At 41.5% G+C, this 60,948-nt stretch overlaps 1 protein-coding gene across 2 annotated transcripts; it reads left to right on the forward strand.

The window, feature by feature from the left end:
• Positions 1 to 5,405: 5,405 nt before the first annotated feature.
• Positions 5,406 to 58,547, forward strand: rragd (ras-related GTP binding D). Of its 2 annotated transcripts, XM_063497905.1 has the most exons (7): positions 5,406 to 5,602; positions 8,121 to 8,416; positions 12,495 to 12,694; positions 24,909 to 25,023; positions 33,689 to 33,831; positions 44,266 to 44,414; positions 57,495 to 58,547. In XM_063497905.1, exons 1-7 carry the CDS (start codon positions 5,407 to 5,409, stop codon positions 57,644 to 57,646), a joined length of 1,251 nt encoding a protein of 416 aa, XP_063353975.1. In that variant the 5' UTR covers position 5,406; the 3' UTR covers positions 57,647 to 58,547. The 2 variants fall into 2 exon arrangements, with proteins under 2 accessions (XP_063353975.1, XP_063353976.1); XM_063497906.1 differs by lacking the exon at positions 44,266 to 44,414 and having other exon boundaries at positions 57,495 to 57,605.
• The last annotated feature ends 2,401 nt before the right edge of the window (positions 58,548 to 60,948 follow it).

The following is a 60,948-nucleotide window of genomic DNA, read 5'->3' on the forward strand; positions in this document are numbered from 1 at the left end:
TTCAAAGGGCCCCAACGTGCACTTTACTTTTCCCTGAGCTCAGGTGATTTTCTTTTGGCCAAAGGACCTTAAAGGATACATATTTGCATTTATTTTTATTTTTATTGGGACACTGAGTGGAAAGACACTACAGAAAAAGGGTTTATTATTTAAAATTGTGTTTAATAAATGTGTTTATGTTAAGTGAGTGTGGTGTCCATTGTGTGCTGGAAGCCTTACTGTTCCTGTGGTGGAGCAGCTACTACCAATCTCCTTTACGAAACTAGCCTCTGATGGGATACAGATATTTGGGACACATTTGAATTCTTGTAACCTATTTCTAGAGAAACTGTGATTCTGGGCCTAGACATCGGGGTGAAATTGATGATACCGACACCTAGTGAACTACCCAAGGTCAACAGTCCTGATTTCCAAGCATTCAAGCATTGGTGTAAGTACAGATTGCGTTACATATGCAATTCCAAGTAGCAAAACACTCACCCCCAAAAAATCCTCCCAGGCCTATATGACAGAGAACATGCATTTTCTTTTTGTTTTGCATATTTTAATTTATATTTTATTGTGTTGTGGTTTGCAGTGTTTTGTGTTGTTTCACTTTAAATTTGTTTAAAAGGAAAAATCTGAAAATTTTAATAGTTAAAAGTTGAATTGTAAATAGTTGTTTTTTGTATTTTATTTTTTATATTTTATGTGGAGTAAATAAATAAAAGCATATTTATATAATAAACATATATAAATGAAAACCCCCCTTTTTTACATTAGTAATTCGTTTTATGCATAATTTTATATTGTTGTTCATAATCAATTAATTAAAGCAACAAAACAACCTGAAGAGCCTCTTTTTAGTGAGCCGAGCCGGAAGAGCCGGTTCTCTAAAAAGAGCCGAAATTCCCATCACTAGAAACGAGGATCCAAAGCTGTTTCAATCTTGAGCTATTCATTGATTCAAGATTCAAGAATCTTTATTGGTCACGTCGTTATACAGGTATAACACGCAGTGAAATGTGACCTGATACGCTCCTCGACTGTGCAAAGAAATAAAAAAGAGAGAGACAGACAGAACTTTATATACAGTGAATGAGTATATACAAAGAGGACATTACGTGCAGCAAGTGGGTGAGTTATGTACATTATATAAATAGAAATAAAATAAAATAAAACAATCTGGAAATTTACAGCTTGTGTACATTGCGTGGGAAGGGTGCTAAAGTGTGTTGTGCTATAGCGAGGCCAGAAGGATCAGGATGATATGAGAATGTGGTAATGAGTCCTGTCTCAGTCACTTAAGGATGAGTGACTGAGCCTCTCTGTTTTTGTTCGGATGGTGCGGAACCTCCTGCCTGATTTCAGAAGCTTGAGAAGGGATCTGCTGTCATAAGGTATAAAACTAGAAGTTCCTGGAATGTATAACAAGGTAATAAACAAGTAAACAGCTAAAAAGGTGCATAGTCTGTGCGGAGCGTTGTTGATATAGTTTTCTTGAAGGCAGGTTAGGTTTAAAACAGCATTGCCAGAAGACCTAACTACATATGCAGAGCCATCATCTGAGGTTTCCATCACACGATGGAGGTGGAAGAGAGCAGGCAATACCGATGAGCAGGAAACGTAGGATTCCCCACCCAGAATCTCAGTTACATACTTTAGTGAAAACACCTAAACAGAGGGAGAGATGGAAGAAGAACAAAATGGTTTTAAAACAAGAAATTGATTTTCCTTAATCAATTCATTTTATTTCAGTCTAAATTGTATATAGACAGCTTACTTGCAGGGCTCCAGGAAAGACTCCAGTTTCTGCAGTTTGTCCCATTCTTCCTCTGCTGGTCCAGGGTCGCTTTAATTGCTGCTTGGTTGCTGATTAGACTCTTGATCATTTCTAGTGTTCAATTCCAGCGCGTTGGCACGTCCTGGATCAATGGCTTCTTCTGCTGCTCAGGGTTTTTGCTGTGTTTACAGCTCTGAGGTGTTGGCTGGACTATGTTTGAAGTGGCCAACAATTTTTCAACACTTGGACAATGCGCTCACAAGTCCACTGTCACCAAGACTCACAGTGATGCATCCCTGTAAGATGTAAGCCACACCAGGCATATGCTCAAATGGCAGAAGTTTAGCTGCAGGTGTAATGTTTTGTGCACATGACTGATGTGATTTTTCCTTCAATTTCCCACTCATTTGCCACTGTTGAGAAATGTTCAGCACATGCCTCTGAAGTGACACTCCTCTGTCTTCGTTATTCTCAATGCAACCGACTTTAATTCCCATGCAGCAGTAATTAGATTAATTATAAACACTGATACAGTGTTTATTAGGGGTGCAACAATACACAAAATGCACGGTTCGGTTCGATACTTTTGTGTCATTTTTTCGATCCAAAAAAATGTTCATGCCTTTTTAATTTGTCATTTATTAAAATTATAAATATATATTTTAACTCAAAAGTACAGTTTTTAAATGTAATGTTGCTGAAACAACAAAATAATTAAAAAAAATAAATCTATCTGATCGAGAAATCACTAATCTTTGGAAAAAGAGAGTTTATTACAGAGAAATGGCTCTTTCCAAAATAAAAGCTATACTATACGCTTCTTCTGGGCTATATTCTCAGCAGCATATTAAACATATCAGGTCCCCATAAGGAGAATCATGTGCTAACGGCTGTCTAAATGACTCGGGTAAAGTTTGTAGCATGCGTGCTTGTTGTTTTTGTCTGCTTCCACTTGTCTTTGCACTAGGATGATGTCGGCGTAAATGTGCAGTCATATTCGTTGTGTTCCCACTAGTGCTGTCAGCGTTAATCTCGTTAAAGTGACATTAACGCCATAACGCCGCAAATCTCCGTTAACGAGTTACCGCGGATCGCCCCGTGTATGGGGCTGGACGGCGTCAACACGTTAACGAGCTAACTGCGCTAACGCACTAGTTCCCATCAATTGAGCATTGCGTGGCACATCCGACATACTTTTTTACTTTTGTCCATGATGCGCTTACCATCAGGGTCATACTTCACATGAAAACCAAAATAGTTCCAAACGCCAGATCTGAACGAGGGTGGGGGAGGTTCAGTTTCGGGTAGCGTTGAGGCAGTTGCCATGTTGCAACGAGCTTAACTTCTGTCTCGCTAGCTTGCGCTGCGCTCAGTGGATCTGCGCTCGACAGTGCAGCCTAGGCGGAGTAGTCAAACGCAGATCCACTGAGCTCTCAACACAGACAGCATCGTCAGAAGAAAAGCTGATAAAATAAATTAAAACTTTTGTATTGTTCGATACATATGCGTACCGAACCGAAAGCACTGTATCGAATGGTTCAATACCGATACGAGTATTGTTGCACCCCTAGTGTTTATAATTGAAAATATACAATTAAAAATACAAAAAGAGTTTCTTAATTTGTACTTTAGTGTGTTTGTATGTGTTTAATTCAATTCAATTCAATTTCAATTCAATTTTATTTATATAGCGCCAAATCACAACAAAAGTCGCCTCAAGGCGCTTTATATTGTACAGTAGATAGCACAATATTAAATACAGAGAAAAACCCAACAATCATATCATATGACCCCCTATGAGCAAGCACTTTGGCGACAGTGGGAAGGAAAAACTCCCTTTTAACAGGAAGAAACCTCCAGCAGAACCAGGCTCAGGGAGGGGCGGCCATCTGCTGCGACCGGTTGGGGTGAAAGAAGGAAAACAGGATAAAGACATGCTGTGGAAGAAAGACAGAGATTAATAACAGATATGATTCGATGCAGAGAGGTCTATTAACACATAGTGAGTGAGAAGGTGACTGGAAAGGAAAAACTCGATGCATCATGGGAATCCCCGGCAGCCTACGTTTACACATGCACGTGCGAGAGTAGTCTGCTTCGCTTCATTATAGTTCAGAAGTTGTCATTTAAAACTCACATTCAAAGGCTTGTGTCTCAGTTGAAACTAAAACGAAGTTACTTTTTTAGCAATTGATCCTATTTCTCCCTCCAAGTGAGAATACACTTGATTCATGTAACTTTTTTTTTCTTTTTACCTTTCTTGGAATACAGTGACCTGCTTTTTATGAATGCACCTGCCCACTACCTAAAGAGGTTGGATAGTGTCTACCATTATGCTTTATATTTTATTACTGGCTATGGAAATCGTGTACATCATTCTTTATATGCTGCTGCTAAACTTCCAGCTTTGTATATTTGCAGACTTTCCCATTGGTTGGTCTTTATCTATAAATCTCTGCTTGGGCTGGTTCCCTCTTATTAATGTGTTTATATGTGTAAAAACACAACCAATACAGCCTTCGTTCTCACAATATCATACAATTGATTGTCCACAAAAATCAGAAGAGAATTAGGAAAAAAGGCTTTTAAATACGCTGCCCCTGTTTTCTGGAATAATCTGCGGAAGGAACTGAAATGATCAGAATTGCTTACCTTGGGGGATTCAACTTTCAACAGATTCAACTTTTGGAGATTTACTTTCCTGGATGATTGAGAATGCATCAAGACGTTACCTTGGGGGAGTTTAAGTCCCTCTTAAAGGAACGAGAGAATGACTCTTTTACTCAGTGTGATTGTTTTTAATGTTGCTCTTAATTAATCTGTTATTGTATATTGTTCACATGTTTGTATGGGATATTCTATTTGTTATGTATATGTATTTTTGACTTTTGCTGCCATGATGTCAGGTCTCTCTTGGAAATGAGATTTTTTTTATCTCAATAAGATTTTTTACCTGGATAAATAAAGGACTAATAATAAAAAGAATAAAAAAATATTATTGAGTTGCTGTTATGTAATTGGCTAATTAGACATCTGTGTTAATGAGAAGTTGAATAAGTGTCCCCAATAAAGTGGACAGTAAGTGTATTTCCTCCTCTTAACTCTTTGCGTAGCTCTACAGCCCCGTTCTGTCCTCCATGGCTGCTCACAGGTCTGGTTCCATTCAGTATCACTGATGTGTTCAGTTGGTCCCGTGTGAAAACAATTAGGTTCTCCACAGAGACAAACGAAAATAATAACAAAAAACAAACAAACAAGAAGACTCGGGAAAAGGTGTAAAAATGAAACATATATTTAGTAATGAAGGATAAATAGGTCGATGGGAAAACAACAAAACACACACTCGGCATGGTGCTATTATTATTATTATTATTATTATTTTAATAATAATGGATTGAATTTATATAGCGCTTTTCTAGGCACCCAAATAATACAAAATAAAATAAAAATAAATAAAAATAATAAAGCAAATCTTAAATAAATATTTATCAGAAATGTAGTTTTAATTTGCTTCTAAATACTTTACTACAGTATGAGACGGAGTGTTATAAAGCTACCAAAACTAAACCTACGCTTTGACACCTCCCTGCTTGGCTGCGTATGCAGCCACTGGAGGCGGGGACCGCGGGTGAAAGTTCACCGGCATGGCGCTCACGTATCAGGTGAACGCTGTGGGAAAGCTGGATACCACGAGCAGTTTGAATCCAAAACAAAAAGTCAGCATGACCAGTGAGAAAGTTTCAGTCCTGTGCGGAGAGGAGGACGAAGCTCTGGAATATGACGACGACGAGTACGACCTGGAGGCGTTTTCTGATGCCGACCTGAGCTGTGAGGACAGAGGTATGGGATTTTTGTAACTTCACTGCTTTGGAAGGTCACACACTCGGAAAACGGGCTGCTTTCTCTACAATCCACCACCTTCTGCGCTAGCGTGGAGCTTCGTGGGCGTAACTAGCGAAGTTGTGTACAGCATAATAATGTCAACTGTGCACACCTACAGAAGTGCCAGGGGTACTGGCAATTATCGACAGCGCTTCACTTGTTCCACACGTTGTCATGTTAGATTAAATACAATTAAATAGATGAAATGAATTTGTCATAACACCCCATGAAGACAAAGTATCAAAATTCTTGCAAATTAACAAATTATATGGAGCAATCTAAAAGATTATTGTAAATGATTAAAAAACAATATAAGAACAATATAACAATATAAGGTGTACAAAAATATTCACAACTTTTGCTCAATACTTTGTTGAAGCACCACCGCTAGCAATTATAGTATTTTTGCGTATAATGCCACAGGCTCGGTACACGTGATTTTGGGCAGTTTTTCTAAGTCTTGTTTGCAGAAGCTCTCAAGCTCCATCAGCTAGATGGGGAGTGTGATGTTTGACCAAGTGGTGAAGGCAGAAATAAATTGTTCAGAACAGTCGAGTCTTTTTATTCTTTCATTCACATTTGTGATCTAATGTGTCATATACACAGTGCAGCCAAGTAGAAGTAGAAAGACTTTACAAAGAAACAAAGGAAAAACAAGATACCTTCAATTTAAAGATAATTCTAAATTAAATAGAAACAGCTCTGCACTAGCCTAAACCACGTTAATGAGGGCTCCTAACAATAGGCTACTATGGTCCACTCTCCATCATGACCTGGCACATTAGTCTTTGACTAAATATCCAGTGGCTCCTCCCACTCCTTGAAATGGCTATTAAATACCAATTAACAATTAAAAAATAATAACAATGATCAATGTGTCATTCAAATATACAATACAATGCAATACAGTTTTATTTGTATAGCACATTTAAAAACCAAAGGTATACCAAAGTGCTTCACAATAATACAGAAGATCAAAATAAATCAATTAACAAAATACAGATCAGGTACTAGCACTAGCACAGAAGGGAGGCACTAATAGACAAGAAGAGTGAGGTAAAAATAGGTATCAGACCTCAGTTCAGAAGGAAGGTCAGTTCATAGATACAGAATATCAACTAAGCAGTTAAAAGAACCAGTAGTGAAATTAATTCGTTTAGATGCAATAAGGGCACTAACTGGTCAGGAAGGCCAGGTTAAATAAGTAAGCTTTCAGTTGTGATTTGAAGGATTGGATAGAGTCTGAGGCACGAATAGAAGCGGGGAGGCTATTCCAAAGATTAGGTGCAGCTGAAGCAAAGGCACAATGGCCTCTGGTCTTCAGCCTAAACTTAGATTGGGCCAGGAGTAATTGACCTGATGATCTTAGCGCTCGGCAACATACAGATAAGGAGATCAGTGAGATAACTGGGCGCAATGTTATTCAGGATTTTAAAAGTGAGTAACAAAATTTTAAACTCAATATGATATTTGATAAAAAGTTACATGAACCAGTGTAAAACAACAAGAGCTGGAGTAATAGAATCAAATTTTCCAGCACCAGTAAGAAGGCGAGCCGCAGCATTCTGAACAAGCTGTAGCCTATGAAGAGGAATGGATTAGAGACCAACGTAAAGAGAATTACAATAGTCTAACCTGGAGTTCACAAAAGCGTGGACAAGTTTTTCAAGGTCCCTGCGTGGTATAAAACGCTTAGCTTTAGAAATCTGGCGCAATTGAAAGAAGCCAGATTTAATATAAATATAATATAATAATAAGTTAACAGTGGGACTATTGACAATAATTCTCTAAATGTTTAAAATCAACAGATTCGTTAACCTCCATCCCTCCTTCATAATAGATTTGGCAAATTCCCTCCCAGTAACTTTACCATAAAAGGAGTCCAAAAAGACCCAGACTGGATTAGCAGTTCCTGTTTCATGACTCTGTACATTGTACATCGTTCCCTCGACTGTAAATAATCTCTCAGTTCCTGCTGCCGCAAAACATCTCCACAGCATAATGTTGTCACCACCATGCTTCACTGGAGGGATGGTATTGGCTGGTGATGAGCAGTGGCTGGTTTCCTCTAGACGTCTTGCGTCTTTGCGTTTTGGCAAACTCCAGGGTGTAAGATGGTAAAATGTGAAACCAGTGAAGTGCTGTGAATACTATATTGATATACTGGAAATATATTAAAGTGTCTAACGTCACCCATCTCTGGTGGAAAATGTACTGAGATGTGTTGTAATGTTAATTGAAGCAGTTCATTTTAAGTTGTAGATTCAAGCTGCTCTTCATATTTTTGGACACCAGATGGCACCGCAGAGGACTGTGTTGAGAAGCTTTGAGTAATGACACCTTTTTCAATACAAGTCTCAGTGTTTCAGAAAGCTTCATTTGGCCGTCACTAATTAAGAGTACCGTGCGAACCAATCTTTAGAACTTGTCTAATTTAGAATTGCTCACCTAAAGGTTTCCCTTTGCTGTTTTATAGCTCCAGGCTTCAGTGATTCCGTGAATGGTGTGGTCAAACCTCGTATTTTGTTGATGGGCTTGAGAAGGAGTGGGAAGTCCTCCATCCAGAAAGTGGTTTTCCATAAAATGTCTCCCAGTGAGACTCTGTTCCTGGAGAGTACTAATAAGATCTGCAGAGAGGATGTCTCCAGCAGCTCCTTTGTCAGTTTCCAGATCTGGGACTTTCCTGGTCAGATTGACTTCTTTGACCCCACTTTTGACTACGAAATGATCTTCAGAGGCACTGGAGCATTAATCTTTGTCATTGATTCACAGGTCAGTTCACAAGGAAATACAGTGAAACAGTATATACTATATACTGTTGTCATGTTACCATAATAGCAAAATGTGATTAAAAGTTTTGGAAATGGAGCAGTAAAAATCCAAAGCTTAACAGATTCACATTTGGCTGATCCCCCATCCAGGACCTCTGTGCACTGTTACTTTTTCAGAACAGCTGCTATTAGGGCTGTGAGATATGCACAACGTTAAACACAAGTCTATCGTTTCATATTTAACTCTATCGTTTATTTTGTGCTTAGCAAAATAGCAAACTGTTTACTGCAGTATTTTTTTCATTGCTTTAGATGACTGTTTGCAATAGTCACCTCGTCACCACAGAAAGACCAGCCAAAACTAATCAAGGAGTTTGTAAATGAGCAGCAACCAGAACAGAAAACTGTACTGTGCAAATTATGCAGCATACTGGTCCCCATACTGATGATCGGCTCTGCTCTGTGGTAAAATCAAATCTGATTGTACCACATCATTAAAGGCAAGAGAGAACTGAATGGCAGTGGAAGGATTAATAAGAGGGTAATGACATGCTATAGTATACTGCTTAACTTTAATGATGTTTTCAGAATTTGCATATCTGTCAAGTAGGGCTGTGTCATATTATTGTTTGTGGTGATACCATTATAAATGTTTATGTGAAAAAGGGTCATTTCGGTTAATCAGAGATATATTATGATATGCTATTCTTCATTGTTGTCTAGCACACACAGCAGTGACCTGAACATCTCAGTGTGAGAGCAGTGTGTCAGCCTCCAATGATTATTTAGTACCTGGAAAGTAAGGTTCAGTGGAGTTTTATTTATATAGTGCCAAATCACAGCAACATTTGCCTCAAGGTGTATCATAATCTAAGTTAACACCTACAATAATACAAAGAAAACAGAAAACCTTCAGGGAACTTTTAGAACAGCAAATGCATGAACCAGTTTTTCAACATAAATCTGAAACAGGATATTTCTCATTTTTGCTATATTACATAGATAAAGTAAAGGAGTCCTATATGTTTGTTTAATGTGTGCATGACTTGTCCTGACCAAAAATGCCTCCATGATTCCTCACAGACCACAGTGAGGCCATCCAGAGGAATTATATGGCGTCTGAGATTTTTATGGCCAAGTTTTGTCTCAGTTGTCTCAGTTTTGTCCAATTTTATAATTAGAAAATTATATGTCATTCAAACCTTTAGGTCTCTAAGACATGTCCATAATTTAGTTAATTTGTCATCTGTCTTCCTAAATAATTCTAAGTGGGAGACATCTACATTGCAATGAAAGTATATGTAGTATTTTCACACAACATTAACCAGTAGAAGCATATATAATGTAAACAGTATTGGTCCCAACACAGAAACCCGTGAAACTGCATGGCTAACCTTTATATATGATGAAGACTTCTTATTTACATGATAAAATCAAAATCTCAGTTAGATGGGACTCAAACCTTTGCAGTAAAGGAAGCACTCAAAACATGTGGTTATCCTAACTGGGCGTTCATAAAGTCAGCAAAGAGGCACAGAAAAGAAGATCAGACACCAGCGAGGGAGGATAAGAAAGACAGACGCAACAACGTTGTCATCCCCTATGTAGCCGGTGTATCAGAGAAACTCAGGAGAGTTTTCTCCAAGCACGACATCCCAGTGTACTTCAGACCCAGCAACACACTCAGACAGAAACTGGTTCACCCGAAAGACAAAACTCCTAAACACAAACTCAACAACGTGGTGTATGCTGTACAGTGCAGCGAGGAATGCCCAGACCTCTACATTGGAGAGACCAAACAGCCACTTCACAAGCGCATGGCACAACATAGAAGAGCCACTTCCACAGGACAAGACTCAGCAGTCCATCTGCATCTTAAGGATAAAGGTCACTCTTTCGAGGATGCCAATGTTCACATTTTGGACAGAGAGGACAGATGGTTTGAAAGAGGAGTGAAAGAGGCCATCTATGTCCACTGTGAGCGACCATCTTTGAACAGAGGCGGTGGTTTACGACACCAACTGTCTGCCATCTATAATCCAGTTTTGAGTTCCCTCCCCAGACGCCTTAATGCCCACTCACATCCTGGGCCATCTGACCTCAGGAATTCACATGACAGGGTGGGGCCAGGTTTCACAATGAGCTCACCCGAAACCCTGGCTGATTAGGTCCCACACCCGCTTTCACACCTTGGCTCATGTGATTAGAGGATCACCAGGGGGTCCTTTGTCCCTCTTTGGGGGGATACTCCCACTGGGTTTAAATCTGGGACTCTCGGCCATTTGACCTTAGAACTGAAGAAGCTTCTCGGATGAGAGGTGAAACGTCTTCAAGCAACTTAAAGAAGTCCAGACGCTTTTCTTTGCAAAGTTCCTATAATACCAACACTGTGTGCTAATATACACATATTGCTAAATATATGCAATGTTTGGTTTTCTTCCTGAATACTATCGTTGTTTATATTTACTGCGAGAAGAAACGGTAAAAACGACGTTTTATAAGGAAAACGGTCGAAAGCACTCTCCGTCTGTGAGCAAAAACAAAACCAAAAAAACCCACCCTTTCCTATTGGTGGAAAAATGTACCATGTCGACCAATCAATAAATGATATGGCAACATGGCATTTAGTTGTTTAGGAAGGGGGAAGTTTCAGGAGTGACAGCGGAGTTTGGAGATGTGAGAGATTTGCAACGTTTAGCGCAAATCTTGTGTAGTTAGTGTGTAGTGCAGTCAATAGTTTTGTTGTGTGTGTCAGAACAATGAGGCGACTGCTGAATGTTACAGGTGTTACAGGAGTGATACATCTCCTGTGGTCAGGCCTGCAGGTATCAGGCTGTTGTTCTCCTTTATCTCATAGTGGACAGAAATTATTTTTTGGAGTGGCACAAATAATTTGTGTGGCATCAAATTTGATGCAGAACAGCTGATTGTTCTGTAAATAGTTTGAAATGTTTATTTAAAAAACACCTTGGCTGCATTTTTAGGTAAACAGCTGCAAAAAACGTTGTTGTTTGCATAACTCAGTTACTTTTTTGAAGAAGTAACTATATAATTAATTTGCCCAACATTGGTCATTATATACTGTATTTTGCAGACAGAGAGTTACAGGACTCTCTCCCAGACCACAGACTCAGACTCATAATACAAGTCAGAGCTTTATAAAAAAAAATAAAGTTGTGTTTTCAAAATTGGAGTTCAAGTTATTTTTACTTCCAGTAGTGTTAACATACTACACAGGTCATGAACAAGATTTTTTAAAATTTTCATTGTAAGTGGGCCAAAGCAGTTAATTAAAAGTAGTCTAACATAAATGTAAATGCTGTAATTTGATTATTTTAATAAACCATGTAACTTGGATGGAGTCGATGCTGGCGTGACCACAGTGCACACGTCTGCTGTTGCTCACAGTGGTCCAAGGGATCGCTCAGGGAGTTTGTGTGTTCGCTCAGACACGTGAAAAATTAGAGGGAACATTGATCATTAGTAACCTTCACTAGTTCTGTTTCTGTGCTATGATGAACCCTAAATCATTTTTAATACTTAAGTTTTAATGGTGATTTTTTTTTTAACAGACTTTTGTGGATGGGCTTTAACTGACATGTTTGTGTGATGGCTTGAAGTTAGTTCATGGAGATTAGTAGGAGAGAAAAGGAGAAGGGGAATATAAATGGGGGTGTGGCAAGGTGGGAGGACTTGAGGCGCATGCACACGCGCGCACACAGACACGCACAGCCCACCGTGGCAGTCATATATCTTGCTTTTTTTCCTAGATTCCTAGATACTTAACCTTTGCAAAATTGAGGTATCCCTGTACTAAGAAACAAGAAAATCCAATTCGGCTGTAATGCTGGTGCAGTGTTTAGCTCAAGTAAAAAACATTTTGTGTTCTAAATTCTTGTTTATTGGGGCTGTTTGTTTTATTTTGGTACAGGACTTGCCTTTTTCTTTTTTACTGGGATTGAAGTGTCATTCTTAGTTCAAGGGGTTTAAAATCAAGTTAAAATTTAGTCTACTTCTTGCTTTTTGATGAACAGTCTGTAAGAGTTTAGACTAAAAGGAATTTCTCTTTTTCATGACAGGATGACTATGTGGAAGCTCTGAGTAGACTGCATCTCACAGTGACCAGGGCTTACAAAGTAAACCCAGATATCAGCTTTGAAGTGTTCATTCACAAAGTGGATGGCTTGTCTGATGACCACAAGATCGAGAAGCAGAGGGATATCCACAAACGAACCAACACTGACCTCACAGATGCAGGACTGGAGCAGATACATCTAAGGTTGTGCGTCAACTAAAGCTTATAAAGGGATTTTGAGTTTGGGGTTTGGATTAATTATATGCATATATTTTTTAAAAAGTGGTATTAAGCAGCAGTACTTTTTTGAAGGTCTTTCATAAAATATTTATTTGGATATTGGCTGCATTATTGGCTACTTGTTCACTCACGATTCAGTTCAGTTAATTAATAGTTCTTTCTGCTTTTAAAAACCTCTTTCAACTTTCAATCCTTTCTTTTTTGTATATTAGTTCAGTTGTTGTGTACATATTTAAAAGCCACAGAATTAATTAACGGTCATTTTGTGCTGACGATGTTTATGTAAATCTGTGACAGTGCTAGATATTACATGTTGGTAAAGCAAAACACCTGGCTGTTTCGATTATTGCTCACTAATCAATGGAGAGGTGCATTTAAGCGCTAAAAGGGTTAAATCAGAAGTAAGTTGCAATTTTGGCGTCATGAGTTCGGCTGTAAAACTGCATGCTTCTAACAACTTGTTAATCACTAGTCATTAGCTAGTGATATCCTAGATAACCCTCCTTTCTGAAACATAATGATCTGAAAAGAGTGACTGAAAACATAATCTCAATAGCAGAGTGTTGACCGAGGTCCATTAGATTTGTATAGGAATGAAAGTATTTTTGCAACGAACTGTTTGCAGTGCGGGAGGTACCTCAGGCCTCAATGGCATTTTTTTCCCTTTGAGTTAGGGTTCTGGCTCCTCGCTGGCACTGTCACCACTCCCACCAGCCCTGGGTTTGAGGAGGGAGATGACCAACGCATGATCCTGGAAGTCTTCCAAGCCACGCTGGAAGTGTACTTGTGGCTTGGAAGAAAAATCGTCACTCGGGCTGTTGCCTCTGCTTTCTGGGGGAGGCTCGGGTAGTGGTCTACTTCTTCCTTCCTCAGTTTTGAGGGCATCAGCCAGGTAGTCCTGGACTGACCAGGTAGTCAATACGGTATGGATGTAATTAAAGAAAACCGTGAGGAAGGTCTAAACGGGGCGATCGTGGCTCAAGAGTTGGGAGTTCGCCTTGTAATTGGAAGGTTGCTGGTTCTAGCCCCGGCTTGGACAGTCTCTGTCGTTGTGTCCTTGGGCAAGACACTTCACCCGTTGCCTACTGGTGGTGGTCAGAGGGCCCGGTGGCGCCAGTGTCAGGCAGCCTCGCCTCTGTCAGTGCGCCCCAGGGTGGCTGTGGCTACAATGTAGCTTGCCATCACCAGTGTGTGAATGTGTGTGTGAATGGGTGAATGACTGGATGTGTAAAGCGCTTTGGGGTCCATAGGGACTAGTAGAAGCGCTATACAAATACAGGCCATTTACCATTTTACTACCTCCAGTTTGCGCTTGACTTCACGGAAAAAACAAGCCCTTTAACTGACCTTACCTGAAAGGGTGTCCTAGATTTGGTCCAGTGAATGGCGCAGTGCCAGGCATGCTCTTTTTGGGGAACCCCTGCCCCATGCTCCTAACTTTCATCCTTTCATTCTGCTGATGGATGCCTTGAACAGAGGGCTGGGGGCCGTTTTGTCACAGCAGGTAAGTGGGATCGACCACCCTATTGTGTTCGTCAGCCGGAAGAGGAAGTCCCGATACAGCACAGTGGAGAAGAAGGGTCTTGCAATCTTGCAGGCAGTCGACCCTCTTCGTTATTGCCTCCTGGGACGCTCATTCATCCTCTGTTCCGACCATGCCCCCTGCAATGGCTCCACCGCATGAAGAATACCGACGCCTGGGTCACTCAGTGGTATTTGGCTCTCTGGCTATTTAAGTTCAAGTTGGTCCATAGGCGAGGGGTGCAGATAGTCGTGGCTGATTTCCTCTCCTGCTCGCGGGGGTGAGGGAGTAAGCTCAGCTGGTTTTGTCCCCGGCCTAAGTTGGGTGGTGGGGTATGTGGCAGGTTGTGGTCTCCGGCTCTGCTGCAGAGGAGCAGTTCTGCAGTTGGTTCAGGGCTGGTGCCAGGGAGGCTGGCAGGGCAGCTGGGGCTGATTGAATAATCAGTTTCTCCTTATATCAGGAGATCGTTGGGAACAAGACAGGTGAAAAACTGCACAGCAGTCCGAAAACTAAAATCACTGAAAACAAAATGCCACAAACCCTGTGATACTATGTACGTGTTGGTCACAGTGCGGTTCACTTAAGCAGATGTGAGCACAGTAATAAAACTTAGGTGTCAACCAAAGAGAAAAAAAACACCCCAATATGCTTTGGAGTTAGTGGTCTCAGCCCAGTTCATAACAAACTCCAGGGTGGTTAGTTTACAGTGTGAACATGATTCCGCCTTGAGCCGACCCAACAATCAGGTGTAGGTTGTAAATTTAAGCTAAACACCTTCCCATAGCCATGTATACTTTGTATTCAGGGATGCTGCAAGGTACCATAGATGTTTAAAGGCCAGTACAGGTTAAAAACTAGCCATGAGTGTAAATTCTCCATATTCTCCCATAGTCTAGAACATAGCACCAGCAAGTGGACTGAACATTCTTAAATGGTTTGTAGCAATGCATTACAGTTTGTTTGGAGTTCAATTGGATTTTTCTGTGTGAAAATCAACTGAATTACAGGGAAAAGCTACAAGTTTACAACTTAACTGTTTCAGACCAGAGTAAACAAACTACAGGTATATAAAAGTGCCCTAAAAGACATTGGACCCTCTGTTGTGGAGCTGCATTTCAGCCAGTGGTGTTGGGGATCTTTTCAATAATTATGGAACTATGAACACAGAAAAGTTCCATCAGATTTTGGTCCACAATGCTACATCATCTTCAAAGCATCTAAGTGATAACAGTTTCATTTTTCAGCGTGACAATGATCTCAAACACACTGCCAATGCAGTAAAAGCATACCCAGATAGAAAAACACACAGTGGAACTTTATCAGTCATGGATTGGTCTACTCAGAGCCTGAAACTCATCATCAAGCAGTGTGGGATCATCTTAACAAAGAAAAAATAAAAGGCATTAATTATGGGCAGAACTTTGTGCCTTCATTACCCATTGTTGTGCAGGTCAAGCCAAAGGCAAGATATGCTTCATTATATTTTCTAGTCTTTGGCTTGGAAGGAAGTTGGTTTGGAAGCATATTTGGCGATGCTTCATCTTCCACTTTGTGTTTGTGTGGGAGCCCTGTCAAAAACCATTATGCTAGCAGTGTAGAAGCATTCACTACCACTACTATTTGTCTTTTTTTTTTTTTTCTTTTTTTTTATTCATACCGCGGCCCCCTGCAATGGCTGTGCGCCCCCCACTTTGGGAACCACTGCGATATAGTAAACTTAAGAAACTCTACAAAAAACGCCGTCCAGCCCCACACTCGGGGCGATCCGTGGTAACTCGTTAACGGAGATTTGCCGTGTCCATCTTGTCGTTGCCTGCAGGTGACGCTATGGGGGAGGGGGAGTTGTGTTCAGTGAAGGAGAGGCGAGGCCCAGTAACGTTGCGTAGAGACAAAAGTGGATGAAGGAGAGGCAAACTTGCGGCTCCACAAGTATAATTATAACGTAACATATACTATAATAAGAATAAGAACAACTTTATTTATCCCGAGGGAAATTCTTTTGTCATGTACATGCTCAAAGCAGCAGGAGAGGCAGAGGAACAGATGAATAAGATATAAGATATACAATATATACAATAAGAATAGTGTACAGTAATATACAGAAGGAAAGTGTAAGACATAGTATCGGATAACTCTAACGAAGTAATATACATAACTATCCTGGTGAATAAATAACTTAACTTAACTATCAGTGCAGGCGATTCTAGAAAGTGACAAAGTATTGTGCAATAGAATAAAGGGAGTAGCAGCGTATGATGGGGGGATGAAAACAAATATTCAATAAGTACTCTTGGGTAATATTGCACGGTCTGGGAGGGAACAGAATAACATAGGTAATCGTCTCAGGAGAATCACCTACAGAGTGAGGAAGAGTTAAAAAGTCTTATTGCCACCGGCACAAAGGATTTCCTGTGGCGGTCAGTTCTGCATTTCGGGGCAATGAGTCTTTTTGCTACGTTTGCTCCGATGGTCCATCATGGGGCCGTGCATGGGGTGGGAGGGGTTGTCCATGATAGAAATGATAGAAAGAAGCATTCTCCTCTCAGACACCTCCTCCAGGTTCTCAAGTCTGACACCCAGGACAGAACCAGCCTTTTTAATCAGTTTGTTCAGCCTGTTGGCATCAGCTGTCTTCACCCCACTGGCCCAGCACACAGCCGCAAAGAACACGATGCTCTCCAACACCGAGTGATAGAACATGGTCAGCATTTTCCTACCAACATTGAAGGACCTGAGTCGCCTCAGTAGGAAAAGCCGACTCTGCCCTTTTTTGAAGATAGCATTGGTGTTCTTGGTCCAGTCCAGTTTACAGTCCAAGTGTACCCCCAGGTACCGGTAGTCCTCAACGATCTCCACATCAGCCCCTCTGATGGTGACAGGGGTAGGAGGAGGAGCCTGCTTCCTAAAGTCCATAATCAGTTCCTTTGTCTTTGTGATGTTAAGTTGTAGGTGGTTTAGCTCACACCACTCGACAAAGCTGTCCACCACACTCCTGTACTCCTCCTCCTGTCCATCCCTGATACAGCCCACGATGGCAGAGTCATCCGAGAATTTCTGCAGATGACATGACTGAGACTTGTACCTCAAGTCAGATGTGTAGAGGGTGAAGAGGAAGGGTGATAGGACAGTCCCCTGTGGCGCCCCTGTGCTGCTCAGGATGTCATCTGAGCGGCAGCTCTTCAGTCGGACATGCTGTGGTCGACTTGTTAAATAGTCCGTAATCCAAACCTACCAGTGGGGCGTCCACCTGCATTTCCGTGAGCTTATTCCCCAGCAGTGATGGTCTGATCGTGTTAAAAGCACTAGAGAAGTCAAAGAACATGACCCTCACAGTGCTCCCAACAATGTCCAGATGAGAATAAGCCTGGTCCAGCAGGTAGATGATGGCATCCTCCACGCCGATACGAGGTTGATAAGCAAACTGCAGGGGGTCCAGCCAAGGCTCCACCAGCAGACGCAGATGTTTCAGGATGAGTCTCTCCAGCGTCTTCATGACATGTGAGGTCAGAGCCACTGGCCTGTAGTCACCGAGGGTCGACGGGTTGATCTTTTTAGGGACAGGAACCAGGCAGGATGTCTTCCAGAGTGATGGGACTCTCTGCATTTCCAGGCTCATGTTGAAGATCCATTCTAAAACTCCAGACAGCTGGGAAGCACAGCACCTGAGGGCCCTGGGACTGACACCATCAGGGCCAGCAGCTTTGCCGGAGTGGAGTCTGCCCAATTCTTTTTTGATGTCATCTGCTGAGAGGGACAGGGTGAGACAGTCTGAGGGGGCAGGAGAGGGGGGAGGCGAAAGGAGAAGATGGGAAGAGCTGGGTGTGGAGACAGGAGACGCAGGGCAGTCGAACCTATTGAAGTGTAGATTTAGGTTGTTAGCACTTTCGACGTCCCCATCCATCACAACACCTCTCTTTTGTCTCAGGCCAGTGATAGCGCGCATTCCATTCCACACCTCCCTGGTGTTGTTTTCCTGCAGTTTGTTTTCCAGCCTCCGTCTGTAGGACTCTTTACCCTCTGCAATCTTGGCTTTCAGCTCCTTCTGCACCAGTTTCAGCTGATCTCTGTCACCGTTTCTGAAAGCTCTTTTTTTCTTGTTCAGGGTTGCTTTGATGTCTTTGGAAACCCAGGGCTTATTGTTGGGGAAGCACAGAATGGTTTTTTTGGGGACCACAGTGTCAACACAGAAGTTGATATAGTCTGTAACACAGCCTGTCAGATTGTCAATATTGTCCTGATTGGAATCACAAAGAACATCCCAGTCCGTTGACTCAAAGCATCCCTGCAGAGTCTCTTCCGACTCCCTTGTCCATGTTGTAACCGTTTTTGTGGTTGCAGGTTGTCTCTGAACGGCAGGTCTGTAAAGGGGCTGGAGGTAGACCAGGTTGTGATCAGCCCTGCCCAGAGGAGGGAGAGGGCTGGAGGTGTATGCCTCAGTAGCATTGGCATAAAACAGGTCCAGTGTTTTATTGTCTCTTGTTTTGCAGTCCACATACTGCTTGAATGTGGGTAGAACAGTGGAGAGGTTCGTGTGGTTAAAATCGCCCGTTATAGCCACAAACGCAGAGGGACTACGATTTAGCAGGTCCGCTGTCGCAGAGCTGATGACGTCATACGCCTGCGCCACGTTGGCATCAGGGGCGATGTAAACAATGACGATAATGGCGAGGGAAAACTCACGCGGTAGATAATATGGTCGAAGACCGACAGCTAACAGTTCGATGTGTTTATTACACACAGCCATCCTCACCTTAACGTGACTCGGTGAACACCAGCGGTTGTTAACATAGAGAGCGAGTCCTCCTCCCCTCTTCTTCTCGCTGCTGCCTGGGTCCCTGTCCGCTCTCACACACGTAAATCCGTTTATATCCACCACCTGGTCCGGGATGTTTTTGTGCAGCCATGTCTCCGTGAAACACATAACACTGCATTCTCGGAAAACTTTCTCTGTCCTTGTTAGCATCGCGATCTCCTCCATCTTATTAACCAGAGATCTGACATTGCCAGTCACCACAGACGGGAGAGCAGGACGGAATCTTTTCCTCCTCAGTCTTCGCATTTTCCCCGCTCTGCAGCCGCGGTAGTTCCTCTTGATCACCGCAGGGATCTCATGCTGAACACCGGCATGGCTGTGCTGTCTTAGCCCCAGCAGCTGGTCCCGGCTATAGACAAAGGGGCAGCGTGGCGTCGCGGTCATCTCAGTAGTTTTACACAGAGTTTCGTATCCAAACACGGATAAAAACTTTTCGACTACACAAGAAGTATAAACTAAAAAACTAACTAAGTAGACAACTAAGTAGACAAAAAGAAATAAATAAGAGGAAAAGAAAGAAAGGGGAAAGTAATTTTCAACTGCAGAGAGCATGCTAGACAGGCTGCCATCCGAGACGGCGCCGGAAGTAATAATTATATTGATATAAACGATATTGTCACATCTTATAGCTCGTATAAAAATATATCGATATTTTTAAAAAACTCGATATATCGCCAAGTCCTAGTGGCAAGGGAGTGTGAACCTTAAGGTGTGAAACAGCTGTGTACTGCCTTTTGTTCCTAGAGAAGGTATTTAACTGAGAGCCATGCTAGGCTCAGGGAGACTCTGCTGACCGTCTGCCCCGCGATCATGCAGGCTCTCCACCAAGCTTGGTTGTCTGTTCTTTGTTTTGATTAAAGAATGCTTGTCTGCAGGCTTTACTTAATGGAAAACTTCCACAACAGGTGCTTTGCAATGCCTTTTCTATAGGAATAGAACCAGAACACAAGCAGTTGGTAACCCTGTGTATCCAGCCATTTTTAGAGGAATGTTTTTTTGTTTTTTTGTTAAACCTCCTAACATTGACAAATGAATCATTCAAGCACAAAACATCTTCTAACTCTAGGTATAAACTAATGTTTTGTCTACACATAACTGGTAACTTGGCAAGAAAGCAATGTTAAATGGTATCTTTACCAGGCACTGCACTGAACCACTGAACCTACAAAAAGATTGTTTGACAGGAATAATAGTATTTTTGCACCAGCAGGGTGATTCCCCGAGATCTATTAGCTAAGCTGTTGGCATATCTTTTCATTTTGTGCAGTGTGTGCATAATAAGTGGTTTAAAAACAAACAAACATCCATACCGAATAAGCAACATTGACTAAGTATGGGTACACATACAAGGAATTGGAGTTTGGTTATTTTATGGCTCTCAATCTAATGTATATCTCAGTGTATTGCACAGAATATACAGTGGCTTGCAAAAGTATTCGGCCCCCTTGAACTTTTCCACATTTTGTCACATTACAGCCACAAACATGAATCAATTTTATTGGAATTCCACGTGAAAGACCAATACAAAGTGGTGTACACGTGAGAAGTGGAACGAAAATCCTACATGATTCCAAACATTTTTTACAAATAAATAACTGAAAAGTGGGGTGTGCGTAATTATTCAGCCCCCTGAGTCAATATTTGTAGAACCACCTTTTGCTGCAATTACAGCTGCCAGTCTTTCAGGGTATGTCTCTACCAGCTTTGCACATCTACAGACTGAAATCCTTGCCCATTCTTCTTTGCAAAACAGCTCCAGCTCAGTCGGATTAGATGGACAGCGTTTGTGAACAGCAGTTTTCAGATCTTGCCACAGATTCTCGATTGGATTTAGATCTGGACTTTGACTGGGCCATTCTAACACATGGATATGTTTTGTTTTAAACCATTCCATTGTTGCCCTGGCTTTATGTTTAGGGTCGTTGTCCTGCTGGAAGGTGAACCTCCGCCCCAGTCTCAAGTCTTTTGCAGACTCCAAGAGGTTTTCTTCCAAGATTGCCCTGTATTTGGCTCCATCCATCTTCCCATCAACTCTGACCAGCTTCCCTGTCCCTGCTGAAGAGAAGCACCCCCAGAGCATGATGCTGCCATCACCATATTTGAGAGTGGGGATGGTGTGTTCAGAGTGATGTGCAGTGTTAGTTTTCCGCCACACATAGCGTTTTGCATTTTGGCCACAAAGTTCCATTTTGGTCTCATCTGACCAGAGCACCTTCTTCCACATGTTTGCTGTGTCCCCCACATGGCTTGTAGCAAACTGCAAACGGGACTTCTTATGGTTTTCTGTTAACAATGGCTTTCTTCTTGCCACTCTTCCATAAAGGCCAACTTTGTGCAGTGCACGACTAATAGTTGTCCTATGGACAGATTCCCCCACCTGAGCTGTAGATCTCTGCAGCTCGTCCAGAGTCACCATGGGCCTCTTGGCTGCATTTCTGATCAGCGCTCTCCTTGTGAGTTTAGGTGGACGGCCTTGTCTTGGTAGGTTTACAGTTGTGCCATACTCCTTCCATTTCTGAATGATGGCTTGAACAGTGCTCCGTGGGATGTTCAAGGCTTGGAAAATCTTTTTGTAGCCTAAGCCTGCTTTAAATTTCTCAATAACTTTATCCCTGACCTGTCTGGTGTCTAAATCCAATCAAGAATCTGTGGCAAGATCTGAAAACTGCTGTTCACAAACGCTGTCCATCTAATCTGACTGAGCTGGAACTGTTTTGCAAAGAAGAATGGGCAAGGATTTCAGTCTCTAGATGTGCAAAGCTGGTAGAGACATACCCTAAAAGACTGGCAGCTGTAATTGCAGCAAAAGGTGGTTCTACAAAGTATTGACTCAGGGGGCTGAATAATTACGCACACCCCACTTTTCAGTTATTTATTTGTAAAAAATGTTTGGAATCATGTATGATTTTCATTCCACTTCTCACGTGTACACCACTTTGTATTGGTCTTTCACGTGGAATTCCAATAAAATTGATTCGTGTTTGTGGCTGTAATGTGACAAAATGTGGAAAAGTTCAAGGGGGCCGAATACTTTTGCAAGCCGCTGTACAACAGACAGTACTGGCAATAGAAAGGTGGTGATCACATGTGATAATACTTATAGCATTTATGGTGCAATAGTGGAGAGTGCAATGATCTTAAAATATATTATAGAATAAATACTAAAGTGACAGGCTGTGGGGGCAAAACTGTCTGCTCATTTTGGTATACAGTGCTCTATAGTGCCTACCAAAGGGGAGAAGTTGGAACAGCTTGTATCCAGAAAGTGATGGGTTTGCATTGATGTTTCCTGCTTGATTCTGGATTAGTACAAATCCTGGGGATGTGATCAGTTTGGGATTCACTGACAGACTGGCCCTGGAGCAGTGATAGAAATCTGCTGCCATCTGCAGTATGATGAAGATGAAATGAGGGTGGATGTTTCAGCAAGACAATGATCCCAAACACAGCCAAGGAAAATCTATAGGTTTCAGAGAATGGCCCAACCAATGGCCAACCTAACCTGAATGTAGCTGAAAATCTCTGGCAAACAGCTAAAGCTCAAATTTCATAGAAGAGGCCTACAGAACCTTCAGGATTTGAAGACTGATTGTATAGAAGAATGGGGCAAAATCATACCTGAGCAATGCATACAACTAGTTTACTTGAAGCTATCACCAACAAAGGCTTTTTTAGGAAGTCTTAAATACATTTCAGTAAGGTTTCCGTCTCATTATTACACATAACTTAGTTTATGGACATATATGGTTTGATTTCTTTGCATGTGTTGATTGGATGGGTTGTTACCAGCTTCTTTTTAAATTGCAGCAACTGCAATTATTGGATCTTTAAACTCTTTTGATTCGGTTCACTTTGATTCAATTTTATATGAAAACACTCACCTCAAGGTGGTTTATATTATAAGGTAAAGAATACAATATTAGAAAGAAATCCCAACATTGATATAACCCCCTATGTGTAAGCACTTGGCGACAGTGGGAAAAACGAATTTCTTTTCAATAGGAAACCCCTCACAGAAATAAGCTCAAGTGGTATATAAACACACAGACTAAATATAGGTGAGTGAAGAACACTAAGTGCATTATAGGAAGCCCCCAACAGCTTAAGCCTTTTGTAGCATAACTAAGGGAGGGTTAAGGGTCACCTGACTAACTGTATCCTTTATCAAAATAAAAACATTTTAAGCCCAATCCTAAAAGTAAAGAAGGTTTGATTGATTGATTGATTATACTTTATTCATCCCGAGGGAAATTGGGTTAAGGCTGCCAGCCGTGCCAGCGCCGTCTTACCCATCCGACCATACATACATTACACAAACATCACATGGGGAAGACAGGTCAGAGGGGTATAACATGGAAAAGCACAACATGAGGAAAGATAAGGAGAAAAAATAACTCCCCCCAGACTGAGCTCCAACAGGGAGATCAGTTTGAGAACAGAAAAAAACACCTCTGCACATAGCACATGAAAAAAAACTCTTAATACACCAAAGAAACACATGACAAGCAACAGGGGTGGGTAAAGGGTGAGAGACAGCCAATGTAGACAGTACATCCGGGCCTGCAGCCTATGCACTGGTCTCCATGAACCACCGTCAGCATCGGAGGGGAATAAGCGTCGAAGGCGTTTGGAGGGGAGGGGGGATGAGTGTATATCTGCATGTGCATATGTCTGTGTGCGTGTGTGTATGTGTCCAGAGTTCAGCTGAGACAGTGTCCTTCGCCCTGCTAGGCTAAGTAAACAGTCTTCCAGCCAACCCAGGTGGCCTCGCATGGAATGGGAAGAACAGTCTAAACACAGTCTGTATCAAGGTGTTGTTGTTCAGCTCCAGCCTTGAGACCGCAGCTGGTGCCGAAGGGATAGCCGCATTATGATGATGGTTTTTACTTTAGTGCGAACAAGTCATAAGAATTTCAAAGCTGTTCTAACAGTCCAACACTGGTCTCTTAATCTCCCGTTGGAGAGCCGTGAGCTTCTCCATGATGTTATCCAAACTTACGTTCCGTGGTGTTGTCATTCTTGTGGTCAAAGAACAGGTTCTGAGAACTCACGACTGCGGTGCGCTTCCCAAGATGTGATCAATTTGCGCCCAGAGGTGTTATTCCGAACGAGCCCCTCCAGATGTAATCAGTTTGCACTCAGAGGTCTTGTTCTGAGTATTCACGGCAGCCGTGCGGTTCTCCAAGATCTCATCCGTGCTGCACTCAATGACCCATTTTGAGAAACTCACGCCTCGTCCCATCGTTTCAATCCCAGCGGGCAGCCTTGTGGGGGTTTGAACAGCCGGTTCCGCTTCCTTAATTCTTTGATAAGCCAGGGCCAAGCCAGCTCCGATCAGCAAGAACCCTGTTATCATGGTTCCGAATAGGTAGATATCTTCAGCACTCAGGCTCACCCGAGCCCAGACTTCTCGTTGAAGGGGTGTCAATTGCATTCAGAGACCAGTTGATCAAATCCATAATTCCTCTTTTAGGTTTTAGAGAACAGACTGTGAGAGAGTGTTCCAGGGAAAGTAATACAAAAAACACGAGACTAGACAAGGACACAAGAGGCTAAGCAGGGGAGCTAAGGGAGAGGAGGGGAGGAGGAAAAAAAAGTGCGACCGCCTTCGCCAAGAGCAAGAGAAGAATATTGTGTCTGTCTCCCTACTGTCGTTTCAAACTAAGAGCTGCTTCCATAGTAGAGGGCCATACAGCTGAAGGCTCTGCCTCCTTTCTTAGATTTGAAAACTCTAAACTGCTGTCTTTTTATTAATGGGTAAAAAAAACTTAAAATAATCAAAATGTTAAGCACTCTGTTTATAAAACCAGTTCTGATTCATATTTTTCTTTCTAACCCTGCAGCTTTTATTTAACCAGCATATATGACCACTCCATATTTGAGGCCTTCAGCAAAGTGGTCCAAAAGCTCATTCCACAGCTGCCAACGCTGGAAAATCTGCTAAACATCTTTATATCTGTGAGTAGTTTGCTTTTCTTGCACACAAACACACTTACAGCATCACTGAGTGAACAGCATGCGACTGGATTATTGTAATGGTCTTTTTACTTGTCTCAGCAAATCAGCTCTGGATCACCTTCAGACTTTTAACTGGCACAAACAAGAGGTCACACATTACTCCAGTTCTGGCTTCTCTTCATTGGTTGCCAGTAAATTTTAGGGTTCATTTTAAAATTTTAGTTGTAACTTTTAGACCTCTTCATGGTGAAGCTCCCCAGTACATCTCTGACCTGTTGAAACCTCATGCTTCATCCTGTGCACTTAGGTCTTCAGGTCAGAGGTTACTGTTGGTCCCATGTCCTAGGTTCAAAACACGTGGGGATCAGGCTTTTCAGGCACTGGCACCAAGGCTGTGGAACTGTCTTCTGTTGTCTTTATGCTGTCTAGACTCCACTGACTCCTTTAAAAAGCAGCTGAAGACATTTTTATACAAACAAGCTTTTAATTAATTTTGTCATTATTTTATATTATTTTATTTATAATTCTGGTTTTATTGTGGAGCACTTTGTGATTTTTATCTGTGAAAAGTGCTATATAAATAAATTTTACTTACTTACTAAATGTTTAGGTCAACCCTCTGTACAAACCTAATAGCAGTGTGCTTTTCTGATTGAAGTTGGAATGTGCAGGTAACTAATTTTTATGTGCATGCCTTTTTGTGCTTTACAACAGCCACTAGATGGTAGAAATGTATAAGGTCAACTTCAGTGCATGATGGTATATCCTGCTGAGAACCAACCTATTCATTTATCTCCTCTGTAATGGACCGTTTAAAGAAAAAAAAAAATCTTTGGACTTATTTGAGCTACATACTAAGTCCTGATGTACTTAAGAGGACATCCCAGGCTTTCCACTGATATTTGATGTGTTAATTGGGCTCTTTTTGCTCTAAAGAGGAAGGAAATTACAAAAAAAAAGTTCAATGGGAAAATTATTTTTTCCTCTGTTTTTAGGAGAAGATTGATTGATTGATTGATTGATTGATCATACTTTATTCATCCCAAGGGAAATTGGGTTAAGGCTGCCAGCTGTGCCAGCGCCGTCTTACCCTTCTGACCATACATACTGTACATTACACAAACATCACATGGGGAAGACAGGTCAGAGGGGTATAACATGGAAAAAGCACAACATGAGGAAAGATAAGGAGAAAAAAATAACTCCCCCCAGACTGAGCTCCAACAGGGAGATCAGTTTGAGAACAGAAAAAAACACCTCTGCACATAGCACATGAAAAAACTCTTAATACACCAAAGAAACACATGACAACAGGGGTGGTAAAGGGTGAGAGACAGCCAGTGTAGACAGTACATCCGGGCCTGCAGCGTATGCGCTGGTCTCCTTGATCAACCGTCAGCATCGGAGGGGAATAAGCGTTGAAGGCGTTTGGAGGGGGAGGGGGGATGAGTGTACATCTGCATGTGTATATATATGTCTGTGTGTGTGTATGTGTCCAGAGTTCAGCTGAGACAGTGTCCTTCGCCCTGCTAGGCTAAGTAAACAGTCTTCCAGCCAACCCAGGTGGCCTCGCATAGAATGGGAAGAACAGTCTAAACACAGTCGTTATCAAGGTGTTGTTGTTCAGCTCCAGCCTTGAGACTGCAGCTGGCGCCGAAGGGGTATCCGCATGAAGTGATGGTGGTTTTTACTTTAGTGCGAACAACTCATATGAATTTCAAAGCTGTTCTAACAGTCCGACAGTGGTCTCTCAATCTCCCGTTGGAGAGCCGTGAGCTTCTCCATGATGTTATCCAAACTTACGCTCCGTGATGTTGTCATTCTTGTGCTCAAAGAGCAGATTCTGAGAACTCACGACCGCAGTGAGCTTCTCCAAGATGTGATCCAGTTTGCACTCAGAGGTCTTATTCTGAGTATTCACGGCAGCTGTAAACTTCTCCAAGATCTTATCCGTCCTGCACTCAATGAGCCCATTTTGAGAAACTCACGCCTCGTCCCATCGTTTCAATCCCAGCGGGCAGCCTTGTGGGGGTTTGAACAGCCGGTTCCGCTTTCTTAATTCTTCGATAAGCCAGGGCCAAGCCAGCTCCGATCAGCAAGAACCCTGTTATCATTGTTCCGAATAGGTAGATATCTTCAACACTCAGGCTCACCTGAGCCCAGACTTCTCGTTGAGAAAAGGGTGTCAATTGCATTCAGAGACCAGTTGATCAAATCAAATCCATAATTCCTCTTTTAGGTTTTAGAGAACAGACTATGAGAGAGTGTTCCAGGAAAAGTAATACAAAAACACGAGACTAGACAAGGACACAAGAGGCTAAGCAGGGAAGCTAAGGGAGAGGAGGAGAGGAGCGACCGCCTTCGTCAAGAGCAAGAGAGAAGAGCCAAAAATCATTACTTGCTGTATCAGTGGTTATTGTTGAGCTATTTACAGCTCAGTTCTTTCATTCATGACTTTTCATCCAATCTAAGTTAAAACTGAAAAGTCATTGCAGCATTGTGCTTTTTGTGTCTCAGTATTGCTATTTATGGACTTAGCTGGATCTTTGGCCTAATTTTCATTCTGCCAAATGAAGTTGGGACTTCTCTGAGGTCCTGGGAGATGCATCAGAATATAAATATCTATGTGTAGAATGAACAGTTCACCTTAGACAAATCTTTCTGCCTTTGCTATATTAGTTAGCACAGGTAATACTACTGGCTTAAACCAAAGTCCTCGAATGGGGGGGAGCATAAACTTTCATCTCTAAAGTAGGGTTTAAAAGGCTTTTTCTGGTAAGATATATATTCTATTATGACATTACACAACTTCAAAACATCTTTCTGCAGCTTCATTAATGGCCAAATCCAGAATGAGGACAGATGAAGGTTTTTGTCTGTGATTTATTTATTTATTCATTTATTTTAGGGATTTAAGCATTATTAATTTCCAAGCATTTTGTCTTGAGCACTTGAAACAAAATGTAGTATTATTGTTGGAGTTGATAAAAATCCATTTTCATTGCTTAAAATTCCAGAGTGTGTAAGCTTCTCTGAAAACGTCTGTGATATCTGCGGGGTGATTATATCTCTAGCAGCTGAGAGAAGCTGCACACTGTGAATAGGCCTGCACACAGAGATATGTGAATGTCAGATCTGACAAACTGAATGAAAGTAAGTCTAACTTCCAACATTACACGGGGTCTTCACCGGACACCATGGGGTTTTTCTGTGTGTATAAGCATCAAATATTCTTGTCATCCCATTAAGATTTTTGGCTAAAAAGACAAACTCACATGTTGTCTGTTTACCGTGCCGTCAAATAAATGTATAAAAAAAACAGTAAGTTATTGAATAAAATTAGTATTTGATCCTCTATAAACCAGCCAGAATTATTGCTCCTAGACTGGCTATGTGCCCATGTGACAGTTACAGATACTCTTGATCTGAACTCATGTGTAGCACAGAATCAGTTCCTTCCCTTTCCAGGTATTTACCATTAGTGGTTATTGCCTGGTTGACTGCTATCTGTTTGCGATCTAAATGTTTCAGCAGGTTAAATAAGTATTGAGCATGTCACCAACTTTCTAAGTAAATATATTTCTAAGGGTGCTATTGACAAGAAATTGTCACCAGATGTCTGTAATAACCTATCCAATCCACACATGCAAAGAAATCAAACCACAGATGTCCATAAAATATGTGTAATGATGAGAATTGACACATGGATAAATCATTGAACTTTGTACAAAAGGCTTGGTTGATTATTTTGGCCTATTCTTCCACACAAACAGTCTTCAAATCCCCAAGGTTCTTTGGAACCCATCTATGAACTTTGAGCTTTTTTCTTTCCATAGATTTTCACTTAGATTCAGGTCAGGCCTGGCCATTTGCTGGGCTATTCTAGCAGCTTTACTTTCTTTCTCTGAAACCTACAGAGAGTTTCTTTGGCTGTGCGTTTGGTATCATCGTCTTGCTGAAACATCTCACCTCGTTTCATCTTCATCATCATGGTAGAGGGCAGCAGATTTGTATCAAGAATGTCTCGGTACATTTTTCCATTTATTTTTCCTTCAGTTATATGAAGTACGTGTACATGAAGTACACACTGCCATATGTTGCAAAATGGCCCCACACCATGATATTCCCACCTCCAAACTTCACTGTTGGTATAGTGTTCTTGGGTTGATATGCAGTGCCTTTTGACCTCCAAACATAGCATCATGTATTATTATAGTATCCAAAGAGTTCAATTTTGGTCTCATTTGACCAGACTATATTCCCCCAGTATTTCACAGGCTTGTCTAAATGTAGTTCAGCAAACTTTAAACATGCTTTTTTTATGTTTTTTATTCAGCAGTGGGGGTCTTGTGTGATGAGTCTGCATACAGGCCATGGCAGTTGAGTGCATTACTTATTGTTTTCTTTATTGTTTTTCTATAATTATTTTACCAATTGTAACTGCTGATTTCAGGTCTTCCTGTAACTGTCCACAAGTGGTCCTTGGATCAGAGACAACTCTTTTGATAATTCTTTTCACTCTTCTGTCTGTAATGTCACTCCTGGTCCCCTCCCAAATTGGACCAGGAGTGACATGTTTAGCCACATGTTCTCCTTAAATTGCTGGCTGTCTGAGTGGTGTCCAAAAAATGATGTGGGCTTCATAGATAATTAGGAAATTTTCTGGAGGAAACCTGGTCTTGTTAGGAGAGACGGGATCTATCCCACTATGGATAGTCACATTTTGAGGGGTTTAATATTTGGCCAGATTTCTAGAAATGAGAGCTGCTCCATCCAGAGTTGGGACCAGGAAGCAGAGTTGCAGTCTTACACGCCTCTCTGCAGCTTCTCTCCTCCTGTTACCCCCCCAAAACCCCATCTCCATAGAGACCGTGTCAGCTCCCAAACAGACAAAAAACAAACTAAAAACCAGCAATAAACAACTTAAACATAAAAAAAATCACAGCAAAAGAACAATACAGTATCTACATCTGCACCAAAGAGTAAAACAGTGAAATGTGGATTATTAAATATTAGGTCTCTCTCCTCCAAGTCTCTGTTAGTACATGACATAATAATTGATCAACAAATCGATTTACTCTGCCTTACAGAAACCTGGTTGCAGCAGGATGATTATGTTAGCTTAAATGAATCAACACCCCCGAGTCATTCTAACTACCAGAAACCTCGAAGCACAGGCCGAGGGGGCGGTGTGGCAGCAATTTTTCACACCAGCCTATTAATCAACCAAAGACCCAGACAGACTTTTAATTCATTTGAAAGCCTGATGCTTAGCCTTGTCCAACCCAGCTGTAAAACTCAGAAACCAGTCTTACTTGTTATCATCTATTGTCCACCTGGGCCTTACACAGAGTTTCTCTCTGATTTCTCAGACTTTTTATCTGATTTAGTGCTCAGCTCAGATAAAATAATTATTGTGGGTGATTTTAACATCCATGTAGATGCTAAAAATGACAGCCTCAACATGGCATTTAATCTGTTATTAGACTCAATTGGCTTCTCTCAAAATGTAAAAGAACAAACCCACCACTTTAATCACACTCTAGATCTTGTTTTAACATATGGCATAGAAACTCAACATTTAACAGTGTTTCCTGAAAACCCTCTCCTGTCTGATCATTTCCTGATAACATTTACATTTACAATAATTGATTACACAGCAGTGGGGAGTAGACTTCATCACAGTAGATGTCTTTCTTTCTGTAACTAAGTTTAAGAATATAATCCACCCACTGTTATCATCTTCAATGCCTTGTACCAACACAGAGCAGAGCAGCTACCTGAACGCTACTGCAACAGCGGTCGATCATCTTGTTAATAACTTTGACTCTTCACTACGTACGACTCTGGATACTGTAGCTCCTGTGAAAACTAAGGCCTGAAATCAGAAGTAGTTGACTCCTGGTATAATTCTCAAACACGCACCTTAAAGCAGATAACTCGTAAGCTGGAGAGGAAATGGTGTATCACACTTTTAGAAAATCCATCATTTAGCCTGGAGAAATAGTTTGGAGAAAATTGGGCCAAAAATTACCCAGTAAGGCTGTTTTCTTGCAATATCATTGTAATGAAAAGTTATTATTTCATATTCCAGCTGTTCCTTAAAAAACATGGTTTTGATATTATGCCATTTCAATTTTTAAGGTATCAGATCCCTAACCCTTTTATACATTTTAGAGAACTGTAGTTTTTAAATTACTACCCCAAACTTCGTTGTCAGTTTTGGCCGGCGGTCATAGGTTCTGTCCAATAATATGACGTGAGACTGGAGTAAAATACATCCATGGATTGGCACTTTATTAAAGAAGGCACATGTTAACAGCACAAAAACACTAACTACAACTAAACAAAATGGCTTCCTTTCATACTCTACCTTTTCAGGTGAGCATCCGGAATAGCCCAAGTATGGGGGTTAACTAATCAACATGAAAACATAACCCTCCACACAAACAAACATACAATAACATTAAAGCACATCACAAACATATACATATTTCCAACACGTACTATAAACAAACCAATAACATAAGCTTCACCCATTACTATCTAAATTAAAACCCTCTTTAACCACACTCCCTAACCTGGCACACTGGTCTGCTCCAGGAGCTCTTAAGCAGGTGATTGAGCCACTTTCACTCTTTTGCTCCACATCCTGCAAGAAGCAACCAGGATAGGTGAGTACCTTTACAAGTTCTCATTTCACATATATTTAGATTACTGACAAATGATTAACTGTAAGCAGCTCTAACTTTGGCTCTTCTCTGACACAGGTAGGATGGCCAGTCCCCCTGTCTCTTCATCTTTACAAGCTGTCAATTTAATCGTATGTCAAATAAACCTAATAAAGAATCCATAAGAACTAATGTGTTTTTCTTTATTATACTGTTGGGTCTGTTCCCACAAACCCCGCTAGTTCTAGAGACTTATTCATCATGAAAGAAAACAAGGCAACAGCGTTCGATCGATTACTTGCGCAAGGGAGGCCTCATCTGTGTCCAGCACGAAAATGACCCCAAATCCGGCCTCCTCTCGCTGCCTTTTATTGAGAGACAGTTCACACAAAACACAGCAAAGCAACGCCCACATAGTTCTAAGGCATTGTATGTATATGTGTGAACTCCTGTATGTAAGTAAGAATGTGTGTGTGTGTGTGTGTGTGTGTGTGTGTGTGTGTGTGTGTGTGTGTGTGTGTGTGACCTCCTGCTGGGCAGGAAGCTTACATCAAAAAAAGACCTTCACAAGGATGTTGCCTGTAATAAAAGACTACAGCCCCCCACCCAGAACCTTGAGAATCTGGGGAGGGGGACAGTGAAATTCCTTTCGTAGGGATGGTAAGCATAAAAATGACAAACATTTAACAATTCACTCTAACATATACTATTTTAAATTCCCAATCCATCAATTAATCACTAACAATGCCAACAAGGTAATGGAACCCCTGGTCTCCATTACATTTGTAAGTGAGCCAAAAATGGATCGCATTAATGTCCTATGGAATTTCATGAGAACTTTTTCTCCTTATCAACTGTGACTATCAGGAATATATATTTTGTGGGCAACAGTGCCACCTCTTCAGAAGACTATTTTATACAGTAGGAACTAGCAGACAGCATACATTTGGCACTGAGACAGCGATTCATAATACGTGCCTGAAGCCTCAAGTGTGGCCTGAAGACCTTCTGCATTTCTGATGCCCACATGAACTATGCAATATTCATAACAGTTCACACAGGGAGACAAACAACGGAAGACATTCAATATAATCTGGGGAAAGAATCTGTCCAGTTGTGCAGTAGATTCAGAACGACAAGATGCAGCATCACCACAGATAACGTTCCTCCAGTATGCCCGTTGAGCAGTGTCTGCTGGAGACGCAAATGTGGAGACTCTACAATAGGACAAGGCAGACATCATTCCTCTGATGAAGGCTTCTGAGTCCATAGAGGTTCCTAGGAAAGAGTTTGGATTTACAGCAAGAAACACTTCCATACAGTGAGGGGACAAGGTAAAAATATGATACATAAAATCTAATACAAATGATTATTCTTAACAAAGTGTAACCTAGCAGGCTAACCTTCAAGCTCCCAGGTCCTGTACAGTATCTCAGCTGTTCCTAGGACTGCACTCTTCTTCTCTGAGCCCTTGGAACTTCTCCTACTTCTCGTGTCCCTTCTTCCTGATGTTCCTGTCATTCAATATAAATCGCCTTGAGGCGACTGTTGTTGTGATTTGGCGCGGTATAAATAAAATTGAATTGAATTTGGTATCGCTACATCTGTCACTATGGGGGGGAATGATGAATGATGATTGCGCAATGTTTCGCCAACTGCTGCCCCTGTAAAAGACAAAAAAACCATAGATACATAAATCACCAATCTTCCTATAGACTGTGTGAGAAAGAGAGGGAGAATGCCCTCCTCTTTGTCACAAATACACTTGATAATGATGGTGGGAAAAGTATTCTGGTGTTAATAAGAACTCAGCAGTGCAGTTTTCTTTTTCCTTTGCTTTTTTTTTTTTTTTTTTTTTTTTTGGACAGCCTTTTAGTACTTTAATTCTTAAAGCAACTATTCTGGCTGCATAGAATGGTCATAAATAGAATGGTATTTATGTAGAAAAAATCCATAACTACTTTTCTCTTCTGTTTCTCTGCCTCTGATTTCAGAACTCGGGTATTGAAAAGGCCTTCTTGTTTGATGTAGGCAGCAAGATTTACATCGCTACAGACAGCAGTCCAGTAGATATGCAGACGTATGAACTGTGTTGTGATATGATTGACGTGGTCATTGACATCTCCTGTATTTATGGGTAAGTCAGTAGACTTTCTCTTAATGCCACAAGCTCAATGTTCACATTCTCACATTCTCTCCTGTAATCCCTCTCTCGCTCTCTCTCTCGCTCTCGCTCTCGCTCTCTCTCTCGCTCTCTCTCTCTTGCTCTCTCTCTCTTGCTCTCTCTCTCTCTCTCTCTCTCTCATATCAGAAACTGATGAGAAAGAATTGGAGTTCTGAAATTAGGTTGTCAGAGTAAAATTCCAGCTCTTCTCAAAGTTAGAATTGGAAAGTATCTATTTGTCTCGTTAACAGAGGGAATTGACACACTGGATAAAACAATATTACAGATCTCATTGTGATGTAAAACCCAAAGAATGGTAGGTACTCCTGATTCCCTCATAGATCAGAAAGGATATGCTTTGTATTTAATTATCCACCCAGCTTGAACCTATGTCCTAATCTAAATTTGTGTAATTAGAGGTCAGGTTTCGACTAAAATCAGACCGAACAGTAGTTGATACATTTCTGATGGACTGGCAGTGGAAGAGAGAGGAGAAGAAGCGCTACTGACCTGCTTATAGTGTATTATTGTATATAGAGATTAAAAGAAACAAAATTCATCCTTAAACAGTTAAACATTACAATCCATAAAAAATTTGTGTGTTTAAATAAAACCTGTCCTTTGTGACAATCAAAATTGTGATCTGAAATCACCTCAGTGCCCAACACATTTTGTTTATCCAAGAACAGCTATATAAAATCTCTACTTGAATCTCTACAAGAATCTCTACCTCTTCTTGTTCGTGTCAATCTTTTGGCTGTTTATATATTTCTATTTCTATTCGTGTTATTTCAGTTATTACGTTATATGTGGTATAGTATGACAATGTCGCCCACCGTGTCGGTGGGCGACCAACCCATCACAAGTGGCCCGGACGTTCCAGGGAGCACAACAGGTCGTATTAGGGAAATGGTAGACCCCGTGTCCACCAGGGCCCGGCAGGGCTGGTCCTCAACACAGCAGCTCAGGTAGAGTCCCTTGAGGTGCCCGTCTAGGCCCACCACCGTGCATCGTTCGTGGAGGGGGGCAGGAAGCTGGAGCGGTGGTCCCCTCACTACACCGCTCCCCCTCTCGTTTCCCTGAGGCCACATAGTTCTGGTCTTTGGTGCAGGCGCCAGGCAGTTGCGCGCCACGTGAGCAGACTCATCGCACCGGTCGGTCAGTCGATGGGGACGCCTCCAGGGCACCGAGGGCTGCAACTGGCATATCTCCGTGACCTCCCCCTCCCTGTCGCAGTCTGCGGTTCTGATTTGGGGGTAGTTTGGGGGGGCCACCTGCTGGTTAGGTCGCGAGGCGAGCACCAGCTCGGCCCTTTCAGCCTCAAGGAGCGCCTCACGGAGAGTCTGAGGCATGGCCAGGCAGACGTGTTGGCGTAGTCACTCTGGAAAAAGTCCTCGCAGAAAAGCATGCAGGCTAAGCTCCTCACGGGCTGCTGCTGGGAACTCCGGGTAGCCATGACGAGCATACAGCAACACATCCGCTGCAAAGGTGCCCAGGCTCTCCCCCGGCCGACGGCTCCAGTTGGTCAGCTGCTCCCTGCTCTGATCAGTACAGTGCCGCTGCCCAAATCGCCTCTCGAGTGCTATGGTGAGGGCCTGGAGCTCATGCTGCTCTGACGGGGCTAGGTCAAGGAGTACCTGCAGTGCATCTCCTTCCAATGCTAGCGCTAGGTGTGTAGCAGCCTCTTCGTCACTCCAGCCACTATGCCTCGCGGCTAGCCGTACTTGTGAGAGGTAGGGCTCTAGCGGGGTTAGCCCGTTGTATTTCGGTACCTTAGCTGGCATTGTAGGCATCACTGCCTGCTGTCGGGGGCTCGGCGTGTCGGTCGACGGAGGCAACCCATGAAGCATTGTCCTAGCGTCTGTCGCGACAGGCCGCCGCTGCAAAGGTGCAGCTTGCTCCAGCCTCTGAATGTCTCTCTCCATTACGGCGAGGGTGAGCTATCCCACTTCTGACACCAATATGGCGAGCTCAGACAAGGAGGAGACAGAGGTATCGTTTGGTCTTGCTTCCCGCGAGCTAGCCAGGGAGCACAGCCGTTTATTAGCATTCACGGACGAACACACACCACGCTAACACACCCGCTCGGCGCAGCTCTAGCATAACAACAACAACAACACAAAATGGCGCTCTCCCCACCCAGAAACACACAGTCGCAGAGAGAGAGCGTCACCTGTAACCGTGGCAACATAACAACAGAACATAGCTGTCAAAACAAAACACCAAACAGCCCTGACCCGCTACAATATGATATATAAAGATAAAAGTACAAATAGAAATGCATGTATCGCCAACTCCTGCACCTGTAAGTAAAAACAAACATACAGCACCTGGAACAAAATCGTGTAGTGTAAGTGTGAATGTGAGAGAGACAGAGAGAGTGTGGGTCTCACAAAAGTACTTGATTGTGAGGCTGGGAAGCTGGAATAACCACCCCCCCAGAAAGCTTACTGTCACCCACCACACATGCACACACATTGTGTGGTGGTATGTTGTGAACTGTAATGACCTAAATAAAAGCAGGGTTGGGGGGAGGGTCGCCGCACAGTATAGCCAGCAAAGCCACATGGATGGCCTTACACACTGTGACCAACAAATTGTCTTTAAAAACAATCCACTGGTTTGTTCTTCAGAGGAGGATGTTTAGTTTCCAAGTGACAAAGTAATTTTGAATGCTTCATTGTTTCATTTGCAAATATTGTATAATAAGACAAATCTGCAAATGTGAACACAATTTTTTTTCTCACTCTTAACTAACTGAAGCTTTTTATTGAACTACCAAATAAACACACTGGTCCTCTCTTTCTGGCCAGACACGTGGCAGCACTTCTGCTGTAATTTTGTTCGTATTTAACCAAATAAAAAAGCAGAAATAAGTGTACACAGTACTTATTGACTCTCTCACTGAACTAACACAGCCAATCCCTCAACATGTTTGTGGTTCCTGCTCATATTTCCTTTGTATCAAATAATGAGCGTGGGAAGTCGGAATAACACCCCTCCAGAAGCCACGGGCAGTCGACAGACCGTTCATTCAGTCACTCATTCACTCTCACCTACCTACCATACAATGACGCTTAAAGACATGCACACACAATATGTGGTATTATGTTGTGAAATGCAGTGACCTAAATAAAAAAGGGGGGCTGGGGGGGGAGGGGAGGTCACCGCGCAGTATAACCAGCAAAGCCACATGAATAGCCTTACACACTGTGACCAACAAATTTTCTTTAAAAATAATCCACTGGTTTGTTCTTCAGAGTAGGATGCTTCATAATCTCATTTGCCAACTTCTCACCCGTCACAGGAAATAATTTTCACACTCATGCTAAATCACTGGTTCGCTCCTGTTTTTATCATTTAAAAAATATTGCTAAGCTGAGTCCCATTGTACCACGCTCAGAATTAGAAATGGTCATCCATGCATTTGTCTCATCTCGTTTATATTATTGTAAGTCTTTGTTCACTTGTTTATGTAAAGCCTCTGTGGATCATCTGCAAGTTGTTCAGAACACTGCTGCAAAGCTTCTGTCCAACTCTTCTAAATACTCTCACGTTACACCTCTGCTGATCCAGTTTCACTGGCTCCCCATAAAATTCAGAATCCACTGATGGACAAGCACCAACCTATATCAGAGATCTTTTACATCCTTACATCCCCAGCAGGTCCCTGAGGTAATGTGATCAGGGCTTGCTGGTCGTCCATCATACGAGGCTGAAAATGAAAGGCGGTAGAGCGTTTGTAAATGTAGCCCCCAGACTCTGGAACTCCCTTCCTTTGAGCCTGAGATCTGTGGACTCAGTGGTTTCATTTATAAAACAGCTAAAAACTCATCTTTTTAAACTTGCTGTTGGTTGATTTCTGTTTTTATGTTTTAGCTTTTCTGTGAAGCACGTTGTGATTTTTATCTTGAAAGGTGCTATACAAATAAAATTTTACTTACTTACTTACATCATGGAATTAATGGGAGAGAAATGACTTCAATCAAAATGCACTAATTTATTAACTGAATACAATTAATAGTGTACAACAATCTGACAAAGCCAACCAAATAAATAACATGGTGCTTGGTGAATGGAAAGAAGGGGAGAGAGCTGAGACAGCCAGTTGCACTGATTAACCCTACCTTCCACTTCGCGTTTTCCAATCGATCAGCAAAGGGAATCCCAAACAAACTGTGCTCAGTGGCAAAGTCCAGCCTGGAGGAGCAACCGCAGAAATAAACAGGTGATTGGACTCACGGTACCAGTGTTGTTAAGGCACTTTCCTGCCACCTCGATCTGCAGAGAAATCCTCCTGCTTGAACAGTGCCTTCACACCACAGTCTAGGTCACTATTTGAGTTTAGGAGTGAAGCTCAACACACACCCTAGCCAAAAGCTCTCTAGCCCTATAGCTCTTCTTTTCTGGTCTCCTTTTCTGGTTAGAGTAAGCTAAACAGAAGAGTGGTACCAAAGGCAGGAGAGACACACCCACTGGGCCAAAACTGCAGCAGGCCCTTGCTCATTAAAATACTTTGCAACAGCTGATAGAATATGAAAAAGAGTGTTCTCAGCCTCAAGTTTGGCCTCTAATGGTGCAGGACAACTACACCATTAGACTCTTGTACTCTGAAAACATTCATCGATTTACAGTGGCGTCAGTGTTTTTAGCATTTAGCAGTCATAGTGGTCTGAAGTCCAAAGCACTGCAATGAGTGTATTATTATAAGGGGATTAGACACTTCTAGTACACATCAGACATATGACGCAGTAGAAAGAACATGGCAACTGGCTTTTGAGTTACTTCACACGTGCATCGAGCAAAACACAGCGCAAGTGCGCCAGCAAGGAGTACTCGCTCATGTACGCGGTGAACTTTTTGACACAGTTTATGTGCATATATAGGGACCTCCAGAGCCTTTTTAGATAGTTACAAATCTTTCTTTTTTTATGAATGAGGTATACATTTTTTTATTAAACTTTTGAACGCATCACAAACTCTCATAGGGCATACAAAATCAAAGAGATCCATGTTTTGAAATGACCAGGAACAGGAGCATCTAGTATACATAAAGCTGCTGCAAAAAATGATATATAAGCAGAGCGCAGCAGTCAGCGCAACACAAAATTTCTGTCCTTCACTCTAGTTAGCAGTCAGCGCAGCACATGCCACGTACTATGTGAAAGAACAATATTTTAATAATTTCATATCAGTGTTTTTTTTATAATGATATGAAAAAAAAACCTAAACCATAATGAACAGAAGTAGAAAAAAAGTGAAGTAAAATTTATTTATATACCACTTTTTAAGACAAGAGTCTATTGCAAAGTGCTTTTCAGGGAATTTAAAAATACGTCAGACAAAAACAACATAATACATAAGAACATTACCCAAATATATGTCTAAATAGATTAGTTTTCAGCTGTTTTTTAAAAGAAGAGTCAATGGTGTGTAGAATGGGAGGTAAACTGTTCCACACTTTTGGCGTTAAGGTTTGAAAAGCGTGATCGTACTTTGTTTTCAAACCAGTCTGTGGAATAGCCAGAAGACCACTATCAGTGGATCCGGTTTGGAGAATAAGTTTGAAGAAGCTCAGTGATATGAGTGGGGGCCTCTCCTCAAAAAAGCAAAAAGACACTGACATTGAGAACAGCTACAAGTACCTGGGAATCACGCAGGCAAATGGGAACCACGAAAAGGCCACTAGAGAAGCCAGAACCACCAAATACCTGAAGAGAGTAAGGCAAGTCCTGAAGAGTCAGCTGAATGGGAAGAACATGATCCGGGCAATGAACATCTAGATAATAAGCTGGCCAAAGGGAGGAGATAGGAGCCACTGACAAGACAAGGAAGCTCCGTACCATACATGCAGGGTTTCAGCCCAAATTAAGCACCCTGAGACTGTATGCTAAGCAAAAGAAAGGAGGACAAGGCCTAGTGAGTGTTAGAACCCCTATCCAGGATGAGACAACAAACATCTATCAGTACATCAGGAAGATGGCCACAACAGACACATGCTAGCAGAAACCAGAGAAAGAAGAGAAGCAAGAGGAGGAACCATCATGGAAGGACAGGGCCCTACACCATATGGTATGGCATAGACATCCAGAAGTCCTACCAGTGGCTGGACAAAGCCGGACGGAAAGACAGCACAGAGGCACTAATCATGGCAGCACAAGAACAAACTCTGAGCACAAGATCCATAGAGGCTGGGATCTACCACACCAGGCAAGACCCCAGGTGCAGGCTGTGTAAAGATGCCCCAGAGACAATCCAGCACATAACAGCAGGGTGCAAGATGCTAGCAGGCAAGGCATACATGGAACGCCATAACCAAGTGGCCGGCATAGTGTACAGGAACATCTGTGCCGAGTATAACCTGGAAGTCCCGAGGTCAAAAATGGGAGACGCCCCCAAGGGTGATGGAGAATGACCGAGCTAAGATCCTGTGGGACTTCCAGATACAGACGGACAAAATGGTGATGGCTAACCAACCGGACATAGTGGTGGTAGACAAACAGAAGAAGACGGCCGTAGTGATTGATGTAGTGGTTCCGAATGGCAGCAACATCAGGAAGAAGGAACACGATAAGCTCGAGAAATACCAAGGGCCCAGAGAAGAGCTCGAGAAGATGTGGAGGGTGAAGGTGGCGGTGGTCCCAGTGGTAATCGGAGCACTAGGTGCAGTGACTCCCAACCTAGGCGAGTGGCTCCAGCAGATCCCGGGAACAACATCGGAGATCTCTGTCCTCGCCTGCCTGACCGGCCGCAAGCTCGAAGTCCTCCCAGACCCGTCAATAAAGTCATTTCAGAGAGGCAGCCTCTCGCTTCGGCCACTAAGAGAGCAGGGGATGTTTTTGATCTGACCAATATAACAATTTTTTGTATGCTAAGTATGTCAGATTTTCATAAAACATTTATTTATTTGTATGTTATAATGCTTTTCTTACATCGTGTGTCATTTTTATAGAAACCTTGTTCTTTGTATGAATGTGTAATCATGTGTCTTTATTAAATAAAAGATTTAATCTTGTATTTGTGTACTTTGTGGTTTTTAAATAAAATATTAGTTTCAGTTTTTTGCAATTTATGACACTAATTACAAGACAATGTAGCCATGGGAACAAGATACAGATGTGAGGACAGAAGAAACCATGAATGCATTTAAAAATGACCAGTTAATTAAGAACTGGAAAATATAAATATCAGAATGCAAAAATCTGATTGACCATGATCAGCCAGGTTTACAAAATGCATGTAAAAAGAAAAACACACTGTATAGATAATTTATAAAAGGACCAAAAGAAGGAGAAAATAAATACAAAAAATACAAAAATAAGTTAACCAATATTATACGCGCATGTAGGAAGGAATATTGTAGAAAAATATTGAACAGTAACAAACACAATATGAGAGATATATTAAATAGTATTATTAAAATTAGTTCTGGACATTTAAGTTCTCCTCAATGTTATATTGGTAATGGAATTATAATCATAGCTTTAAGAGTTATTTTGTAAATGTTGGACTAAGTCTGGCAGAAAGAATTCCTGAGCCATTACTATCTTCAGACTGTAGCAAAAACCTGATTGATAGGAATCCTAACTCAATGTTTCTTACAGCAGTGGAGGAAAAAGAAATAATTGATATATATCATAAATGAATGAAAATAAAAAACATCCACTGATTGCAATGGTATTAATATGAAAATTGTCAAGAAGATCATAGAAGCAAGTTCAGAAACAAAATGAAAATAGCTAAAATTTCTGACGCCACAAATTACAGGCCCGTTTCTCTACTACCACAATTCTCAAAAATCCCAGAAAAACTGTTCAATAAACAATTAGATAAATTCTTAGATAAATATTAGTTATTCTCTGGGTGGCTGTAGAGCAGGTCGTCTACTCATCGGAAGGTTGGTGGTTCGATCCCTGGCTCCCCTGCCAAATGCAGGGCAAGATATTAACCCCAAGTTGCTCTCCGATGCATCCATTGGAGTATGAATATGTGTGAGTATGAATATGTGTGAATGGTAGTTCGAAAGGACTTCAAAGCATAGAAACAGTGCTCGTGTGAATGGGTGAATGTGGCATGTTGTATAGAGCGCCTCGAGTACTCTGGGAGAGTAGAAAACTGCTATATAAGAATCAGTCCAGCGTATTACTATATTTGATCATGAAATAAAACTGGAATGGTATGGCGTCAAGGGGGTTGTACTGCATTGGGTTAAAAATTGTTTACAGCTACAGATTGACCTACGGAGAAACACCCCCAAGGGTTCCAAGAGCACGAGAGTGAGGGAGAATGAGAATCCTAGTCAGACAGACCAAATGGTAATAGATCGTGGCAATGGAAACACAATAATGATTATGAGATCCATTTGCAACAAAATCTGTAAGAACCTGTATAGCCCCAAAATCCACCAGGTCAAGATGAAATATGTTCAGATGGTGCAAGTGTCACAGAATTCCGGCCCTTGTTCTGGTGAGATGCAGGAGGAGCCAGGCAGGGAGACACCTCAGAGTGCCCAGAACCTCCAGGCGACACATGACCAGTCATCAGAACATAGGTTAAGTGGCCACTGTTCGACAATGATGTCGATGCCATCTTGGAAGCAACAGCCAAGGGAGAAGCTGACTACCACCTCCAGACAATGAGGCCACCATCATCATGGTAAATGGCCTGTATTTTTATAGCGCTGTATAGCGCTTTACTAGTCCCTAAGGACCCCAAAGCGCTTTACATATCCAGTCATCCACCCATTCACACACTGGTGATGGCAAGCTAAATTGTAGCCACAGCCACCCTGGGGTGCACTGACAGAGGCGAGGCTGCCGGACACTGGCGCCACCGGGTCCTCTGACCACCACCAGTAGGCGACGGGTGAAGTGTCTTGCCCAAGGACACAACGACTGAGACTGTCCAAGCCAGGGCTCGAACCGGCAACCTTCCGATTACAAGGCGAGCTCCCAACTCTTGAGCCACGATCGCCCCGATCATCAGCCAAGCAGCTGAGCAGTTTGAGTGCTGGAGATGAGTGTAGCGAAACCTTACACGAAGAACAACCGAGCAAAAACAATTCACATGCTCAGAAAGGATCCCTCGTAGAGTTGCGTGGCATCCTCTGGAAGAAGCTGCTAACACTGAGAAGGACTGAGGAGCATAGGAGGCAGCGGAAGGAGAGGGCCAGAAAGCTAGCTGTCTTTCTAGAAAATCTATTTGGATTTATGAAACAGCTGCTGGGACAGAAGCACAATGGCCAGCTCACTTCCTCCAAAACAGAGTAGACCATCATCTAATAAGCAACTATGGAGATAAATTCGGGGAGCCTTAATAGATCCTCCTGGACCAACACAGGACTTTGACGAGTAGAAGGGATGGGTGGCAAGTGAGGTGTGAACACAGAGGTGGGTGCAGAGGATTCATTGTCCAGTCCTGCTTCAGGACCTTCAGCAAGGTGGGCATCACAGGCGCAAGCAAGCACAAGGTTATCAAGCTGGTCACTGAGATCGCAGAGGTTGTGTCAAAATGGTTGTGGATCCAGTGGGGAGAGCGATGGGTGGCTCTTGATCACCCCCACCTGGGTGAGGGTATATAACATTGAAAGACTCCAGGAAAAATCACTGAAGACTGGTCCAGATGCATGTTAAAAGTGTAAAGTTGAGAGAATAATCCTCATCATGCTTGGACATTGCTTCCTCAGGTTTATGTACTGGGTCCAGAGCTATTCGTTTTTATATAAATGACATTTGTAAAGATATCTGATATATTAAAATTAGTATTATTTGCTGATGACAGTACATTTTAAATCATGTTATTTTTTAAATTCTCAAACTCACAACTGCAGATTGAAATAGATGGTGTGGAAATTGAAAGTCCATGGACATAACTTTTTTGGTGTGATAATATATGTGTGTGTGTGTGTGTGTGTGTGTGTGTGTGTGTGTGTGTGTGTGTGTGTGGGGCGGGGCGGGGGGGGGGGGGGGGGGTAAAGAAACTAAATACATGTACCAGATTGTAAGGAAAGATTTCTGATACAGCATAAAGAGGAGAAAAAGTGATGCTCATTTGTACTTCTGAATTTGGATGAAAAGTGAAAGTTCAGGCTTCTTCCTCAGTGCTTTTGCAAACTTAGATTACCTGCAGAGAATCTATACATCCATCCATCTATCCATTTCAGGGTGCTACGTCTTTTCTCTCCAACTTTCTTGCTACATTTTGAAAGTCCTCTGGGTGAGTTCTAAATAAAAGCAGGACTCTGTTGTTTACCTAGGCAGTTGGCAGTTTCTTTAACCTGTTGAAAACAAGAAGCTATAATATAATGCTCCCTCAGTAAAAGTCTACACTGTGTCTCAGGATTATGTAAAATTAAATATTATCTTTGAAGTTCATCTGAGCTATTTTTTTCTGTTTTCTTCCCTTCAGTATGCCAAACACTGAAGCTGGTTTACCCCATGACAAAGACTCTATGGCCATCATTCACCTGAACAACACCACAGTCATATACCTGAAAGAGGTCACCAAGTTTCTTGCCATGGTCTGCTTCCTCCGCAAGGAAAGCTTTGCTAGGAAAGGTCAGTTCATTAACCCTTTAAGACCTACCATAGAACCAAGTCCGCCAGAGCTCATATTATATTTTTACATGCTGTAGTGCCATTTTTGGGAGCATTTCAAGTTGCTATACATCAATACAACCATTACAGCCCAAATTTTAATAATATGTATGCATTAAGTGCATAGTATTTACATAAATTGCAAAAAAGTGCAATAAACTACAAAAAAATTGAAAATCGTTTTTGTTTTTTTAACATATATTTCTAGTTAGAGAAATGTAAGAGGCTTATCCCTCAAAACTGTAAATACAAAAAAGTTGCACAAAATAGTTTCCCACCACAGGAAATTTATTTTGAGTGTCTTCATAGTTTTATTTTTGAGATACACCAATTTTTATATACTGCAGGAAAAACGAAAATAAAATTTGCAAAAAAGCAGCATATGCATCAAAATAAACTATTTCCAACAGTGCAATATGAGTCCAAAGCATCCCAGAAACGACACAGAAAGTCATAAAGTCAAAGATAACTTTTAAAAACACCAGTACAGGTTCATGAGGCCGTGATGGTAAAAAAAACTACATTTCTGCGAAAATTACGTCACTTCTGGTTTCGGGCAGGTCGTGGCGGTCATGTGAAAGTTCGCGCTGACTTCTATTCCAACCTCGGAAGTGTTATGAACAGCTGATCGGATCGGCGAAGCGTGTTTCTGGAATATTATGTTTTTGTTGCTGCAAGCGCTTTTTATGCAGTTTTTGCAAAGCTATATGTGGAAGGAAAATGTGACATAGGACAAGCTGATGGCATAAGATGTAAGTACAACTCCTCCGGTTTCATATGCAAAAAAAATTATTGCGCTAGCTTACGTGGTTGCAGAGCTACCGGGATTTAAAAATAGTTACGCAAAACAGAGCGTGCCCGCTCCGACCGGTTTTAAAGGGTTAACATTCACTAAGCATGTCAGGAAGCAGGGGCGGATCTAGAAGGGTGGCATGGGGTGGCAAGTGCCACCCTAAAATGATCCCTTGCCACCCCAAGTGCCACCCCAGTTTTGCATATAACAGTGTTGTTTATTAAAATAAGATAGCATTAACAGTTTGAGCGTAGTTACAGTCAACAGTGAATATAAATGCTAAAACTGAATATATTGCATAGTGTCCCCCCCTCCACCATTAACAAATGGTTCAGCCCATAGCGCAGACCGCTTTTTCCTTGTTTTCAGTAGCAAGCGATGTTTATGATTGTGCCAGAGCACATTTTGAACAACACCATGGGAATTTCGGATTTTACACAGGTGGTTGGATGTTACACTCTGGAAATGGAAGGAAGGTGAGTGTTATTAACCCTCTGTGGTCCACGGACACGCTGCACCTCCAAATCACATGACTATTTTAAGCTGACATAGCAACAAGCTGCAGCCACGCTGAGTCTCTATTTCAGCCCACATTGAAAGTTCGGACTTCAGCGTTTTTAAATTTTAATTACAGGCCAGTAAATCCAGAGTTATAATAATATATATAAGCCACGCTTTTTTCTAAATACTGTCGTCACGTTTTTTTGTGTGTGTGTTTTAAGCGTTTTCTAAGGACAGCGCGAAAACAGTAAAGAAAGGAAAAAAAGCCACCTTTTTCCTATCGGTGGAAAAATGTACCATGTCGACCAATTAAAAAAAAAGTCAACACGTGGGATTTGGTTGTTTAGGAAGAGGGGCGCGTTTTAGGAGTGATGGTAACGGCAGCGAGACAGAGCGAGCGAGTGAGAGAGAGAGACATAGAGAGAGAGAGTTTTTAGATGTGGGAGATTTGTGACGTTTAGTGTGGAGTGTATACTTAGTGTATTGTGTTGTCTTGTATACTTAGTGTGTTGTGTTGTCTTGTATACTTAGTGTATTGTGTTGTCTTGTATACTTAGTGTGTTGTGTTGTCTTGTATACTTAGTGTGTTGTGTTGTCTTGTGTAGTTGTTCTGTTGTGTAGTCGTTGCTTTGTTTTGTGTGTCAGTGAGGGCACTAATGAATGTCACTAAGGCACATTGCAGCGTAAACACAGTCACTAAGTAGAAGACCAGCGGAGTGATACACCTCCTGTTGTCAGGCCTGCAGGTTTCTCCCTGTGCTGTTCTCCTCTGTCTTTTGGTGGACAAACTTTATTTTACTGGCACACATCATTTGTGGGGCATCTTATTGCGAAACCTGATTGTTCTCTCATTTTAGTTTTAGTAATATTTTTAAATGGTTGCATAAAATGAAAAAAGAAAAAAAAACAGCAGGTGTATTGGCTGCATTCTTAGATAAATAGTTGTATATGTTTACAAAATGTACAATTTATATTTACTCAACATGTCTGTGTTTTTTTTACAGTAAAAAAATACTACTAGGATTTTAAGTTCTTTGTGTGATTTCAAATCAGTAATACTAATGCAGTATGTCAGTGAAAAAAACAACTAAATTCAGTTGAGCTGAAAAGAATGATACCAAACAAGGCAAGGGGAAAAAATAAAATGAAACAATTTGAGGGTGAAATACAAACGTAAACTCAAAAGGAGTCAAAAGTGGTCGGTTGTATTTCAGACCTCAGTGGGTTAATCCAACAAATCATGAAAAATTAGGTTTAAATTTTTGTTCATGACAGTGCAGATTTCTGACATTTTGTGTAATTTAAGCATGTACCAATGTGATTGTTTTCTAACAAAAAACAGTGTGAAACTTAAGTTAGACTTGTGTTTGTAAATCAACCGCCCCATGTTGTGTAGCTTTCTGGATTTTATACTTATTGGGCTACATATTTATTTATTATAGAGGCTATACAGTACATAACGTCAAAACTCACATGCTTTATGTAACTAAAGTGTGTAATTATGTGGGCTACAGACAATAATTAAGTTATAGAACATATTTATATGAAAAACGTGTGTACTTACTGCATTTGAATGTATGTAACCACCTGCATATGTGTTTGGGGGGGAAAAAAGGCTTTGATTTTGCCACCCCATTTGATTTCTTTGCCACCCTCATGCCACCCTAAGAAAATTTCTCTAGATCCGCCCCTGTCAGGAAGTATCCCTATTGCGAAATTCATTACCATGCTTTCTTTTCTTAAGTTAAAGATGGATTGATCCCCTGCAAGTAGGAAATTAACAAGCAGCACATTCTTATCCTCAGCTCAACACACACTGATATGAATTGGTCAGGAACCCTTCTAGTCATACTTTAAAGTACTACCCACATAATACAGGTGTTACCTATCTAGGGCCATTTTTATAGTGCAGGTTAGTGCTAAATACAATGAGTCTAGAACAGGGGTAGGCAACTCCAGGCCTCAAGTGCCGGTGTCCTGCAGGTTTTAGATGTGTCCTTGATCCAACACAGCAGATTCAAATGGCCAAATTACCTCCCCAACAGTTCTCCAGAAGCCTGGTAATGGACTAATCATTTGATTCAGGTGTGCTGACAAAGGGCAATATCTAAAACCTGCAGGACACCGGCAATTGAGACCTGGAGTTGCCTACCCCTGGTCTAGAAGTATTAAAACAGGCAAAATTCTTTTCTGTAGGTAGGTGAGGTTAAGTTGCAATACAATTTCACCCAGAAAACAAGGATTCACATCCCATGTAGGAATTCCATTTTAGACTTTTGTTTGACTTTTCTTTCTTTTGTCAAGGACTATTTCAGTCAGGTTTAAGCACCAAAACTACTTGGTTATTTACAGGAAATGCTTTGGATTACAACATACTCTTTCACTTTAGAATGCAAACTTTTCCCTTGTGCAAAAAAAGTCTTACCACAGTGAAGATACCAGGAGTAAACATTTGGCAGCAGGTTCATTAAATCTTTGTGCTAATTCAGTGTTGAAGGACATCTATTAAAGCCTAACAGACAACCCTAAACATACACAAAAAACAGTGTGAAAGGGGGACACAGATGACGGGACAGCTGACAGCCTTCACTGAAAGCTGAAAACAGAAAAGATGACAGATCATCTAAAGGTTCAGTTAATGCTGAAATTACTGGCCTAATGGCCTGATTGGTTTTCCTGCCAACTGGCACACATGACAACTTCTAATGTGAGCCACATCATCTCTTGTGACATGAGGCCAAAAAAAATATTTTAAAAGCTTCAAGTAGGTTTTTCTTACCCCCCTCACCCCAACCGGTCGCCGCTTATGGCCCCGCCCCTCCCTGAGCCTGGTTCTGAGGGAGGTTTCTTCCTGTTAAAAGGGAGTTTTTAATTCCCAATGTCGCCAAAGTGCTTCCTCATAAGGGGTCATATGATTGTTGGGTTTTTCTTTGTACGTATTATTGTAGGGTCTACTTTACAATATAAATCGCTTTGAAGTGACTGTTGTCGTGATTTGGCGCTGTATGAATAAAATTCAATTCAATTCAGTTCTTACCCCAAAATGTCCACTTTCATCTGGCTGGTACTACCAGCTTCAAAATGGCATCTTCAACAACGTCGTCAGCCAGAGTGATTCACTTTCAAAACAACAGACCATTATGCAATATATAAACCACACGCTGGGCTGTTTATTTCAGTTTCAGGCAACACTCGATTGAATAAATCTTTCAAACTCTGATCATTCTGTTGCTCATGCAACATGAGCAACAGAATGATTCTGTGAAACTGTTAAAGGAAACTCATTTAAAGACGGAACCTTCAACTCAGAGTCACACTTCTCGAGGGTATGTCACCATCAGTCATTGCCATAGCATGTCTGACCACATAAGCAGAAAAAACCTCTGGAATCTCACCAACACCTTCATCAGAGACAGTGGAACAGACGTCACAATAGTTAAAGGAGGAACATCTGCCCAAACCCTGCTACCATTACCCAAAATAAAATGAACACCATCAACAGGCAATGCTGGACGTACTCTAGAGCTGGGCGATAGAACGATAACGATATGTATTGCGAAATAACTTTTTCTCGATAGAAAAAATAAACTATTGCGATAGACCTTGCTCTCTTAAAAAAAAAAAGAAAAGAACAGCCAATCCAAATTAAGTAGCGCAGAGCCGAACCAATCACAGCCGCAGCGTCACGTCACGTGACTTGTTACGTACAGCACAAGTGCCAAGCCGCACATGTGTAGTTGTTTCGGAAGCAGCCAGCCGGGCTGCCCAGGTAATGGAGGAAATGAGTGTGCCGACTAGAGAAAAATCAACCGAGACCAGGTTACCGAAGAGAAAAGAGATAATGGTTCCAATGCCGGAGAGATTGTCGAACGGAAGGGCCATAGAAGTTCCGTAGTGCGAAGGTATTTCGCAGTGATGTGTCGGTCGACTTTTGATGTGAACGATGCGATCCGGCTCCTTATCGCGAGCCATGGGGTGTTTTACTTTCCTTCTCACACCCTCTCTCTCGCACTTTTTTTCCGCTTCACTCCGCACGCGAGCCTTGTGCTTTGCGCTGGGAAGAGGGGGGAGGGGTGGTAGTTACACTTGCAGTAGCACAGGAACAGAGCGGGAGGGAGAGAGAGAGAAAGAGAGCCAGGGACAACAACGTCACATTAGAAAGGTGTAGTAATCATCCACAACTATTTTCAGTTGCGGATGATAAAGGATTCAGAAAGTTCAGAAAGCTATACAACAAGGAGAGATTGAAAATTTCCTTTTAGTTCTCAGTTTATTTGATATTGACAAAAGTTAGTCAATTTTGTCTGTTCTTCTGTAAAACAAACTAAGATTTATTTTTAGAATTAATATTTTGTTTCTAAGTGGAATTGACAATTTAGTAGTCTGTTTTGTTTGTTCTATTTTGAAACTTAAACGCTTTAGCGGCTGCCTTTTGTGTAGTTTGCAATATTTGCCTTTATTTATCTGAAAAAGTCTCATGTTCCTTAAGTACATCTACCCTGTTGAACTTATTATGGGAAATAAATATTAAAATCAAGACAAGCTGCAGATTATTTCACATTTTACTTGTGAGCAACGGCACATTTAAATCTTACAAATATAGTTATTTGGCTTATATCGTGATATATATCATTATCGCCTGAAATGAAAAAAACATATCGTCATATGAAAAAATCTTATATCGCCCAGCTCTAACGTACTCCCATGGAAATGTCACCTTGGAAGAGCTTGCAGTTCAAGATGAGCTTGTGCAAAGGAACAGGAACAGTGGTGAAACCCATCCCATAACTGAGGATGTAGTCACCTGTGTCAGACTCCTTTGAGAAGGGCAGCACAGAGTTCACTATATAGAAGTCATAGATTCCTGTGTTACTCGGAATTTTAACTGGGTCTTTATCGTCACCTCCGACCAAGGAAACAAAACCATCCCTAATGAAAGGAACATTAGGAATAGACTAATCATTGTTAGGCTTTTTGCACTCACCAAATGTAAGAGCAAAGCAAAGCATACCAAATGCAAACAAATCTGACCCCTGAAGGACAAGCAGAGCAAAGATGAAGGCAAGATAGACCCATTCCCCCTGCTGCACAACACCCAGGCCCAAAATACCTGAGTTGGGGTGAAGGTCCAACTCAGGTGTTCTCAATCAGTTTGCCCACTGCACTCCAGCCAATGTGGAGTGCAGATGGTTCCTGCTCAAAAGAGAAGGAACTACACTAACAGTTCCAAGAAACTGGACTACTGGGATCACTAGTGATTCCCATTGCTAGTGATAGACAGAGCTTAAATAATTCTGGAGGCATAAAGGTGATTAGCTATAGAGCTGTTTAAAGAGTTATTGAAGCTAAGCTAAAAATGGAGCTGACGAGCAGCAGTATGACTTACGAGTGTGCTGACGGAGAAGTATAGAGAAGGTCAGAAGGAGCTTCTGTGTGCCTTTGTGAAATTAGAGGAAACATATGATAAGGTGCCAAGAGAGAAAATATGGTACTGGATGAAGAAGTCAGGAGTGGCAGACAAGGTGAGGGTGGTGGATGACATGCATGAGGTCAGCAAGATAATGATGAGGTGTGTAGTAGGAGTGACATATCAGTTGAAGGTGGAGAAGGAAATCCATGATTGGCCCTTTTTTGTCATTGGCGCTGTGATGGACAGTTTGACAGATGAGTTTCCATGGACTATGATGTTCTTAGACAACACTGTAGTGAGAGTGAGGAGCTGGTGGAAGAAATTTTGGAGAGGTGGAGGCATGGTCTGGAGAGTAAAGGAATGGAAGTCAGTAGAACCAAGACCGAATACATGTCTGTGAATGACAGGGTAATGAATGTAACAGTGAAGCTTTCAATACCTGCTATAGAGACCTGCTATAATGGTTTGGAGATGGTGGAACAAACAAAAAGACAGGTGGCGGAGCTAGAGATGGAGAGTTGAAGATGTTAAGATTTTCTTTGAGAGTGGCCAGAAAGGAAAAGATTAGACATAAATATATCAGTGGTACAGCTAAGGTCAGATGCTTTGGAGACAAAATTAGAGAAGCAAGGTTTAGATGGTGTGAACATCTGGATAAATGGGACAAAAGATTCCAGGAAGGAAGAAGAGAGGATGGCTACAAGAAGAAGAAAAAGATTAAGATACCGCATATGGCTCTTCAATGTCCCAAACAAAATTTTTTATAGTGTAATTTTTTTCATCAAGCCAATTCAAAAGCATGAGTCACGTATGCATTATGTTGTTTTACTGCAAAGGTAATCACGGTGCAGTATAAACCTCTCTTATTTTATACTAGTTGTCTAGCTAAGTAAAAAAAAACAAACAAACGTTATTATTGTTATTATTGTAATTGTCTGTAACAACTGTCCAAATTTCAGCTGAAATCACTGTTCTTTTTCTTCCTGTCTCCTTTCCCTGAATTTTGATGTTGATTGATTTTAACAATATCAAAACAATGTTTAGTAGGCTGGGCACTCTGAAATGGCACGTTAGTTGAATTATGTAGTTAGCAACACTAGTGAACGATTTTGATTTGTTCTGTTTAAGAAATAGTATCTGTACTGTAGTTCTATTTAACTTCTTTGCATTATGGATCACAAGTGAATCAGTACAAAACTGTTTTCGTGATTGAGGATGTGAGGGTTATCTCTCATATCACAACTCTTTACATGACTTATAGTAGCCAAATGTCATTCATTTTCAATGGCAGATTTCTTTTTCGCTTTCTCTGTTTTTGTCCCGTTCTCTTTACTTCTCTCTTGCTCTCCTTCTCTTTGTCTCTTCCTTCATTCTGTTATGCGCATGTGTGTGTGCATGGTTGCCTCTTTGTTCTATATCTCTGAAGACATGCCCTTCAGCTGGTGCTGCTGACAGACTTCAAAAAACTGTGCTTAAGGACTGGCTCCGCTGCTCCAGCTTTGCCAGATCATACAGTATCTTAGTAGTTTACATTTTGTCTAGTATCGCTTTCATCTCTTCTTCCACAAAGCTCACAGCCCAATCAGATTCTCCCATTGCATGTTTGGAATTTACTGGATTTTGATTCAAACTCAGATTACCTGCATGTCTTTCCACTCACCTGCTTAAAATGTACCCTTCTCTTCATCCCCACAGAAAACAGCCCTGCAGTTCATGTTGTTGTTAAATTACAACTTTGTTAATAAACCTTTTTTGAATTGTTCCTGTGGTCTGCCTGTGCTTGGGTCCAACTGTTGTCGTAAAAACATAAGAGAATGAACACAGCATCTGATTGGCCAGACAGTATCAGACACTCTCTAACTTGCCGTCGGCACTGTGATCCTCATTCAACTAATCCCTTTAGTCCCCACTAATACAATCCTGGTTCCCCAGCCTTTCTTCTATGAAGCATCTTCACGATAATGTGAGACTTATGCGAATGAGCTGGCCTGGTGTTGTGGACTTCTGCTTCTGGTTTTGTCAGCGTTAAGCTGACAACCCCACTTCACACTACTCTGAGGTGTCTAATCTAGGGTGTCTGTCTTAGTGGAATTATTCAAAGAATTGGCCACAAGCTGAAATGAATTATTGTGTCCTCAGTGGTGTATTTGCGTAATCGTAGTCTTTCACTAAACGTCCTCCTGTGACTGGCCAGCATGTCATGGAGTGGATGGGAGGCAATGTCGGCATCGTCCTTATGTAGGACAACATCTGGCTCTCCAGAGTCCAGCTCCCTCCCCACAACATTATTGGCCTTGCAGACCAGTTTATTGAATCTGGTGCTATCTGCAACCCTACACCTGCTGCCCCGGCATGACACATCATAGAGGATGGCACTGGCTGCAACAAACTCATGGAAAATCCTGAGCATTGTCTGACAGATATGAAAAGACTCAACCACCTTCAGAAAATAGAGATGTGTACTTATCTACAATACAATACAATTTTATTGATATAGCACGTTTAAAACCAGGGCGTACACCAAAGTGCTTCACAGTTAAAATAACGGTAAATGATTACACTGAACAGTAAGTCATTAAAACAAGGTAAAATACAGAAAGTAGAGAAAACAAACAAAAAGCATTAGTAAATAGAGATAGGGAGAGAGCATGATTATCCAGAGAAATGAGTAGCGATACAGCAGTTAATGAGCGGTGAGAATTAGCGAGTCGGAAAAGCCAGGTTGAATAGGTAAGTTTTCAAGCATGCGTTAAAGGATTGAATTGAATCAGAGGCACGAATGGTAGCAGGAAGACTACTCCAGAGGTTTGGTGCTACAGAGGCAAAAGCACGATCACCCCTAGTCGGTGCCTGGGCTGGGCCAGAAGTAACTGACCGGAAGATCGTAAAGAACGGCTGGGAGTATAGAGACTGAGGTATAGGTATAGTCCTCCACATTTACCTCCTGGATTGAAACAGGGATCGCTGGTTTCCTGGCCTTGAGAACACGGGGACTCACCCTGTCTGTCCCAGCAAACCTGCCTGAGTGGAGTCTCCTCATTTGTTTCTGAAACTGGTCATGAGTGAAAGTGACAGGTGAGGGAGGGGTGTCAGGACTTTTACAAGAAGCTATGGTGCAATGAAGAGAGAGGGGGAGTAGCATGGCTGTGGATTACAAGCTGACTACAGGTAAGTGAGGGTGTTGGGTGTGCATCAACTGCAGCGTCAAAACTTTTGAAGAGCAAATTGAAGTCGTTGGCTCTGTCCTCACTGCCCTCACCTCCTCTGCTGTTGGATGGCCTGAATCCAGTGATGGTCTTCATGCCGCTCCAGACCACACACACACACATGTAAGGTAGGCTTTTCAGCCAAGTGTCTTTACAATGTAAGACACATTCACATGACTGTTGTTTAAAATTTCCTCTTTATAAATGTGTCTGAACTGGACTTCATCTTTTATAAACTTGAATACAGTTTAAGAGAAATTTTAAGCCAACTTCCACATGCCACTGCTCATAATGAATTGGTTCCTAAAGTCATTAAATTAATGATGAAAATGTTTTGAGTATTTTTAGCAATATTTTGTACTTCGATGTTTTATAGTTTTAAAATAACAAATAATAAAACTTGGCCATCATGGTTTGTCAATATTTATGACCTTCTCTATACTTATAACGGCTCCTTTGGCACCATCACAGATTGTTGACTTGCGCTAGTCAAGAGCCTGTTGGTTTTTTGGGTACTACGTGTCAAATTTTAGCAAACAGCAGGTATAGAACTCACTTTAAATAAATATAGAAACAAACTTTACTTAAACACAAGGCTGAGCTCAACTGAACACACGAATCCAGTTAATGGGAGAGAGAGACAGACATGAGGAGCAGAGGCAGGTAGCGCAGGACCAGGCAATGTCTGTGAGAGGAGAAGACAAGTTAGACTGGGCAGAGAATCCAGGAGTTGAGGTAGCTCATGTTCTCCAGAGGATTATCATGAGAAAACCTTACCTGGGATCCGAGCTATCGGGGCAGGGGAGTGTGCCAAAAGGCAGAAACCTTGAACCCACGAGGCAGCTGGTGAAGGGTGGACAGTCAGGTGAGCGTGGGAAGGCTCCGAAGAGGTGAGGCACCTGAGGTGAGTAATGATCCCAAGCAGCAGCAGAGGAAATGGCATTTGTGAGAGGTAAGTGGCACATCGAGGTGAGGTCTGCAGCTGGATGGCTTACTGGAGATGAAGAGAAAAAAAGCTGGAATTACACAAGGAAGAGCAAAACTAGACTAACCTTTTTACACGCTGGGAGAGCTGATAATCTCGTGGAGTCTGGATGGGTGTGCTGGTTCTTTTGTGCAGCATTTGTTTGCACTGATGATTAAGAGGTGACCTGAAGAGGAGGAGAAGAGACTCCAGCTCCAATTCAATTCAATTCAATTTTATTTATATAGCGCCAAGTCACAACAGCAGTCGCCTCAAGGCGCTTCATATTGTACAGTATATCCTATAATAATAGATACAGAGAAAACCCAACAATCATATGAGAAAGCACTTTGGCGACAGTGGGAAGGAAAAACTCCCCTTTAACAGGAAGAAACCTCCGGCAGAACCAGGCTCAGGGAGGGGCGGGGCCATCTGCTGTGACCGGTTGGGGTGAGAGAAGGAAGACAGGATAAAGACATGCTGTGGAAGAGAGACAGAGGTTAATAGCAGGTGCAATTCAATGCAGAGAGGTCTATTAACACATAGTGAGTGAGAAAGGTGACTGGAAAGGAAAAACTCGATGCATCATGGGAATCCCCGGCAGCCTACGTCTATTGCAGCACAACTAAGGGAGGATTTAGGGTCACCTGATCCAGCCCTAACTATATGCCTTAGCAAAAAGGAAAGTTTGAAGCCTAATCTTAAAAGTAGAGATAGTGTCTGTCTCCTGAATCCAAACTGGAAGCTGGTTCCACAGAAGAGGGGCCTGAAAACTGAAGGCTCTGCCTCCCATTCTACTTTTAAATACTCTAGGAACAACAAGTAAGCCTGCAGTGTGAGAGCGAAGTGCTCTAATAGGGTGATATGGTACTACAAGGTCATTAAGATAAGATGGGGCCTGATTATTTAAGACCTTGTATGTGAGGAGCAGGATTTTGAATTCTGGATTTAACAGGGAGCCAATGAAGGGAAACCAATACAGGAGAAATCTGCTCTCTCTCTCTAGTCCCTGTCAGGACTCTTGCTGCAGCATTTTGGATTAACTGAAGGATTTTCAGGGAGTTTTTAGGACTTACTGATAATAATGAATTACAGTAGTCCAGCCTGGAAGTAATAAATGCATGAACTAGTTTTTCAGCGTCACTCTGAGCTAAACTCACCGATCCTTCAAAGTCCTATCTCCATTCAGTCATCTTAGTTTATAAATGTAGGCCCTTCTAAACTCTTCTGTATTCACATCAAAGCACAATTTGAAATCAGTCATTGTTCTTAAGTATTTGTAACTATTCATTAACTCCATTTCTGGTTGTTATTGTGTGTGAGCTGGAGAGAATGGTCAATAATCATGAGACTTGGCTCTAAAAAGCAACCATAACACAATTTTGAGATGAATTTCATCAACTAGGTCATGGCATATTTCATTATTTTCCTGGAGGCTAACGAAAATTTTGTCATTTCTGTTTTTAGAGGACAGTTGTGCTTGCAATTTTATCATGTCCTGAGGTGCTAAATTTCACCTTCATGATCTTTTTAATAAGGGCCTTGTATGATGTTGCTGTCAGCATTTACACTTTACATTCAGTTTTTGTGCTTGGTGTCTGTATACCTATAGTTTAGCTCTGCTTCATTCCTGTTATTCTTTCGTCTGACTTTATCTACCTCATGTTGCTTGGTAACAGGCGGATATTAATGTTCAGTGAGTGACAATGGAAGAGTTTTCTTTCCCCTTGAGATTAAAAGTCTCCATGGAGATGATCTACTGTTCAGCCTCACCTTTAAGGAAAATTGTTTGCGAGGGAGGGACAGAGCATGTGCAGTTTACAATCTTAAGGTGTGACTGTGCTTGAACTCTTTTAGATTCTCCAAAACGCTGGAGTCGGGGGAGAGGGTTGATACCCTCTGAACAGTTTTGTTATCTCACTCCCAAACACAAAAAGTGCTCTATTGTCTGACAAAATGAGCAAGAGTGCATTGATGCACAAATAGATGACCGTAAAGAAACCATGAATACCAAATCTAGATCTATACATTTTTTGTTTGTTTTATGGCCTCAGATATGGTACCTTTGGACTTTCCCTTGTATTTAAGGGTTGTTCTTCAGACATCATATAAGTGTTAGAAAGTGTTTTCATTTCTAACAAATGTGATTCTGTCCTCTCTCTGACAGGACTGATTGACTACAACTTTCACTGCTTCAAAAAAGCCATCCAGGAGGTTTTTGATGTTCGCGTAAAGGTTCAACAGAACCGAAAACTCCTCAACCAAAGGAGGTGGAGTAAACTGACTCTGACCAGCGGAGTGTGCAGCAGCACCCACTAACAACTGTACCTGAGCTGCACCCTGATGGCTTTTTAAAATTGTTTTCTTAGTGTGAATCATTTGCTCCATTCAGCCCCCCAGTGTCTTTCACTTGTCTGTTTTTACTGGGCAAAAATAACACAAGAAAACTAAACTACACAAAAAAATTAATATTTAAGTACATTTGAAGATGTTTATGATGGGAACCTGAACCAATTAGTATGTTAATGCCCCATTTTTGCAGTGACCTGTGGCATATGTGGAATGTTCACTTTTGGTCTGTTTTTTTTTCCGGTAATGTGAAAAAAATACTTTTAAAATAAAGAATTATACAAGAGGCAGTAGAATAGAAGATCCCTTTATTGTCATTGTACAACAAAATTTTGGAAACTCGAGTTCCCCGACTGTATAGTGAAGTATGGAAGTTGTGATGGAAAAGCTTTTTAAACCGTACTTTCAGCCAAAGAGACCAACTCTTAAAGGTTTTTTCTTTATCAGATTTGACTGGTGATTCTATACATGCAGTTTTTTTACATCCAGGAAAGTGTTGAGAAAAACTGGGGAAGACACCACCACAAGGTATGCAGATTGGACCCAGACTGCTATTTAGCCATGTGGCATATGATCGTCTGCTCAACTAGTGAGCTAAACTGGTGCCACATACATGCAGTTTTTATGTCCCACTGACCACTGAAATGGACATTCTCTCCCTCCCCCATTTATTTTGATAGGAACTTTACACAGACCAAATTAAATGTCTGATTATGTGTCAGAGGGGTTTTCAAGTGGTGAGACCTGTTCTGATTTGTCAGTTATCATCCTTGTTTCAGTAGAAGAGTGGAGTCAGCATCTCTTTTCTATACAGTATTTTCATTAACAACTGAGTCTTCTAGCTAAAAGTTAACGTGAAAATGTAAGTAAATGTGATGACTGAAGTGTTTCCTTGTTCCCTGTATTAAAAATGTTCATGTCGAACTATGTCTATTGCACTACATTTGACACTGTCTATATTTTTTGCTTGGATTTTGAGTCATGACTGCACTCAAAGTTTCGCGATTCTTTCCAATTCAGATTCTTTTCCGTATGTAGTTTATATACTTTATATGTCACGCTGTATCAGCGGGTCTGCTAGGTTTGGTTTATTACAACTGAAATAAAATTCCCTCCATCTATCCCTTACCCAGCTGACCCAAAGTAAAAAGAAAAAAATATATTGTTGCATGGCACCTACAAGGATCATCATTAATAACTAAATTATACAGAATCCTGAACACACTTTGATCCATTAACATAGCTCAGTATCTGAATTTGGTCAGTGTAAATCTGTGTTCTATGAACTTTCTTAGACTTTTGAAAATTCATTTTAGCAGGTCATGGCACAAAATGGAAAATACAATTTTAATCAACATTTACATGATCTGCAGGATATTGTAAGTTTTGTTTGATCGTTTTCATGAATCGTCAGGTGGTCCGTCACCATGAATTATGGAATTCATTCTCTCCCACTCTCTTCAAAAAGGCTGGATCCAGTGTAACCTGTGCTACAGGAAGTCATAAAGGCAACATTGAATGACTCTTATAATGACTGTACACAGACACTTCCAGGTGACTTATTTCAGTTAGGAACCTTCCAAAGCAAAATAGACTATTGGACTGGAGCAGACCCTGAATTTCTCTCTGGCTCCTTCCCTGCTGAAACCACTCACTAACACTCAGTTTGTCTGTGAAGGTTCTCAGTCATCCAGGTCATCGTAGTCTAAGGAGCTTGGAAAGAAAAGTGTCTGGACTTCTTTAAGCTGCTTGAAAACGTTTCACCTCTCATCCGAGAAGCTTCTCCACCATTTGAACCTAGAACTGAAGAAGCTTTTCAGATGAGAGGCGAAACATTTTCAAGCAACTTAAAGAAGTCCAGACGCTTTTCTTTCCAAGGTCCTTAAACACTCAGTTTCATTTCCTCACTTATGCGGCTGTTGTCAACCACATACAAGAGCATATTCATATGCACAAATACATCTTTACAAGCCTAAAATCCTGGTCTTTGACATTCATGGATTTCATGGCTACTAAACCAGATCTCAGGCTACCTTCTGAATATCAACTGTTCTAAAGCTTTAAGCCTTATGTTCTATTCTGCATTTAATTTTATGTTAAACCACGGTCAGATACTGTTTATGGCAATTACAGCCATTCTGTCATTTCCTCCCTCTCCCTTTCCTATACACACACACAAAGTGTAGCTTAGATATCCATGTGTACATGTGTGTGTACAGTGTAGTGTGCCTCTTAGCCAGGTCACCAGTGGATTCAGTGGATTGCATAACAGCTGCTAGTGTCTTTGTCTGAACTACAATGTGTTACATAAGCAAATTTGATGTTCACAGATATAATCCGGCCTGTGCTCCCTGAGTACTTCCCATCTAGGATTTCCAGCATGTCCTCGTCCTGAGCTCAACACTCACCTTGCCCCACAGCTGCTTCAGTTTGACATAACTTTGCATAAAGGCAGATCAAAACATCGAAACGAGCTATAGTGGTGTGAAAAAGGGTTTGCCCCCTTCCTGATTTCCTAATTTTTGTGTATGTTTGTCACACTTAAATGTTTCAGATCATCAACAAATTTAAATATTAGACAAAGATAACACAAGTAAACACAAAATACAGTTTCTAAATGAGGAAAAATATCCAAACCTGTTCTCAATTAGGAACCAGGACCCGCCTGACAAAGTAGAGTAGACCCAAAGATCAGTGAGAGCATAGTGAGAGTCATTCACCACAAATGGTGAACCTTCCTAGGAGTGGCCAGCCAAACAAAATTATCTGCAGCAATAACTCATCCAAGAGGTCACAAAAGACCCCAGAACATCCAAAGAACTGCAGACCCTACTTGACTAGTTAAGGTCAGTATTCATAATTCCACCATAAAAAACAGACAGGGAAAAAAATGGCCTGCATGGCAGAGTTCCAAAACCACAGCTGATCAAAACAAATATAAAGGCTCGTCTCAGTTTTGCCAGAAAACATCTTGATGATCCCCAAGGTTTTCTGGAAAATACTCTGTGGACTGATGAGTCAAAAGTGGAACTGCTTGAAAAGTGTGTCTCCCACTACATCTGGCATAAAAGTAACATAGCAGTTCAGAAAAGGAACATCATAACACCAGTAAAATATTGTGGCGGTAAACATGTCACTCTCGGTCTGATTGTGGAGGGGACCAGAGAAAACTACAGAGTCCGACATTGTTTTGGCAAAGTTTGGCAAACCGATTTAATATTGATTTTAGTGATCTCCGATAGACATAACCGGGTGTCATTACTGCCGACATG

This window comes from Pelmatolapia mariae, linkage group LG16_19, assembly GCF_036321145.2.
Source record: "Pelmatolapia mariae isolate MD_Pm_ZW linkage group LG16_19, Pm_UMD_F_2, whole genome shotgun sequence".
NCBI lineage: Eukaryota > Metazoa > Chordata > Actinopteri > Cichliformes > Cichlidae > Pelmatolapia > Pelmatolapia mariae.

Excerpts from the sequence above, each read along its gene's own strand:
- rragd (XM_063497905.1), top strand. The coding sequence starts at position 5,407 with ATGGCGCTCACGTATCAGGTGAACGCTGTGGGAAAGCTGGATACCACG. Across the intron at positions 12,695-24,908 it reads CTGGAGCAGATACATCTAAG|CTTTTATTTAACCAGCATAT; the intron begins GTTGTGCGTCAA and ends CTAACCCTGCAG. Across the intron at positions 33,832-44,265 it reads GACATCTCCTGTATTTATGG|TATGCCAAACACTGAAGCTG; the intron begins GTAAGTCAGTAG and ends TCTTCCCTTCAG.